Source organism: Carettochelys insculpta, chromosome 1 (assembly GCF_033958435.1).
Source record: "Carettochelys insculpta isolate YL-2023 chromosome 1, ASM3395843v1, whole genome shotgun sequence".
Taxonomy (NCBI): Eukaryota; Metazoa; Chordata; order Testudines; family Carettochelyidae; genus Carettochelys; species Carettochelys insculpta.
In genome coordinates this window covers 305409044-305481132 of record NC_134137.1, presented here as the reverse complement: position 1 = coordinate 305481132, position 72089 = coordinate 305409044, and the positions used below count along the sequence as shown (strand labels likewise).

The 72089-nt window shown below is 43.1% G+C and overlaps 1 long non-coding RNA gene across 1 annotated transcript; it reads left to right on the top strand.

Moving 5' to 3' along the window:
- Positions 1–20083: 20083 nt before the first annotated feature.
- LOC142007394 (uncharacterized) lies at positions 20084–61760 on the top strand. Its single transcript, XR_012643926.1, has 5 exons — positions 20084–20210; positions 20437–20606; positions 24309–24451; positions 43468–43564; positions 61074–61760. It is a non-coding gene; the product is annotated as an uncharacterized LOC142007394 (long non-coding RNA).
- The last annotated feature ends 10329 nt before the right edge of the window (positions 61761–72089 follow it).

Below are 72089 nucleotides of genomic sequence, written 5' to 3'. Positions count from 1 at the left end.
TTATAGACAAACCTTATGCGTTCCCTAATGTATGCTACCCATAATTAGGCAATTTCTTTTAGTTTAACGTTTCATTAGGGCTACGTCCACACTACCCCAAACTTCGAAATGGCCATGCCACCGCGCAGCTCGTCCCACAGCAGGGCTCCTTTTCGAAAGGACCTTGCCTACTTCAAAGTCCCCTTATTCCCATGAGCAGATGGGAATAAGGGGACTTCGAATTAGGTGGGGTCCTTTAGAAAAGGAGCCCCGTCGGGATGAACCGCGTCAATTTCGAAGCGCCGCGGCCGCCTGCATGCTCATGAAGCACTGAATATGCATTTCAGCGCTTCATTAGTAAACTTCGAAATGGCCATTTGCGTGGCCATTTTGAAGTTTGGGGCTAGTGTAGACACAGCCAAGGAGAGCTTCGGATTGCTTCCTTGAAATACTGGAACTCATTTAATCTGACCTCAAACTACTCATGTTACCAGGCTTCATGTCTGATCTTTCAGGATTCAGCCCTTCCATAATTCAGTAAAACTACAGGCCAAAACCTGGATTCTCATAAGGTTGGTTTTCACAGTCTCACCAGCTAAAACCAGAGATACAATTGCTCTGATGTAACTGCCCTAGCGTGAGAGCTGAACCTCTCTAATCCGGCACTCTGTTGTCTGGCAAAATCTGTATCCATCATGGTTTTAGTTAGCTGGACGACCACTTATCGTGGATGTTGCCAAGTTTCCTGTGGTCCCAAAAAGTTTGTTTACAGCCACCAGTGCTGGTTCTCAGTGTTCTGTGTTGTCACTTAGCTCTAATTTACCCTTTAAATCTCTCCTAAGAGCCCAATAAGTGGTGGAAAGGTTGATAATGCTGCCAGGCCATACTGACTTCCTGTTGTCTGGCAAATTCTCTTGTTTGGTACTGGTCATGTCTGGAGGGTTCAGGACTAGAAAAGTTCAACCTATACTAGCTTACACTTTTCCCTGGAACAAGAGTAGTGGGAAAAGGCCTGGCTGGAGTATATTGCATTTTATTAATCCCTAGTTACTATAATAGTCCTGTAAACAGTTGTTACAGCAGCCCTATCTTCAGAGACCAACCAATCTCTAGAAACAATGGGAACAGAAAGAGTGCAAATCTAGCTTTGATAGACATTTTTTCCTCTTCTCGGATGCACTTAAATGTGGCTCTGGCACAGCTGAAAATCTAGACCTATGTTTGCAAAGGCTTTGTTGTACTCCATGTAACTGAGGTTATATGCCACTAGCTCCTCCAAGGCCTATTATGCAAAAGTATTCTAATGTCATATGTCCTTGCGCTAAACATATTGTTGAGTGGGTTAACTCTAGATCATGCACCACGAAGATATTTAGGGTATAAACACCGCAATTACCCATCCATCTTACACCACAGACCAGTGTAAATACCTCATAAATGTGTGCAACTCAATGTCCTTTCTTTTGTTGAGTCAGGCCTGAAATGAGTCAGGTACAGAAGCACATGCCTCCACTTAAGCACCTATCTAGTTCCATTACTGTCAGTGGTGCCTCCTTTGTGTTAAAAGTTGGGTATATGGCCTGCTGCTTTGCTGAATCAATGTGTCCCACAGGTGATGTCTGGAAGACCAGACATGGCTTAGGTATGACATGAGACAGCCTGGTGAACCTACATTGGGAATGCTACACACATAAATAGCAAAATAGCTAGTGGCATTCCATGAAACAAAATCCTGTGGTACAACTGTTATTATTTATCATGTATTCTTCACCCTAAAACACAGATGGCAATAGTACAAAATCACTATATTACCAGAGTAAGAATACCAGGGTGCCTCTGAAAGGATAAATAAGACTAAGAACTAGAAGTGCTATAATTCTATTCAGACGTGTTAGAGCTTGTGATGTATGCATGGCTCTGAGCACTGCCCTTTGAAGAGATTTTCTTTGTCAGCAAGTCCTAGCATGTTCTTGGAAACAGTATTACGAGCTCTGGGAAACCCAAGAAATGGATATCCTTAGCACAGGACTCACAGAGGCTTATTAAAATAATAAGTGTTTCCTGTGTCATGGTAATCCAAGATTGGGCCGCAAGACTATAATTGGGTTAAAATCAGGAAATAAATTATCATATTGAGGGGAAAATAATTCAGTACCTCTTGTTAAAATAAAAAAAAATAGTGTGCTAAATGTACACAGGGAAATGGTCATGATTTCCATATAAGTCTGCCAAATGATAGGCTGTTTTTTTCCACAGATTTGGGCTCTGCCCTACATGTGCCTTGTCACCAAGTCCCATTTTGATAGGCTTGAATTTGGATCAGGTGAGCAGGTAGAACAAACGAGAAGCTTCCCATAAGAAAGAGCAAGCTTACTCAGAGAAAGCAAGTTCAAGGGCTAGAGAGGGGCTTTTCAGGACTCTGGAGAGCTGATAGAACTAGGGCACAAAGCTTTGATGAAAGAGTATCTTGTGATCCCGACTTAGAGAAGCCCAAAGAAGAAGTTCTCCACACCAGGCAGAGGCGAAAAAGGGGAGATTTGCTGTGCAGCCTGGAGCAGATGCCTTAAGAGGTGCAAAGACCTTGAAAGGCAAGAAGTTTAAAGAAACCCTAGGCAGCAAGACCTGGATTTTAGAAAGTAATGTTGAGCTCCATATGGGTGCCACAGAAGCTCTAGAAGAGGTAGGATGTTTTGGTTTAAGAGGACATTTGAACTATGATATCTTACTAAGCCAGATTCCAAGAAGGTGTGTTCGTTGACTTGCAAGCAATGTTTGCATGTCTGTGTGTGGTGGCGGGAGGGAGGTAAATTTATTATTAGGCCCCAAAAAGGTGAAGCTGAAGCACCAAAATGGTTCATCTGCAAATTGTATAAAATCTTGTTAGTTTTACTTAAAATTATAATCAGAATAACATCATAAATTTGTCCTCTTTGCACAAATGGATGATTCCTGTGTGATTGTGCATACTCCTGTAGTTTCTTTCTCATATACAGGAATTAGAATGCAGGGCCAAAGATTGCATAGCAGATACATGAAATTATATTTGAAGCCACCAATGGAGTTTTCTGGGAAAATATTCATTGTTAAAGCAGACTAATTATCTAGCTTCTTGGGAATTCAGTTGTAAGTGTTTGGCAAGTGTTGCATCTTTCTGGAACCAAATTCTGAAATATTTTCAGAACAATGTTGTTGTAATCTTCTTTGCTTGTGCAGTTTCTTAGGTACTGTTTCAGACCTCATAGCCTTCATTTTGGTTTTACATACAGTATTTTCTATTTCTTGAAAATCCATTTAAATGACTTTTAATTTGGGAGCCCAATATGCATTTGTTCAGTTTTACTTTGCTGCCTATTCTGGCATTTCAAGTAAGTATGCAGTCATTTCTGAGTTTGACAAACTCAGTTTAATATGTATATAGTATTTGCAGTACAATACTGCATTTAACAGGAGAGAAAAGTGAAGATCTGACTTGTGCTAATAGAGGGTTACCTCCCTTCAGGATTCTTTTTCAATATAGACAAAATTCTTATTTTAGCTGGCACAGATAAACTTGCCCAATACCAATTCAAACCCAAATCAGAAATGGAGTCTGAGCCTTAAAATACCTGGTTCTATTCACTTTGCTATCTGTGACAATGATAATTTATTTTCAATTCGCTGTTATAACTACATAAACAATGGGAGGTTCAGGCATACAAGAAAGGCCAAAATCCACCAATTATTGCTCTATAATGTGGTCTGTGGGTGTTCCCACCTGATGCTAATGCATGATTTGTCTCCATAATTTAATATTCTAGAAAAAGCTGAAATAAATAAAATCCTTGGGAATATATGGGGAGTGGGGGTGGGGAGAAATTTAATCTGCCAACTCATATCTGCAAACCATTTAACTCAGCACATGTGAGCAAGAATCCAATCTGTTTATAACCTAAAACTCTGAGTAGTTCAAATTATAGCTATTCATTTGACACCTTGATTATTTTCCATATTTACGTGTGATGTATATAAAGTAGGCTCTGATTAACCAGCAAGATCTCCAGTGCAATAATAGGGGCTGAGTCTCTCCTGACTTCACAGGAATGTAATGCAGAAATGAAATAAAGATGTCGCTTTCACAGCATGTGGGTATCTTCCTACAATATAACCTCATCTCCTACCACACATAATTGCTACCTTAACTCTTTAACAAATGAAACGCACTTTGTGCGTAGCACTAGAGACTTCGGAGAAGGCCGCAACAAATATAGTCTGAAAATGTGCTGTATTGGCTGCTGCTACTACAATTACTGTTCTAGATTAGCAGACGCTAAACCTCATGTAGTGTAGTCAGCTTTTAAAAAACTATGATACATATTCATTAACCATACAGTCCTGGATAGGCACCAACACAAGGCTGAATCTAGTTTGGCAGGCAAGTTGTTGCCTATTCCAATTTAATCGTGATGCTTTTCCCTTAGTAGTAGCCTTTTCCAATGGGACTAATAAAACCTGTCTCCTTAAAAATGACCAAAATACATTTGAAAACAGTAGGGTGTTCTCAGGGTAAGCAAAGTACTACGATGATATAATCCAATTCCCAAAGCACATGATCCATAATGACAGGGAACAACTGTTCATGTTGTCATGGCAACAGGAAATCTTAGGTTTAAATGTGTGTAGGGTTGCATATTCATAGTTTAAACAGATGATTCTGAGTATGCAGTTAATGCTTACATTGCAGCTACAGCACTGACAGCCAGTACCAAATTTCTGGCATATATTTTTCAGAATGCATGTCTTTTTCATTATTATTATTATTTTAAATGCCACTCTGGATCTCAAAGGGATGTATTTTTCTTATGTTCTTTTTAATCTGTCTTTACACTATTTTCTAATCGACACACACTTTTCCAGTACATAACAGGGAAGTCTGATGTTCCATTCATCTATTTTGGAATAGTAGATTATGGGCAGTTACTTTTAAATGAAGTGTTCTTTTGTCATTCTTAAGACTTCATCGATTTATCTTTGAACTTCCACGGACTATTGTGCTAGAGGTGTATGAGTTAATAAACTCAGTGTTGTAATCCAAGAAACCAAAGCTATAGCATATTGTTGCTATCTGGGTGTTTCAGCAGTATCTGTATGTGGTGAAAAAAACCTCTGTAAACAATAACAGAAAACAGAAATCAATCGTCATGGCTGTCGCCTAGTGAAACGTCCTGGATGTCCTGAGCACTGTAGCACTGTGATGATTGCTGTATTATTTTTTGAAGCTGGGCAAATGGATTCAGACAAAAAAGGGAAAAATGAAAGATTTTGATATTTTTTCTGCCAAAAGTTAACCCTTTAGTGGTGAAAATTGTGATTTCCTAAAGTACCTTAGTAATAGTAAAAGCAATCTCCAGGCCAAACAGCAACAAAAGGTTAAAAATACAAAGACCATAGCATATACCAGTTGTACCACCTGGTCTGACACCCTTGTGACATCACTGATCCTGAACAAGGCAGTTTGTCTGACCACGAGAGATCATGTTTGGCCCCCATGCTGGGCTCTTCTCCCGTGCCTGCTCCCAACCCCAGACCCCACCTGATTGCTGGCCCCACCTGATTGCTGACTCCTGGCTCCAGCTGCTGACCCCAGCTTTCCCAGCTGACTCCTCTTTCTGCTCCAGCTGTGCTGCTCACCATTCTGCTGGGAGATCTGGCCAGGATCCCAGCCACCCAGCTCATCTTGGGCAGTCTGCCCTGTTCCCGCCAGTCCCTCATGGACTGTACTCACTGGCCAGGATTCCTGTCACTGGCCCCTCTTGGGATGCATGCTCCAGACAGTATCCCAGCTGTCTGGTCCTGCTCAGGCTGCTTGCTCTGCTGCTGGGATCCTCAGCCGGGCTGACAGCCCTGCTCCCACTGGCCCTGCTCAGGCCTCATGTTCTCACTGGATCACAGTCACCAGCCCCTCTGGGGCTGCTGGCCTGCTCCTGCTGGACCCACTTGGACTCCTGTCCATCCAGTCATGCTGTCATCAGGCCTGCTGTCCCCCAATTCCTGATTGCCAGGGCTCTCTGGCCTAGGAAAATCCATGGTTCTGACAGACCACCAATATTGCCAGACCATAGAGTCCCGGTTTATAGAGATTCAACCTGCATAACAAATCCTACCTCCACTAAAGTTAAAAGCAAAGTTCTCATCTTCTTCAGTGGGGCCAGGATTTTAGACTAAGAGAATGGACTGATCTTAGCTGAAGACTAAGTGAAGGAAGGCAGATAATATATCACACTTTATCCTTTCCCAGTCTAAGAAACAAGTTGTCCTATCTCAATCTAAGACTTCTCTACTGATCTCTGAGCATAAGGGAGCAATCTCACCCAGCTGCCATTTCTTGCCAGTTAATAATTAGAAGGGAGGGTGTGGCAGTCACGGAGCGCTACAGGTGAGTTTTGCTATATAGTGCTTCATGACTATACAGTGTAGCTTACCCGGGTGCAAATCGCTGTATAGTCAGCCATGCCTCAGTAGCTTTCAGTATATAGTTCATCATGCCTGTTCCATGAGAATCACTAAAGTTATGAAGAAAAATATAAAACACAGAAAATGCAGGAAAAAGAGAGGAGATTAAGTACTGGTAAGACCCAGCACCAAGTCAAAATGAGTCCCAGAACTGGCTAAGTAAATGCAAGGCTCCTTTTCCACATCCACAGTTGTCTCAGCTCTGTCAATGTTCTCCTTTGCTGATCTGTAAAAATACCAGTTCTTCCTCAACATTTCCAATGGCTGGTAATAGACAGCTATGGAAGACTGAAGAACTGTGGCAAAAGTGAAGTGCTCGACATGACAGTCCCTTGAAGTGGATGTGGTGTGACCGCAGCATCCAAGTAACGTGTACCACAAAGGAAGTGAGGATGTGCAGGTGGGGAGAATTCATGTGTTTAAAATGTCAAAGCTAAAAATGCTGCACCCCAGGATTTTCAAGGCTGTTTGAACCCAGCTGTGAGCTGTCTGCTTGTTCTACTTCAGGCATTTCATCTTCAAAGAGCTATGGCCTGTTTGGAATAAAGATATATTTTTTCAAATCTGGATTCACATGCTCCCAAAAACTATTTGTCTAAAAATTATGTTTTTTATTAATTTAAGTAACTATTTATTAATGCACTCTAGGTTGCACATTTGTAATGCCCCACATTCACTCTGGAATTATGCTGAAGGCTAGAGGTATGATGTCCTGCTGGGTGTAGACAAAATCTGATGCAAAACCCAGTGATATCTCCTTTTGTGGACTTTGAATCATGCCCTTGCTGAGTGACGAATGCACTGTGTTAGTGCTTATATTTTATAGCCCTCCAATTATCATAATTTGATTAGAACAATTAATATTCATGTCCTAAAAATGGTAATGGCAATTTCATGAACAGAATGGTTTTCAAAATACCCTATGTGCATATAAATGGTTTAATTTAAATAAATGTAACAATTATCATCTAGTTTGTAACATAAATCAGGCCATGGAAATGATAGCAGAGTACCATACCATACAGCACTTAGATAGAGAAAACTCCATGCCATTGCAAACATGGATATGGTGGAAGGGGAACTCAGTAGGTGCCTAGGATTATTCAACATGTGAAATCTTCAGAGGTGAATGGAATCATATAATAAAAGACAAGAAATAAGACTAAAGCGAAACATAAGCAAACATGGCAAAATTGCAGACAGATAGTACACCATTGTGGTAAAAAAGACTAAGCTGGAATTGCTATGAAAAGACGCTGAGTTTGGGTCCCCTCAGCTGTCAACATTTCAACATTTTATTGCATTATTTTTAGTAAAACTCACCATACAAAGCCTTTGCTGGGTGACAAAAGCAGTCTTCCTGCAGAACTATAATTCTAGACTAGCGGGGTGGAAAATAATAGCCTAGCAGCACCAGGCTGTACCATCAGCATGTCAGCTTTCAAAAAGTAGCAAAGCACGCAAATGTTAGCTCTGCTCCCCTGCTTCTGAACAAAGATTTCTGGCAATGTTAAAGTGATTCCCAGCTTATCTAGAGCTCTATCTGCAATATTTCACTGTTTCAAAACATTGTTTTACACTAAGGAGGTAAGCAAGCACACTGTTGATGCATTTCTCTCAAATGTAGGGGAGACATATGTTTTCTGGGCCAATCTCTTCTTATCATTTTTCCTGAGTCGACTGAGATGTTTCACCTCTTTCAGGGCCACCTTCACCATTTATTTCTCACTGCTTCTGTCATCACCCTTGAACTAGCACAATGGGAATTTCCAACAGGCCTGAATGGGACTCCTTTCTGTATCTGCCCACTCAGTTCCTTAAGGGGTTGACCCTGAGAAGAAATGAGCATCTTCATCTTACAAAGGACTGGATTTTCATTTTCACTATAGTCACACTACCCTTCTCCAGCAGTGTAAAGGAGCCTTGAAGTGGAAGTAAATGTAATTATATTTTGCTCCTGTTGGAGTGTTCTGTTCTCCCTTTCTTCCAAATGCATTTCTCGAATATATTTGCATCAGCTTCCAATACCTGATCGGCAACTAGTGTACAGTTAATGCTTAACATGGCTACTCTACATCTCTCTGTTCACTGGATCAATAGTTGATTCCTCTCACCTGAGACTCTGTATCTTCGTGATGCTCTGTTTCTGCTCCTGCATCCTCATTTCTTTTTGCTCTATAAGATGTAATGCAGATACGGATGTTTGTTCACGTTGCTTTTCCTCACTTTGCAGAAGCTGCTGAGGCAAATATTGAGGGCTCAGGCTCTTCACATTTCTTCCTCAATGCTCTGCAGCATACAGGGGTTAGCCCTACCCCAGCAGGAAAGAACAGTATATCCAGGATCTTGTGTAAATGGACTACAACAAATCTGTAATCACTGCTAGTACATGAGTTGAAAGTGAAATAAAGAGATAATTTAAAATTCCAAGGTAACGTAGTTAGAGCCTAGCACATTTCACCTGATTCCTTGCACACTGAAGCCAAGGGAGCCTTTCCATTGACTTCAGTGGGAGTCAGATCAGACCTTTACTTTATAGATCATTGTATTACCAATATTGTATTATTTAATCATCTGATATGTGACTCTGCATGAGAGGGAAGCAGTAGCCCTATTAAGTGGCTTAGTAAAGGATGTCAGGATTCTATGTTAGTGAACCCAAGAAAGGGTTCGAAAGACAGGCATTTCATTCTAGCTGGCCATCTTGTTTCACATCGCACACAGCTGTATGGATACTCATTTATAATTAATTATTTATAGTGTGATGCTGCCCCGGAAAGTGCAAGATGCTCTGTGAACATATACAAAGAGACAATCCTACTTTGAAGTCCTGGCATTATAAAAAGACACATCAAGAGTTTCAGAAGGGATTTTATATCAAGGATACCTAGCTTATTCCTTTTTTCATAAATTTTACTAGACTCCTAAATTTCTGGGTGAAGTGTAAGCCTTGAGTTCATTGGGTTTTGTTTGTGTTGGGGTTGGGTTTATTTTGCTTTATTTAAAATTTCCACCATGTTAAGAACCAGCTTTTGTTTGTAAAGTGCTTTGTGTTTCAGAGCTGGGTGCTATCATAAGACAATGGCTACATGATAAAATCTGTGAGATTCAACGATAATGATAGAATAAAGGTGAAGAACATACAAGAAAATGATTATAGATAGATAATGTCTATTTATTTGTTTAATAAGAACAAAAGAACCCTTTGGAATTTGCACAAGAAAAATGTTGGGTAGTATTTAGACTTTCTCAGAATGCTCTCGTTATTACCTATATTCTTAGTACTTGAACTTTTGTGACACATTTTACAGTCTCTGGCAGTCGTGGTGATTTCCCAAAGGCAAGGTTTATATTTGAAGCTCCCTTGTTATATGAATACATTTTATTCAGAGTGAGGGCTCACCAAAACATATCATTCTTTCTTCGGCAAAGTTCTGATCCAGATCTTAATGTTGTGTCTCACTCCTATTGCTACACTCCTCCCTCACTATACAGGCACAAATGATTCCCACCTTTCTGCTTGTAGGTGAAAACTCATAAGAGGGACATTAAATTCTCATTAAAATACAGGGAAAAGTCTCTGATTGGTGAAGGAGTGGCAGCAGGTGGCACTGCTTTTGAAAGGTAAGAGAAACTTGGGTGTGGGTGGGGGTTTAAAGGCTGGGAGTAGTTTGGGGCCAAGAGTGGGAGGGAGGGTTAAAAGCTGGTGGTGGGTAGGGTCCGTGGGGCAGGTGGGGGGTTAAGGTTGCTGCAAGTCGGGTGCGCAGCTGACAAGGGTGTGGGGGGGCAGGCTGCGGTGGGTTAGGTCTGCGGGACCAGTGGTGAGGGGGGGGCATCAAGCAGCTGCTGGCCCTTCGGCAGGGGCAGGGGGGTCAGGCTACTATGGGGCCAGTCTGCAGGACAGGCAGGGGGTTAAGACTGCTGTGGGCTGGGGCCATGGAGCCAGCAGTGGTCAAGCTGGCAGCTCCTGTCTGCAGGGCTGGTGGGGGGGTTAAAGCTGCCATGGGCTGGGGCTGCAGGGCTGGCAGTGGGGGTGTCAGGCTGTTGGGGCTGGTCTGCAGAGCCAGAGGGTGTTAAGGCTGCTGCAGGTTGGATCAGACTGCTGCGGGCCAGTCTGTGGGGCTGGTGGGAGAGTTAAGGCTGCCAGGGACAGTCTGCAGGGCCGGTGGGGGGTTAAGGTTGCCAAGGACTGGGGCCACAGGACTGGCGGTGGTCAGGCTGCAGGGGCTGGTCTGCGGGGCAGGGGGTGTGTATCAAGGCTGCCGCGCCAGTCTGCAGCTTGGCAGGGTCAGGCTGCCATAGGTTGGGGCCATGGGGCGAGTGGGGGGGAGTGCCAGAGTATGGCATGTCGGAGCCGCGGAGTGTGGGGTAAAGCTCGTAATAGTGGGGGGAGTTCACTCATCGAGTGAACTAAAGTAAGTATATGTGTCCCTCATTTAAGTGAGTACTCCTAAATAAAGCACTCGTTTAATGAGGGATGAGTATAATTTTATTAACCAAGCAGGAATTGCAAATATCATTTTTTTTATCTTTTCTGAGAGGTGTGTGGATTTTTGTGTGTGTGAAAATTTCCATTGCAAAAGAAATCATTGGTAATGGTTGATGATTTTTATCCTTTGTCTATTTTCATATCTTGGCAAAACACCAAAGAAGATTCCATGCAGACAAAGGTTACTTCTGAATATTAAAAGATTTTTAACAAAATTGTTGTTCTGCCTTTAACTTGAGTCCATGCCTCTGTTCCCTTAGTCTTATTAATGATATCTTTATTGAACAAAAGGAATTCTGAAATGTAAGTGCATCATGGTATTCCTTTTTTAAGGCAAAGGGGCCTGGATCAGCTAATCTATAGGTTGAACCTCTTTAATCTGGAACGCTCTCATCTGGCAGCATCCAAAATCTGGCATGATTTTAGTTCGTCAGATGACCACTTATCATGGGTGTAGCCAAGTTTCCCATAGTCCCATAAAATTTGTTTACAGGCACCAGTCCTGGGTCTCAGTGTTCTGTGCTGCTATTTAGCTGTAATTTACCCCCTAAATATCTTCTAAGAGCCCAGTAAGCAATGGAAATATCAGTAATGTACTAGACATTATTGACCTCCAGTAACAGGCAAATTCTCTTGTTTGGCACTGGTCACATCTCGAGGATGCCAGACAAGAGAGGTTCAACCTATAGTTGTTAAGAAAGCAAAACTGAAAAAGGACAGTTGATGCCCTGCAAAGAATAGTAGGCAATTGTAACTTTGTGGCTGAGAGTTGGAGTAACCTCAGGAAAAGGGATAAACTGTCCAAGACATTAACCTTGGAGGAAAGATCCTGAGGCCATGGACTAAGGCTAGGAGAGTGATTGCCTGTTTTCATTTTGGGTTTATTGTTTCTTGGAAAATAACTATTGCTTTGCAGAAAGGGCCAGCAAGACTGACCTATTGTAAGATTAGTTAGTTAACCCTGAGGTGGGATGAGATAGAACATCCCCTCAGCCCACTGATAGAAAGGCCAAGCAGTGTTCCTACACTGAGACAATGCCAGTTGCCCACTCCACTTGTTTGTGGGCAGGCCGATTGTGTAAGTTTAATACGTGAGAGGTCACAGGAGGCTGCACTTAGACAATATCTAGTGGTGATCTCTGTGAAATGCCACCAGGGACTTGAGGTAATTGAACTCAGAAGTGACCCTGACACTGAACTGAACTAAACTTCTGCTGGGATTATTGAGATAGCCTGGGCTCCCGTAGGGGATACAGAAGCAAGAGACAGAAAGAGACTCTGGCTGAGCCCAAGCTGGAGGTTGTTTGAATACAAGAGGAAGAGACTCATAGTGGGGTGCTGCAGACCCACTCAGGTCTTATGGGGAATGCCTGGAAAAGGTGGGTTAGTTACAGGGAAGATTAGCATTTTGGGTAAAGCAGTTTCTTTGATTAGCCCTGGAAAATGATGCTATGTCTAGTCTATGTAATGGGCATCTGCCCAGCACTTGCCTATAAGGTGTTAAAAGAATCCTATGGAAGCTGCAGAGAAGGTGGCCAAGGGGAGCCAATCAGGTGTTTCCAACAAGCTATATTAAGCAAATTCATTTTCATCACCAACACTGTCACTACCACATCACTGGAGAGAAGAGTAACATTAACATAAAGGGTGCGATTTTGTGGTGTGCCTCAAAGAGACTCAGCGCAGAATTTGCTTGTGAGTCTGACCTCAAGGTACAGACTTACGGCTGTCTCCCCCAGTTTCTGCATGGGGGAATCCTCTCTTGTCTGAACAGAGGGCTTTGAAAGACACTCTGTCCCTTTTATGCAGCACAAATGGCCTGTTTTAAAACCAAGTTTGTTTTAAAACCCAGCAGTCGAAGCTACCATTCTCCTTTGGGTCTCCCAGAGTTTTCTTCCTTCTTCAGTTCTGTTCATTAGATCTGGTCTACATGAGACATTAAAGTCAATTGTATATATGCAATTCTAGCTTCTGCAATTACATCGCTAGAATTAACTTCTCTATATTGATTTACCTGGCAACCCCCACAGGGGGAGGTCAACAGGAGAAGCCCTTCTGTCAACCTCGCTTACTCCTTGTGATCTTGAGGCATACAGGGGTCAATTGCGAATTCTAGATAGCTTGATTTCATGCATCCTTACGGGGTACATGAAATTGAACCCTGGAAGATAGGCCCTGACTGGGTTCGTCTTTCACATAGTGAAAACATACCCTTGGACTCTCCACACTTTCTAACATTTAAGCACAAGCAAAAGTCCCCACATCCAACAAATCCTATGGTTTTCAATTTGGCAATTCACTGGAGTGGTGTTATGCATGTACTTACACGGCTTCAGTATAAGGCATTAAATTATAAACTCCTTGGGGGAAAGGGCAGTGTTCATTTTGAGTCTTGTACAGTGCTGAACAAAATCTGTGGACTGTAAAGTACATAGCTGGATCATTATTTGCTTCAATCCCATTAAAAAGCTTGCCTTTATTTGCCTGGGTAAGACTGGTCCGTCCATCAGCTGATTTGCCGTGTGTCATGGTCCTTAATGTGAAAAAAATAAAAGGATCACTATTCTTTAGCATCTACTTAAGAGAGGAAGGGTAGCTTTGTGAGTTTCCACATTTGAATACCTATTACCATTTCTCCTAATTAAAAGCCTTCTGTTTTCCTATGAATTTTGATCATTAATATGTAGATGTTAGTGTTGTACAGAAAAATTCCAACACATGTTTACTAGGCCATTAACAGGCCAAGAAATCATTGTGTTGTTTTCAAACCAACCTTCTAATGATATTAGTTTGAAGGTAAGTGCCTGAAAGACCAAAATTATTACTATGAGACATAAAATGAAGTGCTATAAAACTAACATAAATACTGCAGACTGATCGCTTTTGTTTCTCTGGTATGTGGTTAGACTCTGCTCCTAACTTCCTCATATGAATCGTTTGATCAAAAGCAGCTTGCACAAAATCTGATTTTTCACATTTCCCAGGTGTTTGAACCAGGAAGCATGAAATATTAATTTTAAGCACTAATGTTATCCATTGAATATGATGATTTAATTTACTACATACTAGGAACAATCACCGTGAACAAACAGCAGCAAAACTGGTAGATTAATGAAGTTTAATGAAATGCTGTGTTATATTAACTCATCACAGTTTTCTTTTAGGAAATCGTTCCCCTCCCTATTAGAGCATCACCCACTGTGAATTTATGATGGATAGGGGATGTGCTAAACTATGAAAAAAATTGTAAAGTGAAAAAAAAATTAGATTAAATATAGCAAATGTGGAAATTTGACTATTTCTACAATTAAAACCCCTAAAAACTGGTATGTATTTCCTAACTCTGTAACTAAAAAACTAAAAAGCTGGCATTTGAATGCTGAGAACATGAACTCTAGTAAATGAGTGGTCAATTAACCTTCCAAACTGCAATGTAGAGGGATTCTTCTTTCGTGCCTTGATCTTCACTTTCACACCTGAAGTAGGTGGAAGGGTGATATTCTGGTGATTTGTCCTTCAGTGCACTTTGGGTCTAATATCAAAGGTGTATCTTCAGGTCCATACCTCTCTTATGCCAGCTCAACAGTGCAGACTTATAACAATAGCAAATATAACAATGTTGCTGAGGGGGTGTGAAAAATCCACAGTCCTGAATGAGGTGGTTATACTGACCCAACCTCCGTGTAGACAGCACTACGTCAAGGTGAGAGTTTCTCCCACTAGCATAGTTACTGCCTGTTGGGGAAGTGGAATAACTACACCTACGGGAGCACCTCTCCAACTGGCATAGTTGCACCTTCACTAAAACACAACAGCCCTTAAACAAGCCCTTCAAATGACATAAAGTCAAATGCTCTTAATCTCACAGGCCTGGATCAGGTTCTAGTTGTGAAATTATAGGTGGCAGCAGAGTGGAAGATTTCTGGATCACTGTGGACTGTAAGACTGGGACTTAGGCAGTGCTTTTTTGTGCCGTTACTTGCTGGCACTGGATAGCAGCACCTGGGCAGCCCCAGCAATGGGATTGACTTGGAAGAGGGGAATCTGGCTGAGTACCGGCTCCTCCTTTAAAAAAACAAAACAAAACAAAAAACAAGAACTGAACTTGGAGCTGTAAGTCAGAGGTATAGTTGCTCTGTATCTGAGAATCTGGGCCTATGCCACTGCCCTCCCTTAAAAAAATCTGTGGTCAAATCCTTGCCCCCCACTTCCCTAAAACAGGAAAGGGGATATGAAAAGTAAATACTCAGTTATGTGCCTTATATTGAGGATGATGTTTAATAACAGCAATCAATGTTGCTCAACTGTGTAATAAAGAAGAAATTTATCTTTTCCTTTAGATTGAAAGAACAGATTGATGGTGCAATTCGTTTAGCTGTGATGGGATATTGGCAATAATCCCATAGTTGCCATTGACAGAAGTCAGCGGAATGGCTCTTCTGTCCCATTGATTGATTACAATGTCTTCTGTAGTAACACTTCAAAGGAACCCCATGCTGCAACTGTAGTTCTGCGAGTGAGGAGGATGAGCTATGCAACCCTAAGGGAACCTTAAGAAGGCTGACCAGAAACTTGTGTGGGTTCCAGATTGAGGGGATGAGGGACAGGACCCACCTCATAATGTGACTGGACGTGGTTACTCTGTACATACATAAGGAAACAAAATAAACTGTGTCTAATGGTCCAAGTAAATGGTTCAGTTCAAAGGCTTTTGCCTGTTTCATTCTCTTGCTCTGGGGCTTCTCCAGGATTCTCACGTGTTCAGCACAATGATGCCACATGGAGGATTCTTCTTGCTCCCGTGGGCCGTTTCTACACAGGCCACTTTCTTTGAAAGTGGCATGGTAATACACAGCCTGAAATATGTTAATGAGGTGTGGATGCAAATTCCCTGTGCCTCATTAGCATACATTCACGTGATTTGGAGTCTAGAAGTCCATTCTTCCAAACTTCAAAACGCCGTGTAGAAGCGCGGCCCTGGAGGAGGTTCCGGCAGGAAGTCCTTCTTTTGGAGGCCCCTTCTTCCCAAAAATTTTTGGAAAGAAAGGGCCTCCAGAAGAAGGACTTCCTTCTGGAAGACCCCCGGGGACTGTGCTTCTAAACAGCGTTTTGGAGTCCGGAAGAATGGTCTTCTGCACTCCAAATCATGTGACTGTATGTTAATGAGGTGTTGGGAATTTGCATCCATGCCTCATTAGCATATTTTAGGCTGTGTATTACCATGACACTTTCGAAGAAAGTGGCCTGTGTAGAAACGGCCATGGTCTTCTCTGAGGTGCCTAATGCTTTTTGGCTGCGGCTACACTAGCCCAAAACTTCGAAATGGCCATGCAAAGGGCCATTTCGAAGTTTACTAATGAAGCGCTGAAATACATATTCAGCACCTGATTAGAATGCTGGCAGCTGCGGCACTTCAAAATTGATGAGGCTCGCCGCCGCGCAGCTAGTCCAGATCGGACTCCATTTCGAAAGGACCCCGGCAACTTCTAAATCCCCTTATTCCTAACAGCAGATAGGAATAAGGGGATTTTGAAGTTGCCGGTGTCCTTTCGAAAAGGAGCCCTGTCTGGATGAGCCATGCGGCGGCGAGCCGCATCAATTTCGAAGTGCCGTGGCTGCCATCATTCTAATGAGGCGGGAATATGTATTTCAGCTCTTCATTAGTAAACTACAAAGTGGCCATTTGCATGGCCATTTCGAAGTTTTGGGCTAGTGTAGACATAGCCCTTGTGTGTAGATTTCTAGTGCTTTAGAAAAAGTGGGCAAGTCTCAGCATTCCTGCTAATGTCATAGCTATGGAAACTGAGGCTCAGGGAGGCTAAATCTCACACAGTCAATGAGTGACCCACACAGGTGTAAATCTCAGGTCTCCTTGGGCCCAGTTCCATGCTTTTTCCAGCGGAACATACAATCCTTCTCTTTCTAAGCGCCTTCAATGTCACAGTTTGGTGAATGCTATTAATACTTAAATAGTAACAGTATTGTTTTTCCTAGAAACCCATTAGATCACCTTTCCTGTGTGAAATGGGCATTCCCAAAGGAAGGAAATGAAGGGCAGACCAAGAAAGGCATTTATTATATGGACGTTTGCATAGTACTTAATTTCCTTTTAGAGGGTAACAAAAGCTGTTGATTTCCTTGACCTTTGGATCAGGCTATTAGGTACTGGTCCTTTTCCGACTAAAGACAATGACAAAAGCAATAGTGATTTCGCTGGGATCAGGATTGGTCCCAGAGTGACATTCCAGTATTAGAATAACAGTAACAGTGTGAATGATTGGTGTTCCAAATGGGTTGCTGTACTAAGAAGGTGCTTACAAATAAACTAATGCATCTAAATGGCAATTTATTTGAGGATTATAATCTAAAATGAATAAATATAACACATAGACAAGACAAAATTGGTTAAAAAAAGCTAGAATGCTTTGTCTACATATGGAACAGAGCATTAATGTCATGTGACAGGTCTGACCAACTTTTTGTCTCCGCAGGAATAAAATTAAATAAAGGTTGTATTTGGCAAATTGAACTGCAAAGCTTCAGGAAAAAGTGAACTCTGCAGCACTTTATTATCAAAGTACAGGTTAGTAATGTCCCACATTCATTGTAAGGGTTATTTTAAGTCACACCTGGTTAATTGGAATCAATTTGAAATCACTGCTTTATTTAGTTTATTTAGTACATTGGACTTTCCTCAATTAAGTTTAATTTAGCAGTAGGTCCTATTCAATCAAGGGCCTGATCCAAAGTCAATGGAAAGACTCCAGCTGATTTAAATAGGCTTTGGATCAGGCCGCAAAATGTTTAAGAATGTGCTTTAGTTCCCTTGACTTCAAGTGAGCTTAATGCTTTGTTGAAGAGGGATGGAGTTCTGCATACGCTTCAAGTATATTTCCGAACCGTGGCATTTATGATTTATAGGCTATAATACTGAATATCTAGAATTTAAAATAAACCTTGGACAACTCATGCTTCAGCTAACACTTTTCTATTCTACTTTTCATATTCTAGTGTTTCTCTTGTTTCCTTCTGTTGGTGTCCTGTTTTGTGCAATCCAAATTGATTTGCCTTTCACAGTAATACTGAGTTATGCTGGTTAGCATCCTGTCCATTTTGATTGAGTATTGGATGCTGTAACACCAGTCATAAACTGTTGTCATTTATGGCTCTGCATCACTCAGAACTAAAATCTGATGATGATAATATTTTAAAAAGCAATTTGGGAAAACATTCCTTACAATCACCATGGCTGGGTCTACACGTGCCCCTTCCTTTCAAAAAGGGCATGTTAATGAGTGGGTTCGAAAGATGCTAACGAGACACTGCAATGAATATGCAGTGCCTCATTAGCACAATGGCGGCTGTGGCGATTCGAAAGTGTGGCTTTTAGAATTGCGCACCACCCGTAGAAACAAGACCTTCCAAAAGGACCCCCCACAGTTTTCGAAAGCCCTTTTTCCTATCTGGGGATCGAAAGAAGGGCTTTCGAAAACTGGGGGGTCCTTTTGGAAGGTCTCGTCTCCACGGCCGTTTCTATGCAGGCCACTTTCTTTGAAAGTGGCATGGTAATACGTGGCCTGAAATATGCTAATGCAGCGTGGATGCAAATTCCCCGCGCCTCATTAGCATATTTGGGCCAAGTATTACCATGCCACTTTTGAAGAAAGTGGCCTTGTAGAAATGGCCCATGCGTGGCACACAATTCGAAAAGCCGCACTTTTGAATCACCGCGGCCGCCATTGTGCTAATGGGGTGCTGCATATTCATTACAGCATCTCATTAGTATCTTTTGAACTGGCTCATTAACATGCCCCTTTTGAAAGGAAGGGGCACGTGTAGACACAGGGTACAGGTTTAAGCCACTTTCAGACAGGATTAAAAAAAATCTGACTTGGAAGAAACATAATTTTTATGTTAACGTAACATGAGACTGGAATTCTACTGATTTGCATCTGATGGGGATCTGCCTGCAAATTTAGCCAAGAGAGAATGAAATTCTTTTGAGTAACAGTGTTCATCCTACGATGTTCCCATCTACTCCCACTGATTTCTAAAGAAGAGTGACTGACCTGCATTCATTATAGATTCTCTGTCATACAAAAGGTAAGTGGGGCTGTCTCTGCAGTCAGTGTGAGGTGACATGAGCAGCATAGTGGAACAATGGACAACATGTTATGAAACTCCAAGGGAACTGGAGGAAATCTGTTCAACTTGCAGCATTGAAAAGAGATTTGGGGTGAAAGAATCAATTTTCCCCACTCACCTTAGGTTTCAGTGGTATAACATTGTCCCTCCAAATCCTCTATTGATTGTAGAGGACGGGAGAAATGAGGTGTTACTAATCCTATTGCTACCTTCAGTGGGTATTTCAGAAGCACAGGATATTTCGAAATGTTTTCTGAAGATGGAATGTTTTCAGGTGGTTCTCTTTGCAGTTATTGTGGGAGGGAGAATGGGGATTTCAGTGAAATCCAGACATCCTCTTCACACTGTGGAAAAAAAAATGCTCTCGTCAGTGGGATGGGGAACTGTCTGCTAAGGCTATGGTTAAAAGGTTGAGGAGTGTAGTTATTTAAAAATAAATGCTGTTAGATCAGCAAAAAAAAAAAGTATGTATGGGGAGGAGGGAGTACACAGCCAGAGGCTGAACGTATTCGCTGCGATAGAGGCTGGCTTCATGTTCCAAGGTGACATTTTCAGCTTTGGTAGAAAATCATCACAAATATTGATAACAGGACCGTACATTTATTTTTCTCCTTGCTTTCGCTGCTTTTCTAAACTTCACAGTTTGATGCTTCATCACAAGCCTGTGGTTTGCAGCTTTGCAGTTGCTGGATTTTTTTTTTTATTTTTTTTTTTTATTTTTTTGGCAAAATGCCATGATGTAACTAAAAATAACTAGGACAGCCTGAGCCAGGATGGTTTTACAAACAGTAAGTGGAGCTTAGCCATCTTTAGCTTTTTTTCTGTTCAGAGTAGATAGTGGGAATTGACCTTACCACATGCCTAAAGAGGATTGGTATCCCTCCATTTGGTATCTTTGCCCTACGTCATCTCACCTTGAACAAAGAGCTTTACAAGGCATCCTGTTTGGATTTATTTCTAGTCACATTACGGATCCATTGGGAAAAGGGAGGCTGGGCAAGTAACCTATGAACAGACCTGAATACCGCAGATAACTTTCAATTCACAGTGCAAGGAGACTTAACAAAGCGGACCTGATTCCTTCCTTCCTTCAGGGCCTGACCATAGAGTGAGTTCTTGATCCTTGTTCCTTCTCATGCAGACATTTTTCAATTAAAGCTCTTTCCTTTACTGCACCCCCCCACCCCCCCCCAAGAAAAAGAGGAGTGGTATATATTAGACAGGGCAAACTGGGACATGTGATCACTGCTTGAGGCTTTTTTTCAGTGGCCTGACTAGAAGAATGGCCTCAGGCTAGACTGCTGTGGAAAAAATGTTCTTTGTCTCCTATCAAGGTGACAGACTTCAGAGGTAGCCGTGGTAATCTGTTGCAGCGAAACAACAAGGAGTCCTGTAGCACGTTGAAGACTAACAATTTCATAATGAAAGTAAGCTTTCAACTCACTCCATCAAATGAATGAAGTTAAAGAAAAAGAGAAAGATAGAGGTGGAGGCAGTTAAAAAGGTGAGAATACCTAAAGTGGAAAATTACTTGTGGTAATGAGATAGCCATTCTCAGTTCCTATTCAGACCCATTCTAATAGTGTCAAATTTACTTATGAAATCCAGGTCAGCAGATTCATGTCCCAGCCTGTTTGTTTGTTTGTTTGTTTCTTGATGATGGCACAAGACCACACTTACAGACTTGAAAGTTGCCAGTCCCTTGAAGAGTGTTCCTTTTATTGCTTGAATACTGTTGTGCCTTTGGAGGGGACTGCACATTGTGGAATGAAAAATAATGCTGCAATAAGGAAAAATTAATGTCTGTGTTAACCAACAATTCTCCTACTGCTGCTTCTGACAGCAGTTGTGTGGCTTCATCTGTCTCTGCCTAGTCACATCACCATTTTTGCCTAATGCTTCAAATACATATTTTGTGGAGGGGAGCATGCCACCTCAGGAGAAAATAAGGGCATACAAACTAATGCTATTTCCCCTCCTTCTTGTGACTTATGATTGACCAGTATTTCTGCTGCTTTGGCTCCCTTGTTCCCACACAGCAGAAAACATTAGGCTGTTGCATTTAATTGATGGCTGGGTAGGTTGATGCAGGCAGTTCAAACTGAAGAAGGTATTTTTCATTTTCTCCATTAAATTGTTGTATGCACAGTTAAGAGCTTGCTGCAGTGCATCGCAGAAGGGACTGTGCGTGGCAGATAAAGTGATCTGTCCACGTAGTTTCATATTATAGTCTGCATTTACAGAATGTTTAAAATCTGAGGCTCTCAAAACACTTTATAAACACTGAGCTAAATGGCTAAATAAGCTAAATAGGGAAGTGACTTTATGCCCTGTTTTGCACCTAAGAAAATGGAGCATATACCGTAGAGCTTCAATGATTTTTCTAATTCTGCACAGAAACCAGGACTAGAACTTGGCTCAAAAGTCTAAGAAGAAAAGAAGATAGAATTCTCTGCGGCCAATTGGCCAATCTACATACAGACATAGTGGAGAGAGGAAGCCATAGGAAGTTGGTGGCTGCCTCCTGATTTAGATTCATCCACCTCCTGTGCTAGCTAAGGGCTTCATGTGAAATTTTCATCAGTGGAAGGTTGGGGGAAACAGCTCCTCTCCCTGTTCAGCCTATACCCCTCTCTTTGAACACCCCTGTGCCATACATTCATGTTCCCCTTGTGCTGCATCTTCCAGCTGAGACTTCCATTGTATGGGGGAGTCTTCCAGTGGCCCTCTCTGACTACTTTAAGGCCATATGGTGCAAGTGGTGCTGGCAGACCAGAGAATCTGGCCAACTGAGAGAGGTGAGACAGGAGTCCTTTGACTCCTGTTACAAGAGATGTCTATGTATATATAAATAGTTAGTAGGCAAAGTAGTGGTAGTGGATGCTCTAAATTGTGGTGTCAAGTTCCTGCATTTCATAGGACCAATAAAAATTCTTGTTATTGACAGTAAATGACTTCCTTTGCCCAGGTCTTTACATCAGCCCTTAATGACCTCCAATTCTGTGCTTTTCTAGCAATGCTATCCAGCTGAAGTTTTCAAAGCCACTCTGGGAAGTTGAATGTTTAGTTTTCCATTACAATTAATGGAAGCTGGGTGACCAACCCCCTAACCCTCCCCCTCCCCTGCCGCCCCACATGCACAGGCAGTTTTGAAAGTCTCAGCTTTCTTCTTCTGAGTTTGTAAGTGGTTTGAATCTTCAAGAGAAAAGCATGATGTAGTGCCTAAAAGAATTCCTATTAATTCTATAGGCATGAGCTTTTCACCTGTAAAGTTAGTGGCCAAAATCTGCTTTATTGTATGCAATAGAAAAGTTGAGTGATTTGGCTATACTTGATAAACATATGCCTAAACTTCAGTGTGTGTGGTGGTCTCTGCACTTGCATGTCATTGCTCAGTAAGAACTTGAGTAGAGAACCCAGAATATTATTGGTTGCTGTTCTGCAGAGATGCTAGAAATCTGTTTCCCATGGGAAAAACAAAGATATTGTATTTTTACAGAGAATTTTTATGTAATTCCCAGAGACAGTGAGACCACGTACTAGAGTGAGTGAAGTCTCTGCTCTACAGCCTTGGCTGAGAGCCAGCTGGCCCTTAGCTCATATGGTAGAGCACAAGGCTTTAGCCTCTGTGGTTGCAGGTTAAATCCCTTCTGCTGACAACCTGGTTCAGTTGGCATTACATTCAGTTTTTAGGAGAAAAAAAATATATATATATTAATATATATTAACCATTTGCTTTACTGAAAGTACCCTGTGTCACTTATACAGTGCTCTCAACTCCACCCACACCTTGAATGTGCTTTAAATTTACATTGGAACCTCATTTATCTGATCTAATTTGGACCAAGACCAGATCAAATAATCAAAAATTGAGATAATTAGGAGAAATGGCAAAGAGCTTTCTATCCCTATCTAAAAATGGGAAGTGGGTGAAGGGACTGGGGCTGTCAGACCCACATGGCCCTGATAGCCAGAGCCCCAGTCACCTGGTTCTCTGCAGTCCAGCCTAAGTGGCAGGTGGTTCAGTTAATAAATTGGGTTCTACTGTATATCAATAAACCATCGTGCCAAACTGATACCTGTATATCTTGTGGCTAGGGAAACTGAAGTTCAGTGTTTTGTTTTAATTGAGGAGAAATGAAGATGTGTAGGGGTTGGGGATATTTTAATTCGAGAATGTTGGCTTTTTAATAACAGAAAACTAAGGTCCAAGCTGTTCAGTAATGTAACAAAGTAACAACTTGTTTTTTTTAAACATGTCCTACAAATATGGATTAATTCAATACTCCTAAAAACATATAAAGTCAATATTAGGGTAGGGAGCCCCCAGGAATGCTGTTGCTTCTACATAGATCTAATACCTCTAAATCCTGACCATCTGCTGCTCCAAACCTGTGCCTCTAAAGTAGCAATTTTTAAACCTTCCACTAATTAATTCTACTCTATCACTAGCCACTTAAAGCTTCACCACCAAATCAACACCTGCCAAATCAGTACCACCTCTTCTTCCCTTTGAGATAGTTTTCGGCATGCTCCACAAATCTCTACACAATGTACTATTGTGATACTAATGGAATCAGCTTCCAAGGTAGGCAGGGAAGATACTTTAAAATAATGGATGGTGTAAAATGTGGGTGGGGCTTAATATAGAAGACAGAGATGCATGTCTAACCCGCAATTAAAAGAGGAGCAGCGGGCCAATCTCAACATGGGCATGCTGGAAAAATTAAGTCAGGCAGCAGTTGTACAAGAATTCCAATGAAAATCTCTTAGATGGTTTACATTGTTATATTTACAAAGTTGATATCTAACAGTTACATTGCATATTGCAGTAGCACTCACAGGCACTAGCCTACTAGGGGCGTTCTGTTGTGCTTGTTATTGTGAAGACGTAATAATGCTTCTTCGTACTTTTTTGAAAATTCATTCAAAAAATGGGCCGCCCCACCAAAGTTTTGGCACAGCCTTTGTAGGAGCTTGAATACATTGCCGAGGTTAGGATAATATTGATGCATTTTTATTGTGTGTAGTGTGTGCGTGTACTTAAATAGCTAGAGCAAGTTGTGGAATGCAGAATTTTTCTGTATATATCTATTGAGAAATTGCACAAATTTCTATTTTAAGGGTAACTGCATCCCCATTCTTCAACCAGTACAGGCCAGTTCAGTAAAATAATTATTATGTGCAATCATTTTCTTTATTACAGAGCCAGATGGGCTGCTTCTCAAACCTATGTTGGTGAAAAAAAGAAAACAGGTTTCCTAGGACCAAGCCAAGCGTTATGAAATAAATGCAGTATGTAAAGGATGTGACAGTGAGCTCAGCAGGATGTCAAGAGATATGGATATGGTAATTTCTGCATTATTATTTGTTATGAATTTCAAAGACTGTAGACTGGACTTCAGAGCAGTTTATTAGCTGGGTTCAGTGAATCACCTCTGCCCTTGTTTACTGGTTTAACTGAGCAAAGAGGGAATAACACGGTAATTCAAGGAATTACAGAGAATTCATTACAGCGAATGTTTGCACCATGTAGCTAGTTGTTAAATGATATAAACATTAAAAGGCAAGACCCCACTTATGCTTTTGGAACGGGTAGAACCTCTGTATCTAAGTGAAGAATAATGTTATCCTATTTGAATGCAATAATCCAAGAGGATATTGTTGATTCCTGTACACTTTGAGAAAAGCATATCATCATTACCAGCTCCTGCAGGCTGATAATGTTCACCCCCACCCCTCCCATTTGTCTTTTTACTTTGTAGCTGTGATCTGATTGAACAATTGGGTTTTGCTTCCCCCAGGTGGCAGTGCTGCACTCCTAAATTACAATGCTCAGTAGCTCTCAAAGCGGAGTGCAGGCTGTCTCGGCCAGTGAACCTGCCCTGTTTCTTCCTTTCAGAGGAAAAAAATGCTACAATTCTTATGTAAAGAGACTTCTGTAACGAGGAGCAAATAACTCATTCCAGGCTAATGCTGAAGCCATCTCCTACCAGAGGCATGTGCAAGATCACAGCCAATTATAATAATAGGTCCTTTGAATGTGATCAGATATTAAAATTTACCGTGAGCTTTATTTTAAACATTTATTTGGTTATGGTTTGAAACAGACTCCCAGATGAAGCAGGCCAAAGAGGAGGAGGAAAAGTAGAGTTTGTCTCTGGTAAGAAGTCCTTCACCGAGGTCCAGTCCTGCTTCCAGTTCAGTCAGTGGCAAAACTCGAATTAATTTCTTTGGGCTATGGTAGGACTTCAATAGAAGCAGGATTGCCAATGGATAGAGTTCCTCATTGGCACTGGGAAGACCTTAGTTTTATTTCAATTTTCCCACTAGCATGGTGTGTGACTTAGAGCAGACATGCCAATGGGAGGACAAAAGGAGCAGTTGCCCTGGGGTCCAATGTTTCAAAGGGGTTGGGAGCTCCAGCCAATGCTACTGCTTCTTTGGCGGTGGCCAGAGATCCAGGCCACTTTGAAGTGCCAGAACAGTGCTCCACTACCACTCTGCATGGCTCTGAAGAAGGGGGTGTTAAGCCCCACGCCTTGTGGGACAGCGAGCCAGGCCCACCCCCCACCTTGCCTCAGAGCTGCAGTGGCTGTTGGTCTTGCTGACCTTGAGAACTTGCTTTGCTCCTTTGTGACTCAATTTGAAAAGTGATTTCAGAATTATGGATGAAACATACTACATACAAAGTATTATCATTAATTATTATTTTATTAGGGTGCAAACCAGCTCTCATGATCTTCACTGGGAGTAATACTGGGCCAAACAGATACACCTAATAAGTGAATGGAACCAGCTGGGAAATCATAGCAACCAAATCCTAAACCTTCCCATCACCTCAAAGCCAAATATTGTGTCCACATCCACAGTATTTCTTTACCAGGCAAAAATAAATTACTTAAATAAGGAGGGTAATTTGCTTGGTAGATGTTTAAGAGAACATGTGGACCACAATGAGTGTGTAGCCCCCTACATCTCCTTTTTAGATGGTAGGAGGAGCTCTGAAAATATCCCCTGCAGAGGATTGCTGAGAAATGTCTAAAGTGAACCTCTGTTATGGCTGGACAAACTTCTATAGGGTCTGATAGGCCCTTTTCAATGTTATAGAAGGTTCTTTGTTTAGGTTGCAGGGGAAAAGCCTGCTCATGGAACAGTGGAGGTGGGTTTTCTAAGCTTCTTCCTCTCAGTGCAGGCTCTTTGTTTTTTCCTGTTTGGGCAGGGGTCAGCTCACTTTCTGGTGTTCGATTTGTTTCAAGAGCTCTGTGCCATGATAACACTTTCTGGTGAGGCAGCAAATCATACTACGATAAATCAGTAAGGGCAAGATTGTGCCTCACTCTGTGCTCCACATAGAGGACTGAGACTTATAAAAATGGCCTTGATTCCCACGTCCAGGGCTGCCTGCTGGGAGAGTTATAGAGCCATGATAGCAGCAGTCTCACAGGGCTGCTACTCTTCTTTCCATGCAGGTGGGCATGGAATAAAAGGTCAGGGCGGTAAGTGAGTGGAGTTTTGACTTTACCCCCTTTCTTTCAGCACCAGCCAGCTGGTCAATGTGACTGAGACATCAGATTACTGCCTGTTGGCTCAAGGGAGGAGGGAAACCAGGAACTGAGTTGTGACTGTTCTGTTTGACCTGCACCTGCTCTGGGTACAGGGTAATTCTGTGCTGCACTTTACTCAAATGTAATGGCAAAACTCACCCGTATGGTGGGGGTAATAGGATAAGAGAAATACAGATTTGGTTTGGCCCAGATACTGTTATTGCTAATGGTTCTTAAATCATATATTCTATCCTCAGTCGCCTCACAACCTGAAGTTGAGCAACCTCTCTACATTTCTGTCTGAGAAATCCTTCCTGAAGAAGGAAAATATTGTTAGTTTCTTCTATCTCTCTTTAATTCACACCACTTCAGAATCCCTGTCATACTCAGAGTTACAAACATTTATTCCCATGATCAACCCTCTGTATTTAATCTAGGCAAAACTAAGCTGTGCTTCCTAAAATAAGGAGATAATCATACATAAATCATACAGTCTCAGCTCTGCAGCAGCATGGAATTTCTCTTTGCAGCTCTCCTAGCTGTAGAGAAACATGGGCGTGTGTGTATGTGTGGGGGAGAATACAAGCAATAATTTCTTTTAGCTTCTTGATCAGGAACACTCAGCCCCCAAGTCGACTGACAAGTCCAAGACCTCCTTGTCACTCTTGTGCAATAGCTCAACAAATAAACATATCTGTTAATAAAAAGGAAAACTAACTCTGATATTTCAGACACAGGAGAAGCAACCTGTCCTTCAAAACGATGCCTGGGTATAACTTGTTTTCTCTCAATATAAAGCCCTCTCTCCTTTAAACATATTTCCAGAGCTGGAAAAGAAATTATTTAGTATGCTTAGTGCTCAAGAGATGAATTGATTAGATCTTTAAATTTAAATTTTTATTTTTCACTTAAATCTACCTGCAGTAGGAAGCTGGAGGGAAGATTCTGCCATTTAAAGACACATCTGTTCATTACAGGAATCTGATTTCAGCTGTCACCAACTCACCTGAAATGATTATGTGGGAAAGCAAGCTTATCAACTCCAGTTTTCCATTTCTGATAATTATAGCAACTTGCAATTCTGGTGTTTGTTGCCTACAGAATGTGGCAGGCTGAAACATAGTAATGATTTATTTTTAAAATAACTTGATTGCTCAGTTATAAAGAAAAGCAGCACACAATAAAAGCAACATTTAGCTTGTGCATTATAGATTTTTTTATATTTATCATGAAAATGTGCAGTTCTTTGGAATAAGCATTGGTTGCCAATGAGTTTTCAAGTAAGCTGCCTTGAATTTACCCATATTCTAAGACATAATTGGAAAAAATGAAAATATCCAAGGTTTACTGAAAACTAAGTTTTTTTTTCCAGTATGTCATACAAATCCTCTTTTCTAATGCAGAAATAATCAAGTTTGTGTCTCATTTGGAAAATATTGAATTATAAAATTGGAAATGGTTATGAGGCTTTCCTTTAAATGAACTGAAGAGGTGAATTTAAAATAACAATCAGAAAATATACTGACTGCTTTGTTTCAAGGATTTTTAGTGTGAGAATAAAAAAGTACAATACACACTTGATACAACAGCCTATCATATCTTAGCATGAAGAAAATGGATACATTGTATATTGCAAATTAGTACTTTTCTCTTCAAAATAGGGATCATTAAACAGTACACGATGTGACAAAGCCATCTGCCCCAGACTGCCAGTGGCTTTACATTGTTCTCTGGTAGTCCTGTATGCTTCCTTCATATGGAACAATGTTTGAAAATCATTTTCCTAATAGAATGCCCCTCAGAAGGATCAGTAATAGAGCTATTTATTTTTCAGAGAGACTATGTCTACGTTAGAGGGTTTTGTTGGCTCACAGACGTTTTGCAGACAAATTCTCCATAGTCCCAAGGTGTTCTGTCAACAGTAAGTCGACAGAACTCAGCACTTTTGTTGGCTCTTGTACCCCATTCCCAACAAGGAATAACACCTCTGACAACAGAGATCTGTCTACAGAAAGCCAGTCTGTATGTTCCAGGGGACCTCTGTGGACAGAAGAGCTTCCAGAACACCAGGCAGCCCTGTCTGCTGTGCTTCTGGTTGGCCATTTTGCTGATAGAGTGTCTAGGCCAGCAGTTCCCAGACTTTCCCAGATGGGGACCCATTTTGGCAATTCAGGCAGACTTGGTGACCCAAGTCAATTCAAAAATGGGGCCAGGGGAGCAGTGCCATAAGTGGCTAATTTTGCACTTGAGGCAAGAGTATAAAATCGTGCCCCCTCATGTTTATATATTCATAGAAAAAGGGAAAATACATTAATAATAAAAATAACACTATATTTATTATAGTTGATTATTATTTTATTATTATAGTTGATCTGAGCTTTGGAGGGGGAAAGACCCTCATCTCCAAACTGCTCCCCCAACACACCCCCAGTTTAAACCCCGCACTCAAGGGGTGGGAACTCTGGGGGTGGTGTGGGGAGTCATATTCAGGGGCTGGGGGAGATACAAACAAAAAATGAAAACTGACAAATCTGCTACATAGAACAGAAGGGGGGAAGGGTGTGAGAGGGAGATTACTTACCACAAGAGTCTATTATGTGGCTTGCCTATGACGACTACAAATATCAAAGGGGGAGAAGCTGTCTTTGTAATGCGTAATCGCTTCTCTGTTGGTAGAGATAGCTAAATGGCTCCTTTAAGAGCCACATGCAGCTCTGAGCTGCTGCTGACCCTTAACAATCGATCCATAGGTTGGGAATCCCTGGACCTAGGCAGGCAGTCCAGCTGCTCTCTGTCGACAGAGCAGATCACTCTTGCCATCTGCTTGGTAGTTTGTCCATGGTCTGTCAACGGAAGTTTTGCTGGACGATATCTTCTGACAAAAACTTCAGTCAACAAATCCCTGTAATCCAGACATAGCCAGAGAGGGAAGACTGAGGCCTACTTCTGTGTAAAGAAGAAGGAGACCTCCTCCTCTTCTCCCTTTGCATCTCTTCTATCAGGTCTGTGTAAACGGTTATTCACACAGTGTCTTCTGGATTGCTGTTTTGATCTACATTATACATTGCTTATTATGCAGCTGGATGTTAAAATTCACTTTAATTTTGGTTTGTACCTGAGCCTGTCATGGCAGAAAGAACATATTCCTCTTTGTGAACCATTTTGGCTATTGGCACATCCAGAGATATTTCAACAAAGACGAAAGGCTTCATAAAGCTTTCTACCTGGCTCAGATTATGTAATCCTTGCTTGTGTTGACTAGTACCTTATTTTGCAAGTCGTCCCATTGGTTTCAGTGCTTCGGCCTGAATGAGACATATTTAAAGATAGCAAAATGTAGCAGGCTGAAATCATTATCAATCAGTATTATCTCCACATATGCTTGGGTTCAGTCTTGTCCAGATATTTGCAGTTTCAATTAGTTTTTCTTGCTCTGACCCTTGAGCTACAGAGAAGTATCCACTATAAAACCTGTTTGTTTTTTCAAAAGATCATTACTGTCAGTCTAAGGGTGAAGCCCACCATTCCCCTTTCGCTAAAACATTTTAAGCACTGCTGAGGCAATTGTTGCCAATACATCTCAGGGACAGCTGATCACTGACGGACAGATTCTGCCATCCTTACAATGAGCCATACCTTAGCCCTCAGAGTAGCCCAATTTAAAATGAAGAGGATGAACCTAGTGGGAACTGTGCCTGGGGAAGTGGGTTCTGACTGCAAAGGGGAGAAATGGGGTGAGGAGAAAAGGGACAGAAAACTAAAACCAGCTTGCTTCCCCTTAGGAGCAAACAGACCTCTGTGCAGTGTTTCAGTAATCATAACATTCGGCCATTCTGTGTTAGAGACCCATAATGGAAAGTGGTCTATACCGTGTGGGGTGCTGGAGTATCGTTTTCTCTTTCAACTGCAATGGATTTAGGTACCAGCTAACTCAACATACTGGCAGTCTGGGGCAGCCAGTAACTGACCCCAGACCTGGAAAGCCCCAGTCCAGTGCCATCACCACAAGAGAATGCTTTTTCCCTATCTTCTGGTGAAAAATTAATGGCCTGAACCAGTTCCCACTTAAATCAGTGCAAATAAAGTCAGAATGCCTTAGCTGAGGGCTTGAGCAAGCCTCATTTCCTAAGCACAAAGATTTTATTACCAGTTGCTCTGGTGTTTTACATCATGCCATCCTTTCTATGTAAAGGAAAGGCGCTTGCCCTCTCCCCCTAGCCCCACCCCCTCAGAAGATGTTCGAAGATGTTGTTATTTTGGCCTTATAAACCAACCAATTTTAGACATACATGGGTATCTATGCCTCAGAATAGCCTAATAAACTTTTACCAGACAGCTTGACATAAAAGTTGTAGATTAAATTCCCATGCAATCAGCCAGCTCATCATCACCATGATTTTTGCAATCATCCAGACTGACTGTTTCTGGATAACTGAGCCCACTATCATGTCTCTATGAACCTTGGTAATCATGTGCTTTAAAGCACACTCAGGTGTTCAGAGAGCTTATTCCAGTGGAGAACTTGCTCCATGGGCACAAACCAATGTCCTTTATCCCAGAGTGATTCACAAATGTACATAATAAATTTGGTGCTGTGTAGGACAGCAAATCCCTCCCATTGAAAGAGGGTGACTCCCTCAGGGAAACAAACAGATTTTGTATAGTGATAGTGTCAGCTATTAAATACAGATTGTATTTTCTTTACCAAACTCAGGAGAAAAGCAAAGTCGATGGTCCCAGTTCACCAAAGATTCTACAGGGAGATATAATTTTTCCAGCCTGGCTTTCTGTGCCTAGGACGATTTACCAGAAGTGATGTCAAGCAGTTCAATTGCTGTGCTATGTCTTGAGGTCTTCGACCACAGGGAGTACCTGAAGCAATAGCTGGATCTCCATGGAAGCGAAGCAACTATGGTATTGTTATCAGCCCAAGGCTTTTCCTGGCAAAACTGGGCTTTTGTCAGGAAAACCCACAGATCGTCTATAAGCAGAATGCCTTTGTTGACAGTTTGTCGACAAAACCCAGCACATCCATCTAGCATTATACCTCTCCCCGTTAAGGTATAACAACTCTCTTGATGGTGTTCAATTGACTAATTGAGTGATGTATACACTCTGGGGCCCTTTTCTTGATAGACAGGGCTTCCGGTTCACCAAGCAGCCCTGTTTGCAGAGCTTCTAGTCAGCTGTTTGGCCGAGAGAGAGGGCCGAGCAGTCTGGCCGCTCTCTTGTCAACAGAGCAGACTGCTCTTTCAATCTACTTTTATATGTAAACGCAATCTGTTGACAGTTTTGCCAGGAAATCCCTTCTGACAGGCACTTGTGTCGACAGAGGCTTCTTGTGTGAGGATAGCCCTAGGGAGCAAAATCTGGTATTTGTCTTCCTTTTTCTCTCTGCTGGAGGCCCTTGTTGTGGTTTTGCCTCAATACACAGGGTCCTAATTATAAGATCAAGAAGTTGTATGGTCCAGTTCTGCTTCCTTTGTTGTTATGAATTGATTCTCCCAAGGGTGGTTTAACTTTCTTGGCTCTTTCTCTGATGCACAACAGAACACACTGGAGCCAGATGCCATTGTTAATTTACATATGCTGGTATTCCTAACCTGAAACAAAATATGTATGTTCCAAGTACCTCTGCAAATATAACCTGACATATTTGCAAAATTCAAGATTTGGGGTGATATTTTTGAGCTCAGCTTTAGGGAAATTCCTAAATGTTGTTGTGTAATATTCTTCCAAGTAAATCTTTCCATAGCACACAGTTGTCTCTCCCCAGCCATGTCCTCAGTTAACTGTCAGTCAACTTTAGTGTGATGAAGGAGAAAACCTAGGACACCTTTTCATCTCTAACTGCTGGATTCTTTTTTGTTTGTTCTCACTGTAGATCTGAGGCAAGGCCTATCGCACTCAAAGGAAGGATTTCCAATGACTTCAATGGGCTTTGGCTTAGCCCCAAAAGGAATATGACAACTTTCAAATTTTAAGGAAAAAAGCATCCTTACAATGCATTGAATTGGACCAAGGTGGAAAGATAAAGTTTCTGTCTTTCCTTTGCTCATTTAAAAGCAGAATCAAACAGCAATGGTAGAAAGCAATATATATGATAGGAGCTGTGTCTACACGTGCACGCTACTTCGAAGTAGCGGCACTAACATCGAAATAGCGCCCGTCGCGGCTACACGCGTCGGGCGCTATTTCGAAGTTAACTTCAACGTTAGGCGGCGAGACGTCGAAGTCGCTAACCTCATGAGGGGATAGGAATAGCGCCCTACTTCGACGTTCATCGTCGAAGTAGGGACCGTGTAGACGATCTGCGTCCCGCAACGTCGAAATTGCTGGGTCCTCCATGGCAGCCATCAGCTGGGGGGTTGAGAGACGCTGTCTCTCCAGCCTGTGCGGGGCTCTATGGTCACCGTGTGCAGCAGCCCTTAGCCCAGGGCTTCTGGCTGCTGCTGCTGCAGCGGGGGATTCATGCTGCATGCACAGGGTCTGCAACTCGTTGTCGGCTCTGTGTATCTTGTGCTGTTTAGTGCAAGTGTGTCTGGGAGGGGCCCTTTAAGGGAGCGGCTGGCTGTTGAGTCCGCCCTGTGACCCTGTCTGCAGCTGTGCCTGGCACCCTTATTTTGATGTGTGCTACTGTGGCGTGTAGACGTTCCCTCGCTGCGCCTATTTCGATGTGGTGCTGCACAACGTCGATGTTGAACATCGACGTTGCCAGCCCTGGAGAACGTGTAGACGTTATTCATCGAAATAGGCTACTTCAATGTAGGCTTCACGTGTAGACGTAGCCAGGGTGGACTACTCTCCTGGCAACCATGGGGAAAAATTGAATTGTGTTTTTCTTCAGTGCATTTCTCCACCAGTTGCAAAGGCAATAACGTATGAATTAATGGCCCCATTTGTACATACACGGATATTAACAAGATTTTGAAGGGCAGGTAGGTTGGCAAGAATAGAAATAAGTTAGTGGGCCTTCAGAAATGCAATATTTTGGCACAGAATCAATGCCTACAAACTGAAGATGTAATTTGGTAGTTAAAGCAATGTGCTGTGAGATAACAATGGCTCCCTGTATTCAGCAAAAATCTCTATGTATAGATTGCCTGCAGTACATCCTTATTGTCTAAGAACCTACATGTGCTGCCAAGAGATTATTAGTATTTACTAAGGGAAAGCACTGTGTGGAGGAGTGAGCTGGCAAAAAACCAAACCTCTTCCTGATTTCCTTCTGCTCCTGCCTGACTCATACTGTGACTATAGAACGTTCTGGAGGGAATTTCATGTTGAAAAAAGCCCCTGTGAAGAACTCTTCAAAGGTGCTGTCAGATAAAGAGCTGTTAATGGCGTCACCAGGAAATTTGGCTATTTGGTTTGGGTCCCAGTAATTATCAGAAAGAAGGTTCAGGGAGGGGTGCCATGCAAATCTCTGTTACACAAGGGTGCAATATTATGCACTGAAGTTGGGGCTGTGTATAAATCACACCTAAAATTAAAGTACAGTGCAGTAGCTTAGGAGAAGGAGTCACAAACCTCAGATATGAAAACAATATAGATGAGCGGTAACTCTATTTGCTTATTTATTTATATAGCTGAAGAGCCCATCCTGAACTGCTGAATTTGTGACTTTTCATTATACTGAAACAGGCCATATTTATGTGTACCAAACTCAAACTTCTCTTGGATTATTTAATTCCAGAAGGTCAGCCTTTGGCAAAAAATGTGCTCCCTCATTATCTCTGACTTTCAAACATGCAGTGAGGGAACAGATGAAAGCTTGTTAGTGCTGCTGACTAATTTTAGAGCAGAGATTAGCCTACTCTAAGCAAGGAGTCCAGTCAATCTCAGAACTTCAAGAAACTTCTGGGATCGATCACAAGTGGCATTTTATTGGAGAATGAGCTCAGGAAAGATTAGTTACCACAAAGTGATGATGGAAACTGCCTTTCTTTCCTCCTGTGAATTGTTTTTCTTTCCTTTATCTAGTCATCAACTATTTCACAAGTGACAGTAGGAATAAGGTGGTGGAAAATAAATCACCCAAACATGCAATTTTTGCACCTGTAGGATAAGAATTCCAGCAAATCTTAATATTTCAACAACATGAACTGTGAGAAAAAATGGTCACAACTCTGATAAACCTTCAGTGTGCCAGCTTAATCAAGTAATTTATGGCCTGATAAAGACTGTGTGGTGCTGAATTATTTTTAGGAGTGTTTATCACAGGTGTTGCAAATGTGCACAGCTCACCTTAATTCTAATTGTTTTATAATACACTGAATAATAATAAGGCAGTTTCCTGATAAAGGGTATACCATATGTATTTTATTTTTCTAATTACTGTGATCACCACTTTTGAATAAGAACAGCAAGAAGTCTTGTGGCACCTTATAGACTAACAGATATTTTGGAGCATAAGCTTTCGTGGGCAAAGACCCTTCCTGACTGAACTAACCTTGTTATCCCCACCCTTGCTCTGGCTTATTTATACCTGGCCCTGCAGATTTCCAAGACTAGCATCTGATGCAGTGAGTCTGTGCTCACGAAAGCTCATGCTCAAAACTTTTCTGTTAGTCTATAAGGTGCCACAGAACCCTTTGTTGCTGTTACAGATCCAGACTAACATGGCTACCCCTCCGATACAAGATTTCTTGTTGTTCTTGAAGCTACAGCCTAACATGGCTACCTCTCTGATAGTTTTAAATAAGGACTATCCATAAGAGATTTGCATTATTATATCAGTCAGCCCATTATAGCTATGATTTAATCTGGATGGAATGAGATTTTGTGTTGCTTATTAATATGCCAGATAATTCCTACTATATAAAGGTAACTGATATGTATAAAAGAAAAAAAATCTGAATGTTGTCCCTCTGTGTGCACAAAGTTCAACTAATGGAAAACTGACCAGCTGTTTGCACTTTTTCTTCTGCTCAGCCCCTTTCTCATGCTTCATTCAGTTTGGTGATGAAAGTGCAGTCCACACCAGAGGGCTAACACTGTAATCATGTTAACAGGAGCAGAAATAACTTGCCCTCCCACAATACACTGATTATCCTCATTAATTCATTACTTGAGACAGAGTTCCCTGCTGCTCTAGTCAGATGATGGATTGCTGTAAGGATGCATATAATGGACGGTAATGTCCATGAGACAAACTTTTGAACTGGCAGGGAATGTTGATATAGGAAAAATTTGTAAATATTATTTCTGAGTGGCTTATTCCATTTTTGTCAAAATTATTATACAAAAAACACTTTCATATCTGGCATTCTATAATCTAGAATGCTCAGATAACTGGCATTTTAACCATAAGTAAATTTTAGTTACATAGTCCATAAGTACAGTATAGTGAAAGTAAATACAAACAAATATAGCAAATACAGAATGGCTGGGTCTACACAAGCCCCTTCCTTTTGGAAGGGGCATGTTAATGAGCAGGTGTGAAAGCTGCTATGAGGCACTCCTATGAATATGCAGCACCTCATTAGCATAATGACAGCCATGGTGATTCGAAAGTGTGGCTTTCGAATCGCATGCCACCCATGGAGACGGGGACCTTCTGAAAGGACCTCCCCGTTTTCGAAAGCCCCTTCTTCCTATCTGGTGTTAGGAAGAAGGGGCTTTCGAAAACGGGGAGGTCCTTTCAGAAGGTCCCCATCTCCATGGGCAGTGCGCGATTCTAAAGCAACACTTTCAAATTGTGTACTGTGCACACATTTTTGTTTGTTTCTTAATATCTAATATTGTTTTTCTTTAGTGTTATGCATTGCCAGGTATATCTCCCTGTTATTCAGAGTATTTGAATATCTTGCAACATCCCTGATATGAAAGAGTTTACTATCCTTTTATTAGCAGTGTATGCCTTTGTTTAATATACTAGGAAAAATAAGAATGGCCAGACTGGGTCAGGCCAAAGGTCCACTTAACTCAGTTGCTTGTCTTCCAAGAGTGGCTGATGCCAGGTACCCCAAAATGAATTAACAGAGCAGGCAATCATCAATGTTATGTTTACACTGCAGAACTATTTTGGGATACTTTGGTGTCCTGAAATACCTACTGCTTGCCTTTGACACAGGCCCATTCTTTGAAAATATTTTTCCAAAATAACCAGCTCACTCTTCCAGCATTCCTGTAGTCCTCATTGCAGGAGGTGTAAGGAATGGTTCAAAATAACACATTACTTTGAAATTTGGTGATGTTTAGACAGAGCCAGATGCCAAAATAGCCCATTTTGCACTATACTTGAAATAAGCTGCACAATTTGCCTGCAACAATTACACAGCTTATTTTGAGTTTAGTTTGTCGTGTAGACGTAGCCCAAGTAATCCATCCTGTGTCACCCATTCCTAGCTTCTGGCAAACAGAGGCCATGGACACCATCCCTGCCCATCCTGGTTCATACTTGTTGATGGACCTATCCTCCATGAATTTATCTAGTTCTTTTTTAAATCTTGTTACAATCTTGGCCTTCATAATATCCTCTGGTAAAGAGTTCTACAGGTGACTGTGCATTGTGTGAAGAAATGTTTCTTTTGTTTGTTTTAAATCTGCTGTTTATTAATTTCATTTACTGATCTCGAGTTATTGTGCTGTGAGAAGAAGTATATAACACTTACCTACTTTTTCCACACCGGTTGTGATTTCATAAACTGCTATCATATCCTGACTTAGTGATCTATTTTCCAAGCTGAAATGTCCCAGTTTTATTAATCTCTCCTCACACAAAATCTGCTCCTTACACTTGCTCACATCTGTTGCCCTGTTCTGAACCTTTTCCAATTCCAACATGTCGTTTTTGAGATGGGGTCATCCACATATGCATGCAGTATTCAAGTTGTGGGTGTAGCATGGATTTATGATATTTTCTGTCTTATTATCTACCCCCTTCTTAACTATTCGCAATGTTCTCTTTACTCTTTTGATTGCTGCTGCACACTGAGTGCATGTTTTCTTAGCACTATCCACAAAGACTCCAAAAGATCTCTTAAATGATAACATCAAATATAGACTCCATAATTTTATATGTATAGTGGGAATTATATTTTCCAATGTGCATTACTTTGCATTTACCAACATTGACTTTCATGTGCCATTTTGTTGCCCAGCTACCCAGTTTTGTGAGATTTCTTTGTACCACCTCACAGTCTGCTTTTGATCTATCTTGAGTAGTTTTGTAGCACCTGCAAATTTTACCACCTCGCTGCTTAACCCTTTCTCCAGACCATTTATGTTTTTTGTCCCAGTACAGACCCCTGAGGGACACCATTTACCTGTCTCCATTCTGAAAACTGACCATTTATACCTATCACTTGCTTCCTAACTTTTAACGAGTTGTTTCCTAGCTTTTAACCAACCCATGAGAGGACCTTGCCTCTTGTCCCACGACATCTTACTTTGCTTAAGGCCCTTGGATTTCTAAGATTTAAGTGCATTATATCCATCAGATCCCTTATGGATGTTGACCCTCTCAAAGAATTCTATTAGATTATTGAGGCATGGTTTCCCATAAAAACATGTTGACGCTTCCCTCAACCAATTTTATTCATCTGTCTGTCTGACAATTTTGTTTTTTACCATAGTTAGTAGTTCTGCATTTCACATTTGAGCTCCTTCTTTCAGAACCTTGGGTGAATTCCATCAGGTGTTGGTGACTTATTACTGTTTAATTCATCAATCTGTTCCAAAATCTCCCTTAATAACACCTCATTCTGGGACAGTTTTTCAGATTTGTCACTTGAAAAGAATGTCTAAGGTTTGAGGCTCCTCAGCTGTGAAAAACAATGCAAAGAATTCATCATCCTTGAGTGGTCCTTTAGGATCTTCATCATGCAGTGACCTCACTGGTTATTTAGAAAGCTGCCTGCTTCTGATGTATATTTAAAAATATTTCTATTATTTTTGCGACTTTGGCTAGCTATTCAATTTTTTTTACCTTCATAAATATATTTTTACACTTCACTTTCCAGACATTATGATCCCTTCTATTTTTCTCACTAGGATTTCATTTCCACTTTTTGAAAGGTGCCTTTCTGCCTCTTAGGCTGTGTCTACGCTACAAAAATAATTTCAAAGTTGCTTACTTCAAAGTACAACTTTGAAGTAACAGACTTAAAAGTAGAGTGTCTACACACACTTTAACTTTGAAGTAGGGCACTACTCCATTCCCGGGAATGGAGTAAGGACTTTGAAGTTGGGCTCCCTTACTTTGAAGTTAGCTTCAAAGTAAGGGAAAATGTGTATAGACTCTCTGCTGGCTACTTTGAAGTTAGTTCCTAGTGTAGACACCTCCTTACTGTTTCCTTTACTTTATTGTTGAGCCATGATGGAACATTTTTAGTTCCTTAGCTATTTTTTTCTTTTTAATTTGGGGTATACATTCAAGCTTAGCCTCTCTTATGGTGTCCTGTAAAAAAAAATTCCCTGTGAGCTTACAGGGATTTTACTTTTGACACTGTACACGTTAACTTTTGTTTAATTAGATTCCTCATTTTTGTGTAGTTCCCTTTTATGAAATTCAATGCTACTGCGTTGAGCTGCTGTAATGTTGTCTATATTACAGGGATGCTACATTTAATTATATTATGGTCAATATTATCAAACAGTCCTCTTGCATTCACTTCTTGGACCTCTTGTTCCGTGTGAGGAGACCAAATGTCCCAGAGGGCATGTAGCACCTGAATAACATTTTTTGAAATGTGTTCGTAATGATGATCCATGCTGTTTCTTCTTCACCATATGGATCATTGCTGAAGTTGTAGCATTAAAATGACCTTCAAAGAGTGAAGATCAAATATGCAAAAACCCTAAACCCTTTTCTTTGTAAGCAATAGCAGAGATATAACTCTTACAGGAAGTGCATCTGTTCCTTAGCAACATGTCAGAAACTGGATGCTAGAAATCTGCGAGCCTATTAAAACATGAGAGTAGTATTTTATAATCTGTACCAATTTTCGTATCAGAAGCTTAAAATAAAACCCACCAACATATGGCATTATACTGTATGGCATTTTTAGTGTGCTTTTCATACTGGGATTCAGTTGTATGTGGGATTTCTTTTGTAGTGCATAGAAAGAAGTGCTACTTTTACCTGGTCCAAGCCCTGTGTTGATACATATATATATATTACTTAGTGTGAATCACTGGTTTGTGACTTCTTGGCCCTTTTTAAAAAGAAACTCTCTAGGTATAAAAAATGTTGGCCAAAGAGGACAAAACTCTTTTTTTTTATCACTGCATGTGATCAAATGTAGAGCAGTAGAAAGGCATACAGAGTGCAGTACACGTTGGCCTGTGAAACTGGCACATCACTATGAAGCATCTCATTTCTGCTGTCCAAAGGCCCATATTGATGTTTTTTAGTATTCTCTTCATGTACTTTTATTGATACACTAAATAAAGGCTCATTTTATGTAACCTACCTTGCTTAGAAAGAAATTAATGGTGCTTTCCGCTTGCAAAACTAGCAGCTTAAGTTGGCCCGTTACAAGCCTGTTGTGCACCATCATGTACAGAGACGCTCCCAATCAAGAACGTAAGCAGGAAATGGCTGCTCAAGCAGCATTTAGAATGATGATGTAAGGACTAGCAAGACTGCTGCTATGTATTCTGGCATGAATGTGTTCATGTGTATGTGTTATGGGCATGATTGCAGTAAAATATGCCTATGTGTGGGGACAAGAAGATAAGCTAATCCTAGATTGTGAGGCAGTGATCCAGTTTTCTCCTCAGGTTTGTGTCAATACTGGAGAGGCTGTCATACACCCCCTTTCTTCGGTAATGGGACTAATGGTACAATCTTAAATTCCAGCCATTTCTCAGGTCCAAATAGTTAAGAGGTCAGGCTACAGTATAGCAAACAACCCAGGACTGCTTATAGTATGAGCAGTTAAACACATGCTTAATTCTTTACAGAGCACTGACTGTAAGCCGCAGGGTAGATTCACTACCCAGGAATGTCCAAATACAACATAAATGCTCAAGATTAGTTTTATATCTTTTTTTTTTTTAATATTGGACTCTACTAATAAACGAGATACAAAAGACTTGAAGTAATACACAATGGCTGCGTATACACTAGCAAGTTCTTTCAAAATATTTTTCAAAAGAAGGGGCTCTTTCAAAATACCCCTTTTGTGTGTCTACGCACAAAAATCTTTCCTTTGAAAGTAAATTGAAAGAATGTGGTGCTCCTTTCAAAAGCACTTTTCCACTCCCATTTCAGGAAGACCTCATTCTTTTGAAAGAAAATGTGTGTAGATGCTCTGCAGTCCCTTTTTTTGAAAGAGAAGTCCTCATGGGGCTTGATTTTTTCAATCCCTGGCCCATTCTTTCAAAAGAGCGGGAGCTGTGTGAATATTTTCTTTTGAAAGAGAATATCACTCTTTTGATCCACTTTTTTGGAGATCTTCTGGAAGGACTTCTTTCAAAAGATTGCTGCAGTGTAGACGTAGCCAATGCTTATTAACAAAGACCTTTACTTCCACAGAGCAGGGCTCATCCTGACTTTGGATATTCCCTTACCCACCATTCCCCTAAAAGGCAGGTATCCTTGTAACTGACATTCTTTGTGTCAAATGCTTGCTTGCAATAATGTGCCCTGTAAATACAGTGCTCAGTTTTAAACTGTTCTGGGTCCATAACAGGTGCACTATTTTTGTGTGTCCCCAAGGTCTGGTGCTCTTTTAGGCTATGACCACACAGCAAATTTATTTCAAGAAAACATCCATTATTCTGAAATAACTTTGCAAACATCTACAAGATGCATATGGGTGTTTCTAATATCATCAATTTTATTTCAAAATAGTGCCTATTTTGTAAAAGCTAATAGGCTTGCAGTATGCACCATGGGGTGCATGCTGGATGTTGGTGGGATGTATTGCATTCACATGGGCACGCATGCTGGGCCTGTGGTGTGGGTTCCTGGCTGAGCTGTCCTGGCTAGGCCCATAGCACACCCTTCCTGCCACACATGCACACACCCAGCCTGGGGATTGGTGGCCCCTGGGGTATTCACTGGATGGTCCTGTGAAGATGTCTGGTGACACCTGGGCCAAAGTGGTAACACTGGAGCCAGAGTCCAGGGCTATAACGTGAGTCCCCTGGCTGGAATCGGGGTTGGACAGCAGGTCCTGGGCTGGCTCTGGTGGGATTCCTAGATCCTCAAACACTGGCTGAGTCTGGGGGAGCCTCCTCCTTGAAGTCGAGTGTAGCACAACTGGGTGCGCTCTTGTTGCTCTTAGCAGGTGGTTGAGCTCCATGGAGAAGGGAAAGATGCCTGTCCCTGCCCCCGACCTCCACCGATTTTGCTGGGCACATGCATAACCCTGGCAGAACTCTTTGATCCTTCATCCACACCTGCTCAAGGATGTGGGTGGGGTGGTCATGGTTTGTCAGGGCTCTGGTGAGGCATGCATAGCCCAGGGCATTGTGCAGCTTGGCATCAGGGTCCAAGAGTAGTGGCTTATTGGACCAAGGGACAAGGGCCCACATGGCAAGCAGGACCCAGACCAGGACAGGCCCTGCTTTCTGCTGCCCCCAGGTACATCCTGGGAGCCCTCTCTAGAGTACTGGGAGGGGCCAGGTGGGTCTTGAGCAACCTGGGACATTTTTAAATGCTGAAGAGAGTGGCTGCCAGGGCACGGTGATGGGCACATGCTGGAAGCCTGCAGCCTGCTCTGGCTTTCTGCACAGGGCTTCCGGAGTTGCCTGTCCCTTTAAATGTGACTGAAGACATGGATGATAGAACTGTGCTTGCAATGGGGAGGGCACCTCCCAAGTCCAGCTGGCTGGTGCCATGGAGGACCCTTCAGTCAACAAAAGGGGCCCAGGAACATCTACACAGCTGTTTTCTTGACAGAATACCCTGATACAGATGTTGTACCGCAGCAGGAAGAGGCATAATACTGCCGGTGGATGTGCCAGGTTTCATTGACAAACTGTTGACAAAGCACATTGTGCATGTTGATGCTCTGTTTGTTTTCTTGACAAAAGCCCAGTTTTGTGACAAAAACCCTCTCATGTAGACGTAGCCCTTGTGTGTACCTGTTTTATTTCAAAATAAGCTACTTCAGAAAAGCTATTCCAGAACGAATTATTTCAAAATAACACGGCTGTGTAAACAGAGCCTTACAGGCACCTCATTTGGGACAAGAAAGGGGAACAATTTCTTAATGAGCTCCAGAGTAGGATTCTAACTGTTTCAGAGAAGAAGATGATGTAAAAAAGAATCTTTTGACTCAAACATTTTCTTATTATCTGGCAGAATTAAAAAGCAAATGGGAAATTAAACATATACCCCTGACAAAGACCAGCTTAGGCGGTGTGAAGTGTGATTATGCCTGACTCATTTCCATTCTGGGCCACCAATTTTCTTTCAGCATTTGGGTAGTTCCTGGTTTTAAAAATCGGCATTTTACTGCTCCATTGTCAGAATGATTTAGAGTTGTTGTTCATAACTCTCAGATAGGAAACTAATGACTTCCTTTTGAATACTTATTTCTAGAAAATCAAAAGTTATTGTAAATTTACATGCCTGACTCTAAACAAAAATATTTCAGCAGTTTGTTTCTTTGTGTTGAAATAACTTGTCTGGGGAGGAGTTTACTATAAACCATGTCACTGCATTAGAGTTCATGTTGTTTCGGTTGCTGCATGTTGTACTGCAAAAGAAGTTGTGCGTTTTGACCTTAGCACTCTTTAGATGAAGAAAAGCTTTTAAAATTATTGTTTTTTTCATAACACCCCCAAAATGTAGTGTGGAGATATATGGGGTGCACTCAATTCTCCACTGACTTTTATCATTTCTTGTATGTTTCGCAGCTGTTATTTACAAGCCAGGAAGCTGACAGACTTTCTGGACCTCAGCACAAGATGAGGAGTGCAGCTCCACACTCCCAGAAGGGGTGGGGTCTTGGAGGTAAGGAGTGGGAGTGGGTGCAGCCACCCCTGAGTGCTTCTAAGAGGATGTCACGCTGGTCCCCCCACCACCCAGCCAGCCCTGAGAGTCACCTGGAGCACAGCGTGTGGAGCACTGATGGTAATTTAATGGCCCTAAGGCACCAGCCGCCACCAATCCTGTACTACTACAGGCCTGTCTGCCCTCTGTTTGTCCCAGCCTCTTCCTGTCCCCTGGGATCCCATTCCCCAAAATGTTTCCCAGGCACTAGCACAGGAAAGACAGTCTGGACTCTGAGTTTCTTTGCCTGGCGCCACAGCAGCACACACTTGACTAGAGAAACAATTGCATGAGAAAAGCTGCTCAGCCCCTATGGTTTTCCTGCAGTAGTGGTGATGGCAGCCATGTGCCCCAGGGCCTTCTGAATCACTGACACCTAGGATACCTCCCCACTCGACCGCCATCGCTCAGTGGGCCTGCTTAAAAGATTTCATCAACAATACACAATAGCTTAGGGTATGAACGTTGTTTGATACCATTGAAACTGTAGAGGGATTTGGATTTTCAGAACACAGTAACTGAGGTGACGTTTATTCTGAACACCCTAATGTACAAAAAGAATCCCAGTAATTCTTTCAGGATCTCAATTTTAGATCCCATCAGAACATCAGACCTCCAGCTGATAAAATCCTCTTGTGGCTGTGACTCAGTCCTGACTCAAAAGCCAGTGTGTCACTTAATGAGTCACCAGCACTATTCAATGCTGACTCAGCCTAATATTGCTTAATGTGAAAGACTTGTCAGGATGAACGCACAAGGTGGCTCAGTGGTGTGAAGTACAGCCTGCAACAACTGAGGACTCATGAAAAGCATTTTTGAGCTAGTTTGTTTTGTTTGCTCATTCCTGATTACTTCTATCACCTAGTTCTTATTATAGATGGTGGCGGTGGTACCTCTAGTTAAGGTCACCTGATAGATTACCTGACTGATTTTTACAGAAAGACTGTCTGCTCTTGCTTATAGCATTTGCAAACCATTCAGTCTGAAATTTGCTTTGTGTGTGCCTCAGGCTGAACTGTTTGTGGAAAGTTTCAGCTGTTTGTGTTATTTTGGCATGTTAAACAAACTCTTACAAGTGTAATTGAGAAGATCTAATGCAGGGGTCAGCAACCCCCAGCATGCGTGCCGAGAGTGGCATGAGAACCGAAATTCAAACGCACACAAGGCAGGAGCGCCCCCATGCAGCCAGGAGCTTGCTCAAACCATGCTGCCTGTGAATTAACAAAAGACCAGCTAAGGCTACCAACCACCACCTGAATGGTAAAGCTCTGCATCTTCGTTTATTTATTAATGAAGATCTTGTAAGTACGACTGTGAGTGACTTTAAAAAGTATCACCAGCACCCAGACTATACATAGAGGTCAAAAGGTGAAATTTCAGCACTCTGCCTCGGAAAGGTTGCTATCTCTGAGCTAATGCCTCATGCTTCAGCTCAGAGATCTGAAATTTAGCTGGGCTTGTGGCACTAGTAGGGATATGCTTTTTGCTATTTCCATGAAAAAAAAGGAGCATTGATCCCACAGAGTGAGTAACCATGCTCCAGCCAAGAACCATAGGCACTGAGCAGGTCTTCTCAAGCAATTGCTCCTCTGGTGAGGTACATGCTGCTGTGGCAAAGGAATTCAGAGCAGAGACTGTCTTTCCTGTGCTAGTGCCCAGGCAATATGGGGAAACAGAAAGGTGAGGAACTCAGAGGTGTGGGAAAGGTGTACAGGGAAGAGAGGATGAGGGAGGAAAGTTAGGAACAAAAGCTAGGAGGAGGTATAGAGACAGAATAGGGGGGAACATAACAAAAGAGGGGGGGACCCAGGAGCAAAGGGAGGTTAAGAGGTAAGGGAGTACAGAGGCAGGAGGATGTGCAGTGAGTGCCTGGGGGCAGGGATTCAGGCAGGCCCTGGTAAGAGCAGTAGGAGGAGCAGGGATTGGGAAAGAGACATGCACTAGAGATGGGGGAATGGGCACATAGGGAAAGGCTGGGACCGCAGAAGGGCCTGTAATCACTAGAGCATACTCTCCTACAGAATTGGATATTAAACCCAGGAGTCCTCAGTCTTAACACCTACTGCTGTTAGTTACTGTGTTAGGTCAAGTGGTAGAGGGCAGTGTTGTGGACCTAAGAACAAAGACTTGATAACCCAGATTCGAAGGGTGTTAATGTAGTTCCATAAGATTAAATTTTTGCTGTTTCAGTTAGTTTTTTTAATGTTTTGTCCCTAGGAAAGGAAAAGAAAATAAAAGACAATGTGAGATTCTTTCAGTGCTTTAGGAACACGAGAAAGGAGGGAAAATGCAAGTCCTCTACTTAGTGGGAAACGAGAGCTAATAACTAAAGACATCATGAAAGCAGTGGTGTCTCATGTCTATTTTGCTTCAGTTCACTAAAAAGGTTAATGGGAAAAAACAATTTTAACAACACAGAAAAGGAAAATAAGCCAAAATAGGGAAAGAATGGTTTAAAGAATATTTAGATAAACCAGACCTATTCCAGTCTGCAGGATCTAATGAAATTTGTGAGAGGGTACTTGGGGAACTAGCTGAGGCAATCTTAGAGCCATTAGCAATTATCTGCAGGGACTCACAGATGCTGGATGAAGTCCCAAAGGAATGGAGAAGGGTAAAGATCATGACTCCCTTTAAAAAAGGAAAACAAAATCGGCCCAGGTAATTATAGATCAGTCAGCCTACCTTCAATACCTGAAAATGAAGTGGAACAAATTCTTAAACAATCAATTTGTAAACATCTAGAGGTTTATAAGGACTAGCCAGCATGGATTTATCAAGAAAAAATCATGCCAAATGAACCTAATTTCCTTCTTTGGTGAGATTACTAGATTAGTTGATGTGTTAGATTTTAATTTTAGTCTCGTGATATTCTTATAAACAAACTAGGGAAAGATTAGATTATAGATTATATTATTACAAGCTGGCACACAAGTGTCTGAATATAAAGTTTCAAAGAATAATTATCAATGGTTCATTGTCATTGTGTGTATCTAGTGGGGTTCCTTCAGGTCAATTCTGAGTTTAGTGCTACTCCAAATGTTCATTAATGACTTTTGGTTATGAAGTAGAGCATAGGCTTATAAAATGCGCTGATGAGATCAGCTTGGGAGGGTTGCAAGGACTTGGGTAGACAGGTTTGAATTCAAAATGACCTTGACAAACTGAAGAACTGAGCTGAATTTAACAAAATGAAATTCAGTAAAGTTAAGTGTAAAGGACTACACTTAGGAAGGAAAACGCAATGCACAACTACAAAACAGAAACCGTCTAGGTGGTCATACAGCTGAAAAGGACCTATGGGTTATAGTGAATCACAGCTTCAATCTGAGTCAACAATGTCAACAGTGTAATACAGTCATGAAAAATGCTAATATCCTGGAGTATGGTATCATTTGTAAAACACAGGGGGGCGTTATTTTCTTGCACTACATAATAGAGATAAGTTCTCAGAGTACAATGCTCAGTTATGGGCACCACACTGGGGAAAGTGATAGCAAATTGAAAAGAGTGTAGCGGGGAAGCAAAGTAATAAAAGGTTTAGAAAACATGACCTTTGAGGAAAGATTAAAAGAACAGTGTGTGTTTAGTCTTGAGAAGAGACGACTGAGTGGGGACCTGACAACAGTCCTCAAAAATATGAAAGGCCATTATAAAGACAACTGTGATCAGTTGTTCTTCATACCCACTGAAGGTAGGACAAGAAGTAATTGACAATCTGCAGCACATGTGACTTACATTAGATATTAGGGAAAACTTGCTTAACTTAAAGGTAGTTAAGTACTGAAATGGGCTTTTAGGGAAGAATGTGGAATTCTCCTCATTAGATATTTTCAAGAACTGGGTGTCAGGGATGGTGCCAGTATATGCCAGGGTCAGCAGCTTGTGGCTCCGGAGTCACATGAGGCTCTTTAAGCTTCTACTTGCAGCTCCGAGAACTGCTCCTGCTGACTCTTCTTGTGAGTCTGGAGGTGGCTGCCACTTAAACAGAATTTAATTATTTAAAAATAAATTCCATTTAAGCTCAGTGAATCTCAGTGAGATTCCCTGCTGAGCTAGTAGTGGATGAGGCCCAGGATTAGGGCCTGTTGAGGTCAAGTGGGCCCAAGCTTCCCTGCCAGGCCTGTTGCTCCAGTCCCACCATCTAGCACTACTCCATAGACTCATAAATAGCTATTTCAAAATATCTTATAAAATTATTACAAAATATCTTCCCCCCAAAAATTGGGAAGAAGGGTGCTTTTGAAATCGGGGCAAGGAACCCCGGCTACATGGCTACTTTTAGATAGAAATCAGCACTTTGGATGGGCCGGGTGGCTCCATTATGCAACTGAGGTGCTAAATATTCATATCAGCACCTCATTTACATTTTAGAACAGCTGTATTTACATGCCCCTTCTGTGAGGGAGGCGTAGCGTAGCCACAGCCCATGTATTAGTAGCACCTATTTCAAAATATCTATTTCAAAATAGGCATTACTCCTCCTGCAATGAGGGTTACTAAATTTGAAATAACACACCTGCTATTTTGAATTTATTTCAAAATAGCATGTGCTTAGTGTAGATGCTAGCAAAACTGTTTTGAAATAACAGCTGTAAAATAATGTAGCCTCAGGGTCCTACTCATCATACTCTGTTTTTGGATTCTGGCAAGAAAAAAGGCAGAACACCATGGGTGCACCTACAATTGCATTCATCTTTCGAAAGAGGTATGCAAATGAAGGAAATTGAAAATGCAAATGAGGTGTGTATTTGCATATTTGATACCTCATTTGCATGTTCTTATTTTGAAAGGGCTTCTTTTGAAAGAAGAAAACCAGTGTAGTTGCTGCTCTTTTGAAAGTAAACCCCATCTTCGAAAGTGTCCTTCTTCCCTTTATTTAATGGGAGCTCTTTCAAAATAAGATTATGCAAATGATGCATCAAATACGCAAATATGCACCTCATTTGCATTTTCGATGTCCATCATTTGCATAGCGCTTTTGAAAGAGGAATACAAGTATAGACGCAGCCATGGTGTTCTGCCTGTTTTCTTGCTTGAGGAATGCTCCCTTTTAAAAGGCAGGGTCTCACACCTCATGTTGCTTTTCTTCTCTGGGTTGGAGTTTCCATTTTCCCTGCTCTGGGTGGGGCTGCAAACAAAAGATCATCAAGTCTATCTCTCAGGCTGCTACCCCCCATAGTATCACTGACTTAAGATTGTTCACTTGTTAGCCCTGCTTCAGCAGCACACACATGGTCCATCTTCTGACATGAAATGGAACTTGTAATACACTCTGAAGGTTACAGTCATAAACTGAATTCATAAAATCAAATGGGATTCATATGATTACATAGATATATTCCCAAAACTGTCACCATGTCTAATGCATTTGGAAAATTGTTGACACTTGAACTTAATTTGGGGATTTTTCTGTGCAATGTTTTTTGGCTACTTCTGTATATTTACATAATTTTGATAAAGAGTAAAATTATGGAAATTGCTGTGAATCATTTCAGATGTTATTCACAACTTTATTGCCATCATTAAGTTCATTATTTAAGCTCCGACTGAAGTGACTTTCCATTATCGAAAGACATAATTACAACTGTTGTGTTTGTACACCCATGAGCTTGGAAGAGTGGAAATATATTGAGAACGTTCTTACAAATTTTCCCCCTCGGGAAGCTGACCAAGGCTGTGCCTACACTATGAGATAAATTTAATATTTAATAAATTTGAATCTTTAACCTAGATATTATGAATTTAAATAGAGTGTCCACAAAGCTTCTTGAAATTCGACCCTCCTTTTTTCCATGTTGAATTTCCATGTCCCCATTGCCTTGGTCAAGTTTGACAGTTGAAGCACTTCATTGTGGGTACCTATCCCACAGTGCCTTAGCCTTGCTTATTTGTGGGTGTTTCATGTTGGAATCCCAGAATTTCAAGCACTGTCCCAGAATTCACTGCATCACTAACTGCGTGAAAAAGACCTGGAAATGGAACCATTTCCTGCTGCAGCATTCCAGTGCAAACATGCATCCACGAATGCTCCAACTCATAGCACAGATCATTTTGGCAACTACAGTGGCTGTCATGCAATTTGTCCATCAATTCTAAAGCTCTGTGATGCTTGGCTATCCTACTGGTACTGCTGCTGCTGATGATGATAATGATGATGGCAAGAATGGTTTGGAAGAGCAAATCTCGCAACTGCAGTCCAAGAACTCAGAGCTGCTGGCTGCCATGACTGCATGGCTGACAGCAGAGTGGCAGTTTTGAAATTGAGAGACCAGCACCAGCACCCAGTGGGACCACGTCATTTTGGAGTCCTGGGAAGACCAGCAGTGGGTTGCAGAACTTTCGCATGCACAAGTCCACCTTTATTGGACTTTGTGATGTGCTGGCGCCTAGCCCTGAAACACAGCAACACCAAAATGAGGCAGGCTTTAATGGTTAAGAAGCAAGTGGCAATTGCACTGTATAAGTTTGCAACCCCCAACAGTTACTGGTCAGTGGCAAATCAGTTCAGGATGGGCAGCTCTACAGTGGGGTCCATCGTGATGGAGGTGGCCCTTGCAAGCTGTCGGTGTCTCCTTAGGAAGACTGTGACCCTGGGTGATATACTAGCCATAGTGAATGGCTTTGCTGCTCAGGGCTTTCCTAACTGTGTTGGGGCAATAGCTGGCACACACATCCCCATCATGACCCCGGCCCACCTGGCCTCGGAGTATATTAATTGAAAGGGGTACTTCTCCATGGGTTGGTAGATCACAACGGTCATTTTACCACCATCAGCATTGGCTGGTTAGGGAGGGTTCAAGGCGTGCGCATACTCTGAAATTTGGGACTGTATCGAAAGCTCCTAGATGAGACTTTTTCCCCTGATCAGAAAATCGAGATTGGCAATGTGGAGGTGCCCATTGTCATATTGGGCAACCCTGCTTACTATCTGCTTCCCTGCCTGATGAAACCCTACACAGAAGTTGTGGACCCCAGCAAGGAAAACTTTAATCACAGACTAAGTGCAGAATGGTGGTGGAATGCACCTTTGGACATTTAAAAGTAAGGTTCAGGTGTTTATTCACCCAATTAGACATTTCTGAAAGTAATGCCCCCACCATTATTACAGCCTGCACTATTTTGCACAACATATGTGAATCAAGGTGGGAGGCTTTCCCATCTATCTGGAATTGTGAAGCCGAGGCAATAGTCAGGGCTTACGTACAGCCGTCTACACTGCCATCCACCGGAAGCCATGCTCAGGCTGCAGCAATAAGGAAGGCTTTAAAAACTAGCTTCAGCAATGATCTGTAACACACATGCTACCCATGTATTTCTCTGCCACAATGCCAATCAATCATACCATGCTGTGATGAATGAATGCTTTCACTTGGTGGGAGGTAGTTAAGTTGCAGTAAATAGAATGCATGTGGCACTTCCCGCCCACCCTGCTTGGTTCCCTCAGCTGCGCATCTGCTGCGGACAAGAGGGTGTCAATGGGCAGCTGTGCCTTCAGCGGAACCCCTTCTCCCCTCACCTGCCTGGTTCTCTCAGCTGCACACCTGCTGCAGCCCAGGGAGTATCATTGGGCAGCTGTGCTTTCAGCTGCAACCCCTCCACCACCTGCCCCGTTCCCTCAGCTGTGTGTCTGCTGCAGACCAGGGAGTATCACCGGCCAGCTATGCCTTCAGCAGCATTCCCCTTCCCCCCACCTGCCCAGTTCCCTCAGCCAGGCATCTGCTGCACACTGGGGAGTATCATGAGGCAGCTGTGCCTTCAGTGGCACCTCCCTTCGCACCAACAGCCCATTTTGATTTGTGTTTCCGCCCACACTCCTGCAGGACAAGAAACCACATCAAGCGCAAGCTTCTCCCCTATCCACAGGGTTCATTATCCTATCAAAGAAAACTATCAGATTGGTTTGACATAACTTGTTCTTTACAAATCCATGCTGGCTGTTCCCTGTCACCTAACCACCTTCCGAGTGCTTGCAGATGATTTCTTTAATTACCTGCTCCAGTATCTTTCATGGCACTGAAGTTAAGCTGACTGGCCTGTAGTTTCCTGGGTTGTTCTTATTCCCCTTTTTATAGATGGGCACTATATTTGCCTTTTTCCCGTCTTCTGGAATCTCTCCTGTCTCCCATGATTTTCCAAAGATGATAGCTAAAGGCTCAGATACCTCCTCCATCAGCTCCTTGAGTATTCTAGGATGCATTTCATCAGGCCCTGGTGACTTGCAGACATCTAATTTTTCTAAGTGATTTTTAACTTGTTCTTTTTTTTATTTCAACTTCTAACCCAACCCCTTTCCCACTAGCATTCACTGTGTTCGGCATTCCTTCATCAGACTTCTCATTGAAGACCCAAACGAAGAAGTCATTAAACATCTCTGCCATTTCCAAGTTCCCTGTTACTGTTTCTCCCTCCTCACTGAGCCATGGCCCTACCCTGCCCCTGGTCTTCCTCTTGTTTCTAATGTATTTATAAAAAACCTTTGTTTCCCTTTATGCCTGTAGCTAGTATGAGCTCATTTTGTGCCTTAGCCTTTCTAATCTTGCTCCTGCATTCTTGTGTTGTTTGCCTACATGCTGGGGGAAGGGGGATTGGGAGGGGAAATACCCAGCAGAGCCCAGCAGCTGCCTGGCATGGGAAGAGTCCTGAGAAAATGAAGATAAATGCTGGGAAAGGGACATGTGGGGCAGGTGGGTGTGGAACTCCCACAGAGCCTGCAAACCACATTGTGGGATGGGAAATGGAGCACCTGCCAGATCCTTCCACAGGTTGCCAAAGAGGACATGACCCTCCTAAAGCTAACAGATACAGAAAAAGAACAGCTACTCCTGCTGTATGACCAAAAGCCTGGAAAACTGGCTAAAATACTGTGTGGTGCCGTGACACCAGATAGTTATCTGGTTGCCTGGAGTGGCAAGGTGTGCTACCGTGGAAGCCGCAACAAGTCAGGCCTATCTAAGAACCCAGTAAAAAAATACAGGGTGCCTGAATAAGGCCTTTGAGGAGATCTCCAAAAAGGGGAACAGCTCCACTCCAAGAAACATTAACACGCTGTTCTGAGGGGAACAGACTACAGCTGGCAAACCTATACCCATGCACAACCCTATAGCTATACCCACCTGAAGCCTCTTCTAGCATGCAGAAGAAATACTCACTCAAACCGCTTGCTCCAGGGTGCTTGGGGATTGGCATGGAGGTGACTGCTGTGGAGGGTCCCAGCATAGAGGAGAATGCCATGGAGTGGCCCATGGTGAAGATGGTCGATGGTGAAGAGCTCTAGGCTATCTGGAACAACTTTCTCTGTCCCCTGCTCATTGCTCCTCTCCCCTTGTCCATTGCCATCTTCCTCTGGGCCACCCTGCTCCTCCATGCTCACCCCAAGCTCCATACCAGGGCCTCCACAAGCATTGTAATTCAGCCCAGGCTCCGTGGTGGGGTCGCTACCCATAAGCATGTGCAGCAGCTGATAATAGCGACAGGTCTGTGGAGCAGTCCCTGACCACTGGTTGGTTTCCTGGACTCTTTGATAGGCCTGACAGAGTTCTTGAACCTTCCCTGGCACTGCATAGAGTCCCGGGAGTAACCTAGGGTGGCCATCCCATGCGCCATCTGATCATAGGTTGCCATGTTTCTCTTGGCCACCCAAAGTCTCTTTGCCACCGAATGGAGTCCCCAAATGGCAATGAGATCAAGAATCTCCTGGTGGGTCCAAGCTGGGTCTGTCTTGTGAGCCTGAGAAGTGCTAGTCAGATCACTACCCTGACCTGAGTGCTCATGATTGAAGTACAGGGCTACTGAAAATTGCTACCTATGCTGTGTGGTGGCTACCGATGTGGTGTGATGGCTATTGATGTGGTGCGAAGCGATGGCAAAGGGATTTTTTCATAATGGACTCCCTTTATATTTTCAGGGCTGGGCTGCTAAATTACAATGCAAACTTGAATTCAAATTCAATCAAAACTTCATGGTTTTACTTGATCTTCTTCCTGCACACCTGACAGCAGTGCACAATGAAACAGCCATACTTGGAGGGTCAATGAGTAGCTTTGTGGGATACATACAGGATACTTCTGGAGGCTAATAAAGTTGAATTGAGGACATGGCACTTCCACACTAGCAGTGATTTGAGATTTTAAATTCAGATTTGACCTGTCCCATAATATTGATATTTTGAAATCAGTATTACCGCTCAATAAATCAAGTTAACAGTATTAGGTGTGAAGACAGTCACGATTTAATATCAAGCTAATGTCTTGAAATTCGAATTTATCTCATAGTATAAATGCAGCCCTTATTATTTGGGATCCTGAGTATTTCCTCACACTACGTACTTTCTATCTGTTTCCCCATAGACATCACAGTGGTGGAACCTCCTCCCCAGTAGAGAAAGTTGGACAAAGATATCATTGTACTCTGCCATTTCTCCTCCGGTATTAACCAGGAGGGATCAAGAGAGAGCAATAAGTCCTCCCTCCACTTCCATAAGCACTGAGTTCACTACCATCACACCCCACCTTGCTTCCACTAGCTGGACTGCTCCGGATTTGGAATTAGATTCCATGCAGTGCAACTTGTTACCTGACTGCAGAACTGACCCTCCTTGCCCCGCCACTTCTATTACTTATTAAAATCAAACTTTGCCCTTGTGATTTGTCAAGTAGTGAAAGATGCTTTGTAAAATAATAGACTGCCTGACTTACTGAATTTTGAATGATCATAAAGTGCATTACCCAGAAGGGATTATTTTTATTGTAATGAAGAATTAAGAACTTTAGCTGAATGACAGAGTATTTGCCAGATTTTCCAAGGCTCTTGCAGATATGAGATAGCAATCAATACATAGCAGCAAAGAATCCAATTATTAATGAACACAACATGGAAGCATCTTCTATGATAGCTAGGCCAGAGATTAATACAAACATTCTGTTATACCTGCCAGCCAGCATGCTGCAAACAGGATGAATGCAGCTTAGAGAAACAAATATATTCATTATGTTATTTAATATGCTCTCTGCAGAGCTGAAAATTAGGTTTCAGTCATTCTGACCAAGTTTACTTTTTAGGATAAAAAGGTAGGGTGAGAAGTTGGCATTATGGCTGTGGAGATATAATGATGCATAGGAAACACATTCAGCATCTCTGGACAGTGCTTGACACACTTAAATTAAGTAAGCATCATACTTGCAATTTCTGTAGCAAATTAAAACCTTGGTACCTCCAAAAACATCAAAAAGCTGAAATTTTATCCCACAGGAATCTCATACAATCACATAAAGTGTTTGGAACTGTTACCTATTAGCCATAGATCTATTCAGAGCCTTCCCCTATAAATAATATAGCAACAGTTTTGTTCAAGAGAAGAGAGAGCAAAGACTCATAATTTCTCCAGTAGGATCTGCTAGAGGAAGTTGGTTTTGGGAATCAAGCCCCAGCTTGTCTTTTACTTTGGGAAATGCAGAAATGTAGTGTTCATCTAAGCTGAATACTTTAAAGGATGCTAATGTTTCAGATTAGTTCACTCAGACCTGGTCTACACTAGAAAGTACTTTTGAAAAATTGTTTGAAGGTAGGGACTTTTTTGAAATACACCACAGAGCATCTACACACAAAACAAGCTCTTTTGAAAGGACTTTTGAAAGAACGTGGCCCATCTTTTGGAAGCACTCGTCCATTCCCGTGTCAGGAAGAGCGCCTTCTTTCGAAAGACTCTTTTGAAAGAAAATGTGTATAGGTGCTCCACGGCCTCTCTTTTGAAAGAGCACTCCTCCATGGCACCGGCCAGCTGGAGCACGGAGATGCCCCTGCCAGAACCATCAGGGCTCTATGGTCTTTGTGCCTGGTTTTGTTTAATGATGCAGGGATCCATGGCAGAAACCCCATGGCAGGAAACTGAGAAAGTACTAGCAGCAGGGATGACATGAGCCTCCTGCAGCATACCCTCCTGCTGATGCTCCATCACCACAAGCCACCCCAGTGTCCCCATGACCAGCAGCTAGAAGCCCCGTGCCCACGAGGAACCCCACTACAAGCTGGTGGAAGGCTCCCAGGAGCCCAGCCAGGGTGCAAAAAAGAGGGCCCCATTGTGAATTTAGGTGTAGATGAAGGACCTCCTCGGACTGTGGAGGTTATCTTTCAGACCACTGGCTGGTGCAGCAATGCTGCAGCTTTCGGCCATTTCTCCACTGGCCTGACCCACCCGGGAGCATCCCACTTGCATGCCAGATCAAGTAAGATCCAAGGTTAAGGAGCCATGGCAGGCCTACTATTGGGCCTGAGATGCAGCCAGCCACTGGGGGCAGCACCCATCAGCTGCTCCCACTACAAGGAGCTGGACTGCCTTCTCAGGCAGAAGGAAGCAGCCCCTGCTGCAGTGGTGCTGGGCACCGTGGGGCCCAACCCAAAGCCTGAGCAGGAGCCGGAGGACCAGCTGGGCCCCTTGGTCCACATCAATGCAAAGGGGCTAGATCCAGAGGTCACAGCCAAGGATGAGGGTTCTACAGATGGCACCCTCATAATCGCCATCCAATTCGGGTCATTGAGTCAGGCACCCTCCACCTGGCCTGCTCCAAATTCCTCAAGGAACCCCACAGTAGGTAAACAGCACTTTGGCTACCCCAGAGAACGGGGACAGATCACCTATCACCACTACAGCCATCAGTATGCCGGGCACACAGCTGCCGGCCCTGTCCAGATGCGCCCCAGATGGCCGCATCCCCTGGGCTGTGGAAAGGGCCACATGTGGCACAGCACCACATTGTGGAGGGTGCTTGGGAGCTGGTCATTGGAGCCTCCTAGCAAAAGCCTCCTGGAGGGCCTCCCTGACCAACACCCCATCCCAGTGTGCCTGGCGGCATGGGCCGGCTGCTCATAGTTGGGGCCAGCATCAGCAGCCCACCACTGCACGAATAGCTCACATTTGCTTTCCACAATATTATGGAGAGTGCGGCATGCCCCCACTATGGCAGGCACATTGTGGAGGCCAACCTCCAGCTGCATGAGGAGGCAATGAAAGTGCCCTTTCAGGTTCTCAAACACCCACTCCCAGGTGTTGCAGGCTAGTTCATGAGGGCATTAAAAAGATTCCGGCTAAGGTCTATATGGTTTGTGTGGGGCCACATGAGCCGGGGTACAGCAGGTAGGTGGCATCAGCCACGATGGAGGAGGGCATGTTCATGTTCATGTTCATGTCCCCAGCCAGGAGCTCCCACAGGTGGATATAGGTCCCCTCCTCCAGCCTGCACCTGAGCCATCAGTTCCTGAATACCCAGGCACCATGGGCTCAGCAGGATCAGTCCACATGGAGGTTCATAAAGCATCCTTTGGAGTCCATGAGGGCATGGAGCACCACAGAGTGTTACCCCTTTCCACTGGTGTAGCACCTGCGCTGTGGTCCAGGGCCTGGATTGCAATGTGAGTCCCATCCAGCATGCCAAAACAGTTGGGGAAGCTTAGGGCTGCAAATCCTGTGAGGGCAGTGTCAAGGTCCCTGACACAGACAACCTTCTGCAGGAGGGTGCCGTTAATCGCCCTGATGACCTGCATGGGATGGAGGGTGTATGTACTTGTGAGTGCATTGTGGGGTGCCCTGGAGCCCACCATCCCCACCTCCTACCCCTGTCTCTCCCTCCAAGCCCCCCTCCCTTGTCCCTTCTGACCCCCACCCCCACCACTCCAGGGATCCTCTCTCCTCTCCCTTCCAGCTCTCTGCCCCTTTCCCTTCCCAGCCCCCTGTATCCGGTCCTCTCCAGGGGCCCTGTCCCTAGTCCTGCAGGGTCCTTCATGCCCAGGATGCTCCTGCACCCTGTGTCATGTGTCTGACCCAAGCATGCCTCCATAAGGATGACCCCGACGGTTGCCTTGCCCATCCTGAACTAGTGCTCCATGGAGCAGTGGCTGTTCAGGGTGGCCAGCTTCCATATTGTGACAGCAACCCTCTTCTCCTGGGGAAGTGCAGGCCTCATCCAGGTGTCCTGGTACTGGAGGGCTGGAGCAAGCCAGTGACATAGTGCCAGAAACATCCACTTGGTCATATGGAAGTTCTGGAGCCAGCAGTTGTCATCCAACTCACCCATCACAAGCTGGTCCCACCACTCAGAGCTTGTGAGATAACCCCACAGGCATGGGACTGCAGGGAGGATGGGGCACAGACTGTGCCCTGTGGAGGGACCTGCATGACTGTGGTGAGAGGGGTCAGCTGCCAAAGGAGGTAAAGGGTGGCAACAACCACCATGGCCAGTGCTGCTGTGGATCCATGGGTCTCTCCAGTGGCTCCGCTCCAGGCACAGGGTCTGCTGTACTGTCAGCATGTGCAGGCTGAGGGTGTTTTGGGGGGGCTCTTTAAAGGAGCAGCTGAGTGTTGTCCACGGAAAGGCTTGTCAGTCGTGCGATCCCAGTCATGGCATTTCCTGGCCCATTCTTTCAAAAGAGCTCCTGGAGCTGTGTGGACGCTCTCTTTTGAAAGAGTGGGCTGGTCTTTTGAAAGAGCAGATTGAAGGCTCGATCTGCTGTTTGTGTGTGGACACTTCCTTTTCGACAGCCAATCTTCCACAAGATACCTTCTGGACAATAGCCTTTTGAAAGTTTGTTTTAGTGTAGCCATAGCCTAACAGGAGAGGAGGGCGAGATACAACCTGCCCACAAAGCCTTTGAATCCAGCCCACAGCCTGCCCCACTGGGACCCTTAGGCAGGGTCCCTGCCTGCTGAAGCCCTATGTTCCTCAAATGCCATGTCTCTCTCCCCTGCAGAGAGGCACATGGAGCAGCCAGCCATTTTGAGCAGCCTAGTAATGTGGCAGGCAGGCTGAGGGTGGTTCTGGGCTTTTGGCTGGGAGCTGCCTAGGAAAGCCTCTCCCAGTCAGAGCCTTCATCTGGCACCCCCACCCATATCTGAACTCCCTACCCCAGGTCACCACCCCCTGGGCAACCCCTCCTCAGGTAACAGCTCCCTCCCACACCTTGTTCCATCTTCCACACCCCTCCCCCAGGTCAGAATCCTCTACTTTACCCATATCCCTTCCTGGACCCTGCACCTCAGTCCCCTGCCCCAGGTCATCATCTCCTCCTTCAAACAAATTCTACCTCAGACTCCACACTCTCTTTTGCACCCAATCCCCTACCCGGAGCTCCCTTCTTCACTCAACCTCTGACCCTACACCTTCTCTATAGAAAAGTGCAGCCCTTCATCACTTATTGAAATCTTGGAGTGCCCCTTCCCTCCCAAAACAAAACTTATTGCCCACCCTGACTGAGAGTTGTGTCAGGATGCAGAAGTACCAGGGAATGGTTTAGCAGTATGTTAATCCTCATCAGATTAACGGAGAGCCTTTAGCATCCCAGATGTATTTCTGCTTATCATGTTTCAGTCTGTGAGGGGATTACAGAATTTTTAACTCCAATTATTGGCATCTCACAAAAGTTGCTGCAGTTTTCCTTTCATTGCCCTAGAAGTGGAAGACATGGAAATAGCATTACTGCACTGACCAATGGGTTATCTAAGAAACCTCTTTGTTTATTATGAGTGGAACTACCATCACCTCTTATCATTAAATTAGTCAGACATTGCCTATAAAAAACACTGTTTTAACAGTTGTTTTTAATGCGGGCAAACTTTAACTATTGAAAATGAAAACTTTCCACCTGGGTTGTCTGCCATAAACTGATTTTCTTTCCTGGATATGTTGGCCAAATGGTTCAGCTGTTTATGAGAATAGAGATATGAAAAATACATTATTTTGCCCATGTTAAAATACCCCAAAAGCTTTTATTTGAAAATACTTTTGAACAGGGACCTGGAGTCTGGAAGGGGGTTACTTTTGCCATCCCTGTGAAAATCTGTCAACATTTAACCAAGTTATATAGAGTCTGACATCTTTGATTTTAAGAGACAAAATCTCTGCAGGTCCTGTCCCCACTTATCTTGCTCAGGTGTTTCACAGCTGCTCGTCCTGAACAGACAGCTGATGTGCCCACCTCTTACAGTGCAAGTGAGCTGTTACATGTCAGAGAAACTCACATGGGCCATCACCACAGAGCAAACAAGCATTTCCATCTCCTCACAGCTGCGACCATCAACAGTCTGTTTATGTGCTATCCCCACAGAGTGAAGGTGCATGCTGTAGGTCAAGGCCACTAGGGCTCGCAAGCAGTTTGTCAGTAAAGGCTGTTCCAGGTCGGAGTGGACCAGGCAATGAGAACAGGGTACCTGTCACACCTGTGCTATGACTTATGCATGGAAACAGAAGCCATCTGATTTAAATGCAGAAAAGCTGAAAGCTGGACCAGGGTGAAGTGAAAGAAGTCTGCACAGACATACGCATCTGATAAGTTTGGGAAGAGAACAGGAAGAGAAGTTGGGACTGATTGGACAGGAAGACTAAGTGGCATCCAGGAGGAAGAGAGAAGGTCAGGAACGGTTGTGTGGAGAGGCTGGGACTTGGATAGGGAAGGACTTGGAACTAGTAAGTTGAGACTTGGAGCCAATTGTCTGGGGTGATAAAAAACAGCTATTAGGACTGGCTGCACAAGGGCACTGAGATTAGAAGCCACTGGGGGAATAGGAGTGGGGTGAGAAGATAAGATGGAGCCAGATATAATGTGAAGAAAGGGTGTGGGGGATAACTAGGACTGGCTGGGTAATGAGACTCGTACAAGGAACCAAGGAGCAGGGAGCCTGGGTCAAGGAATCAGGGAGAGTTGTGGGTGGGAAACTGAGACTGGGTTAGGAGTAGGAAGGGAGATCAAGACTAGGAACCAATATGACTGGGAGAAGAGGGACAGCTGGGACTAGGAGCTGAGAGGGGAAAACTGGGACTAGATGGAAAAAGAGATTAGGACTGGAGTGCTGAAGGGAAGACTGTGAGTTGTGGGAGGGGATTGGGACTCTGACAGTCAGCTTGGAAAAGGAGACAAGGACTGGATTAGGCCCTATTACCTTTGTAAGGTTTTTAAAGATAGCCCAGGAATAAGGGAAGAAGACTATATTTGCTGACATATAGAAAACCCTATAATATCTAAATAGATAGCATCGATCAAAGTTCATGATCTATGCAATCACCTGGCAATGACACTATGTTTGCTAGTCTTGAATACATTTGGCTGATAAAATAACACAGATATCAGTATCAAGGGCAGTTGCAGACCACAAGTGTATGAAACCATACAAAACCTTTTTAGAAGTTTTTTGATAAAAAGAATTTTTCTGGCTGAGGTTAGTTTTATTTGGCAGAGTCTCAACAGTGTGTTCTATAGTTGTTATAACATTTTTGAAAAGCTTCTGGTCCACTAGAAGCTTGAAGTAATAGAGACATTGAATTGCTCATTCTTGGTCTTTTGGCTTTACTAATAGTATGGGAAACCCATGGAAAGCATGCCACAAGCAAGACATCTCTGAGCTATAAAAGGATTGGGTTATGGCCAATTAACACTCATCAGGCAGCTTTGGTATCCACTGCAGACTTTTTTTTTTTCCAAACAGTGGCCTAAACGACTGAAGAATGTCCATCTCACCACAAGATATGAATGGGGAATGCCATTGGAGGACTTGAAGAGTGTCACTGAAAGGTCAAGCAGTATCCGTAAAGGTGTGCTGTGTAACTCTGCATTTCCTGCATTCATGATTCTGGATAAGCTAAGAAAGAGATGCCAAAAGAAATGCATTTCAGTATGGAATATACTAGGATGGTGTTAATTGAAGACATATATATTGTGAAAATGCATTGGTTTTGTCACCCATTAAAAGTTGTTGATTTAGTGGGCAAAGGAAAACTGGAAAGGTGTGTTTGTGGATAAGCTTTCAAGCTTGTCTTTCAGTATAAAAGACTCAGAACAGAGGTGAAGAAGCCAACGAATGAGAAGAATACAGAAGACATTTGTGCATCTAGTGAGTAGCATGTTATACAATAAGTGACATGCTAATTTCCTCTCTGAGTATTGTATTCTGTGTCCTTGCTAAAGTTTATTATCAGGTAAATTAAACTGGAACCTGCTGCCTCCAGTACATCACCAAGTCCAGAGAATAAATACATTCAATTACTTTTTTTAATGCAGAAAAGAAAATTGATTTTATTTCCACATTAACAGTCAAGTGGAGTAATGTGTGCTGTCTATGGTGTGTATTAGGTGCTGTATCATCTGGTTACACAACACTGCATGGGGCTGCTTGGAAGCTAAGGCAAATTAGAAAAATGATAATAAAAATCCAACTTCTGTAAAGCTTGTTAATTTCATAGTTCCTCTAAGAATGCTTGTTTAATAATATGAAGTGATTAAGGCAGAATGAATTATTCTAATGTTGACCTAATGTTCTAATATTGACCTATTGACACTGAAAAACTGTCTGAGAACAAGGTCTGTGGTGCTTCTAGGATCATTTTGGAAGTAGGGTATTCATGGAACTGTGATCTTACCTTTACTTTCCCTGCCAGCAAGGGGAGCAGGTAGAATGTTTGGCTGTCCATGCTGCTCAAGCATCTACCATTATGTATGATCTATTCTCCTTTATTGGCTACAAACATGGTGTCAGCTAGTTATCATAGATTTCAGGGAATCATATCATGTTGCCTCATATGACTTACTTATTTCTCAATATGGGATGCTGTTCAGCACTCTCAGAATGTCTCCTATGTGGTCCTTAGACTGTGCTATAGAATTTCTTTTTGAATCCTAACATAACCCTGAACAGCTACTCCTTTATGAGGTACCATTTTTCCCAAAAGATGTAAAGTATCATTAGAAATAAAGAAATTCCTAGCTAATGCCATTATGGAGCTTGCTGATGGCTGTGTGGGGGTGTTACCTATTGTAATTATGCAGAATAGATCAGGGACTGTATAGCTGTGTCTACACGTGCACGCTACTTCGAAGTAGCGGCACTAACTTCGAAATAGCGCCCGTCGCGGCTACACGCGTCGGGCGCTATTTCGAAGTTAACTTCGACGTTAGGCGGCGAGACGTCGAAGTCGCTAACCTCATGAGGGGATCGGAATAGCGCCCTACTTCGACGTTCAACGTCGAAGTAGGGACCGTGTAGACGATCCTCGTCCCGCAACGTCGAAATTGCTGGGTCCTCCATGGAGGCCATCAGCTGGGGGGTTGAGAGATGCTCTCTCTCCAGCCCCTGCGGGGCTCTATGGTCACCGTGGGCAGCAGCCCTTAGCCCAGGGCTTCTGGCTGCTGCTGCGGCAGCTGGGGATCCATGCTGCAGGCACAGGGTCTGCAACCAGTTGTCGGCTCTGTGGATCTTGTGTTGTTTAGTGCAACTGTGTCTGGGAGGGGCCCTTTAAGGGAGCGGCTGGCTGTTGAGTCTGCCCTGTGACCCTGTCTGCAGCTGTGCCTGGCACCCTTATTTCGATGTGTGCTACTTTGGCATGTAGACGTACCCTCGCAGCGCCTATTTCGATGTGGTGCCGCGCAACGTCGAAGTTGAACATCGACGTTGCCAGCCCTGGAGGACGTGTAGACATTATTCATCGAAACAGCCTATTTCGATGTTGGCTTCACGTGTAGACGTAGCCTATGTGTGATTGAGGGAAAATTGAGAAAGCCGTTACAGCAGGTAGTGCATAGAACCAGGTTGAGATGGAGGGGTGCAGAACAGCATTTCAGTAACATCCTGGATCTTCACCTTTAAGCTTACCTGTCAGGGCCATGTAGAGTTTAAGTGGGGGACAGAGTGGTTGGGAGTAAGGAAGAGAGATTGGATGGGCCTGGACAAAAAGGCAACAGAGTTGTGAGACTAGGCCAAAAATAGAGAGGAGGAATCTGTGGAGGAAAAATAGGGGCAGATATAAGGGGAGAGAAGAGCATGAAGGGAGAGAGGAGGGACATGAAAAGAGGCTGAAAAAATGCAGACCACACTCCTGGGGACAGAGACAGCCTGAGGGGAAATGGCACCCTGGGTAAACTTGTGTTTGGTGCCCCTTGCCCCTGTGGGCAAGGCACCCCCATTTTTCTCTTGACACCAATGTGCTCCCCAACCCTTGTGCCCCAGTCCTGTACCCCCTTTGCCACTAACCCCTGCATTATGCCTCCTTTGCCTCATCTTCTTCACAGAACCACATTTACCCCTTATCCCTGCACATTGCTCATGCCTGAGCTCCCAACCCCAGCCCTGTGCTGCCTGCATGCTCCACCACATGCCCCCTCACAGCCCCATATCACCCTCCTCCTAATGCTTACCAATACCCATGCCCACTGATCCCTCACCCAGAGGTTTCCACCACATGTCCCTGTACCCAGGGTTTTCCCATCCACAGACACACTCACTGCCCCAGGTAGGGAGTTGGCCATGAGAAACCTCCGTGTGCATGTCAAAAGACCCCAGGGAAGCATTTTACATGATGACTGGGATGTCAGTCATGGTCCCAAAGCCACACAGCTGACAACAATGGCTGAGTCTAGCCCTCTGCCCTCTGCCTGCCACTTCTCTGTTCCATCACCTTCCAAATGGCCTTTCATTCTCTCTAAAACTGAGCATTTCCCTTTAAGCCTGCAAAGAAAAAGGGTGCTTGGGCTGTGCAGTTGAATAAGAAAAGGAATCAAATTCATCAGTGCTAAAGGAAAATAAAGCAGGGAAGTGTCACGGATTCCATCCTTCCTTTCCATGTCTCGCACTCTCTTAATTCAGATTTCAATGCTGAGTCCAGCTCCCTTGAGCCATCACAAGTCCTCCTCTGCCCCCACAAGCTCAGTCCCTGCTTGGCTCTCCGCTTCTCTTCCTAACCCCCTGTCTGTGCCTACCCTTGCTGGGCTTCCCTGCTTGCCCCTGCCCAGCCCCACAGGCTCCCATAGGTATTATATAACATGGAGTCAAAGTTTCACTGATGGCCCAGCTGCCCCTGCTGAAGACCGAGCAGCATACGCAGGGGTGGCCAGAGGTATTCTGACGCTCTCCACGCAGTGATGGACAGTGACACTCTGGACTTGGGAATGGGAGGTATGTGGAGCTGGCGGCCTCAGCCAGCTGTCTGAGAAGTAAATGATTGGGGGTCAGGGGCCAGGAGAAGCCATGCAGGCCCAGCACTAGGGAGAGGAAGAGAGCATCCAGAAAGGAGTCTGGACCATGCTATGGTCAAATGAAGTCCCACCACAGCCAGTGAGGAGAAGCTCAAGCCCTGCGAGCTGCCTCCTGACTACAGTGACATGGGCATGTGCCCAGTTTGCCCAGACATAAAGCTGGCACTGACTGGGTACTATCACAACAAAAGAGGAAAGGGATACGGGAAGAAGGGACACTGGTCAGAAAGTTCTGGAGTTCTGTTACAAAAAGTTTAAAGGTTCTACAGAGCCTGGCACAGGTAAACAGAGACTCACAGGTGGGGGCAAGCAGGGACATGCACCCCCAATAATTGTCCTGGGCCCAGAAATCCAGCACCAGGGCTGTGGCTGTGGTGGGGAGCATGAGCTTTTCCCAGAGGCAGGGACCTGGGAGACTCAAAAGGAATCAAAGTTGAATTTCTGCACATGCCCTGGAAACTTGTGAGGAAAAGAGAGATTCACCTTACTCAGGGGTAAGTTAAATACCACAATACTTGATTTGGAGGGTCTGAATATATAATCTGGGATTTCAAGTATCAACAGAATCTTTTACACAATTTGCCCATCTCCAGTAGGAATAGCATCTACAGTGAATGCTAAAAATCTTCTGCCCCGTTTTATACAAAACAGACGAAGTAGTGTCAGCAGCCATAGCTCCTGTGACCTGAGCAAGATTCGTGTTCCCATAATCCATCAGTGTTATCTCTTAAGCTGCTGTCTTCTCTTTTCAGCTTGCAGCAAATACAGTCGCATTACAAAAAGTGCACAAATCACCTTTCGAAGTCTGTGTGTGGTAGTGAGAGGAAGGGGCTAAACAAAGGCCTGGCAGTGCAGGGGCTAAACAAAGCCTGTTTGCCCAATTAGCCCTGCCCCGTTTCACCTGCAGCCAGTGCCAGGCATGGAGAGAGGATAAAAGGAGGGAAGGTCAGGGCTGTCCAGCAAGGAGGCAGAAGTTGGTTCTGCTGTCAGCAGGAGGATGCTGTGTCTAAACCTTCACCCAGTGGTAAAGGGGGAGCACCCTAAAAAAACCCACTAAGGAGGGGGAAACTGGTCTCTTGGGGCCATGATCCAAATTAATGGTATACCCTGGGCCCCTAGGTAACACAGGGACCTAACCACTAGGCAATCCTGCTGCTAGGGGGACCCAGCTACAGGCATTTACATCAGTAACATTGGCTAACTAAAGGGCTGCATCACTGAGCAGCTTCACCAGGTCTGATTCAGCTTTAGCCCTGATATTGTTTCCTGATGGGAGAGGTATTGGTGACTCTTCACATTGTGAGATAGACTAGAAGGTCAAAAGCCCCATGATAAATTCTGAAATGAGCAGCACGCTGGGTATGCCAGAGTAAAAAATGAAATAACACAAACCTGCTTGTGCTGGGGGGCGGGGGCAGGGAAAGCATGTGGTCAACAAAACTGACTACTTCCTCTGGCTTTGGATAAAGCAAACGTATTTTAGGCCAGGTTCTCAGCTGCTACAAATTTCACTGCACCAGCATAGTCTATGTATCAGATTTTCCTTTACTGAAAATCAGCAGGGCCTCATTGGCTGTAGTGGTGCTTGTCTGACACTGATAATCTGAGAATATGCGCTTGCATTTGCATCTAAAACTGCATTTACTTCAGAATTGTTCACGTTTCTGCGAAATAAATGATAGCTTTCACTGTTGTGACGATGTGGTCAGAGCCCTAAATTGGAAATCGTGGAGGCCAGAGTTCTGTCAGCCCCATGGATGCTGGTACATCCTGTTGCCTTGACCAAATAATTTATTATCAGTGCCTCAGTTTCCCCATGTGAGAAATAGCTTCACCCACCCTGGTGTCAGGAAGATTGATCTGAATTCATCCCTGCAGTAAGTCAACGGTGTATGTGATGTGCTTGGGGGATGTAAACACTAATAATTTTTACATCTGTATTTTCATTGCAAAAATGGTTCAAAAATTCCTTATGGCAATGCTCTGTCTGTGTTATCTTAAGTTGGTTTTAGCATGGACTTTGGATTTTTAAATTTCAATAAAGGTTATAGTTATTCATTAACAACAGTGAAATTTTATCTTTAACTAAATTGGAACCATGTCTAATTTTTCAGTTAAATAATGAAGTAACAGCTGTATGAAAAAGCTCAATTGTTTAGCTCAATCTTTCTCTGCCCTACTGATGACCCCGGGGCTCTCCTGTGTACTGTACATAATCAGTGGTCCAGATTCACTAGATTCAAACCTGGTGAGCAGCTGCCAAGCTGGAGCCCTAAACCATAATAAAATAGCTTCAGAACTGCCCTCTCTTAAGCCTGCTGAGTATTTCAAAGGGTCACTATGGGGCTGTGGAGGTTGAGCTGGACAGTTATTTGCCACCTATTCCCAGTAGGTTGGTACCAGGGGAAGAGAGGCATGATGTAGGAATGATCACCATACCATCTGTGATTCCCCTGTGCTATGATAATATCTAGGTTACCCACAGCTCTATCATAGGTTTTAATTTGCTTACAGCGGTGTTTGCCTTTTTCATGAAAAAATGTACGTATTGGTTTCCTTTCGAGGTGAATTAAATGACAGCACCACCGCAAAACCTAGCTATGGTTTTCTGAAGGCTTATGGCACTGCACTGTAGTGCCACAACTGCAGCTGCCAGACTACAGGAGTTCTCTGATATATGCCCCTTAAAGTAATCAGCATGACCAATTGTCCATATGGCATATCTGAATCCTGCCCATGCACTCTTTGCTATGGAGAGCACATGACATGCCCCTTTGATCCTAGATTATGTGTAGTATTTTCCTAGATTGAGCTGGGGTTTGAAATTACTCACCCTTCTCCCCTGAAACCCTCCCCAGACAGCACAGCCATAAAGCAGGGCTCCTTAGTGCAAAGAAGTTACAGAGGACTGCCGGCATGCCAGACCCACACAGCTGGCGACACAGTGAATCCTGGGCAGCCTGTCTTTATGCAGTGTACTCTTGTCAGTTCTACTGCTGCTTGTACATTGCAGGCCTGTGCAAAACAAACTGAATATATATGTATGCATCCAAGATCAATGTGCTAGAAAGATTGAGACACTGTTATGCTTGCCTCCTCCAGACTGATTCCTATTGTCTGTCAGTGTTTGATAGATGGTAGCACTTCATAGCTTGTGTAGTTGGTTCCTTGCTTAAACACTCAAAAGAGAAAAATGTAACAATTTTCTTCAAAATTGCCTGTAAACATCATGCACCAGCTAAAACCTATTGCTCAGCACAGCACAACCAAATGACAACTAGAGCTTGGACCCATGCTGAAGAGCTCAAGCTCCAAGAAACCCTAGTTGAGCTTGACAGCTGCAAAAAGAATAAAGGAAAAGCCAAGGTATTATGCCTGCTACCTGCCTAGATAAACCAAAAGAAAAAGTGAAGTAGTACTGAATGAATACCGGTGGGATCCGTGTTTACCATGCACATAGCAAACGTGTACTCCTGTGTGAGGAAATATAAGGATTTAGGAAGACATTTTGAGTGTACAGGAGCCATCTGTAAATAGGTGGGGTCGTTCTTTTGTCATAGGCTGAAAAGGACTTGGAAAAAGGGCATTGCACACTTCCATATGCTGTTGCTGTCTCCTACAGCTGCAGTAGTACAGAGTTCTTACACACAGTTCCCGTGGGTTTTATTCAGCTCCCCAATGGCCCTTACAGCCACACCTAGAAAGCATTTTTAAACAATGGTTGGCATCACATGAATTAGTATATAGAGCAGGGGTGAGCAACCCCCAGCAAGGTGCCAAGAATGGCACGTGAGCCAATTTTCATTGTCATGTGAGGACGGAGCTCAACCTACCACCTTTTCCTCCATGCAGGCAGGAGTTTGTTCAAAGCCATGCCACCCGTGGATTAAGAAAAGACCAGTTAATGCTCTCAACCACCACCTCACTAGTAAAGCTCTGCATCTTAATTTATTTATTAATGAAGCTGTTGTAAATAGGACTATTAATGATTTTTAGAAGTATCTCTGGCACTTGGACCATACATAGAGATCAAAAGGTCACATTTTAGCACTCTTCCTCAGAAAGGTTGCTGACCTTGTTACAGAGCTTAATTCTGTAATACCTGTGCAGGTCTTGACCTTTTCACACCTTTCTGTAACAAGTTCATACCGTATAGCATATAGCTGCTGTAGCTGCCACTGTTTGCAATATATATAAAACCTTTCATGCCATGTGTCATAGTGAACTACAGAAACAAGTAACTTTAGTAACAAATAACCATAGCAAGCATCACTGGGAGAAATTAGAAGTCCAGAAAAATCAAGGAAATTAGCGAATCATGCATAATGCTTGGGAAATTTTCTCCATCAGTGTAGATACTTGGACCACACAACACTTTGGTGGAGTTAACTGTGTGATAAATTGTGGTTCGTTGTGATATACACTGGAACATCTTTAGTTGAGCAACCCTGGGAAATAGGCTATGATGAATTATGGAATTTCTGGTCTGAATTTCTGGTCTATGGAGCTGCGTCTACACGTGCACGCTACTTCGAAGTAGCGGCACCAACTTCGAAATAGCGCCCGTCGCGTCTACACGCGTCGGGCGCTATTTCGAAGTTAACTTCGACGTTAGGCGGCGAGACGTCAAAGTCGCTAACCTCATGAGGAAATAGGAATAGTGCCCTACTTCGACGTTCAACGTCGAAGTAGGGACCGTGTAGACGATCCGCGTCCTGCAACGTCGAAATTGCTGGGTCCTCCATGGCGGCCATCAGCTGGGGGGTTGAGAGATGCTCTCTCTCCAGCCCCTGCGGGGCTCTATGGTCACCGTGGGCAGCAGCCCTTAGCCCAGGGCTTCTGGCTGCTTCTGCGGCAACTGGGGATCTATGCTGCAGGCACAGGGTCTGCAACCAGTTGTCAGCTCTGTGGATCTTGTGTTGTTTAGTGCAACTGTGTCTGGGAGGGGCCCTTTAAGGGAGCGGCTGGCTGTTGAGTCCGCCCTGTGACCCTGTCTGCAGCTGTGCCTGGCATCCCTATTTCGATGTGTGCTACTTTGACGTGTAGACGTTCCCTCGCTGCGCCTATTTCGATGTTGGGCTGAGCAACGTCGAAGTTGAACATCGACGTTGCTGGCCCTGGAGGACGTGTAGACGTTATTCATCAAAATAGACTATTTCAATGTCGCAACATCGAAATAAGCTATTTCGATGTTGGCTGCACGTGTAGACGTAGCCTGGGTGTTCACCATAATGAAGGTTAAACAAAGTCTATTAGTAAAGCTTTTGTGCGTACAACCATTATAGACTATTGTATAGGTATAAATGTTATAAAGAATTCATTCTATTTAAACTGTTCTTTGTTTTTGCTATCATATGTAGGTAACTATGCAGAAAACAACTAATTGTACAGTACAATTCTCTGTTATTTCTCCTGTTTACAAGTTAAATTTGTGCTAGACATTGCAGTGTGTGTGTATGTATGTGTGTGTGTGTGTGTGTGTGTGTATACTTTGTGTTGCGCTGAATGTAACCTTATTTTGTTTTGATTATCATTATGGCTCTCCAGCCATGTGAGGGTCTGAACCACGGGTGTTCTCAGATCAGACATCTGGATTAAGAAGGTTCAAGTATCTTATGGAGCCAGGTGATTAATTTCATTTGCATTCATTTTAACTGCATCACCCATACTGTGCCCATTACTCAGTCTCCACAGGTAGGTACTTTGAACCTATCAAGAATGCAAAAATACCAACATTTCAGAGAAATGGTTCCTATTTATTTGTGCCATTCACTCGGAATTTATATTCAAGCCTTTTCAAAATCAGTGAAAAGGGAAAGGTAAATTGATTTATAGGGAGGTTCAATAGCTTTCCTTTAGATTAAAAAAAATTGCCTTCCCTCTCGTCCCCCCCACCCCATCTCCAACATCATTTAAAAAGTGGTGTGATCACCCATGTGTGAAAAATAGTGTGGTTATGTTCCCTGATTTATAAATAGGAATTTATAATGGAAAAGTTGTCACAACCTAAAGTATGCTTGTTTCAAACACGCTGTCCTAATCAACAATGCATTAATTAGCAGTACAGAGATAAACACACCAAGGAAAATATCTTTTGTTTCTCACAAAATTTCACTCTTTGAATACCAGAATGTTATGTCTGCTAGTTCCTGTGAAGTGGATACTCACTGGGTTTCATGGGCACATGCACTTTATTTGCCATGGGTCGAGGCTGTTACCTTTAAAAACATGCTAATCCCTGTTTGAAAGTTCTGCAGAAAAAGACATTCAGTTTAAGATATTTATTTATGTTTGTGTTACTTTTGTTTCCTACCGCGAAGGAAATATGCCTAAAAAGCATGATCCTTAAAGCTCAAATTTTGCAGCTGACTCCTTACATTATGCTGAGACTGTGCAGAGCAGAGTTCCATCCAAACAGAATCACAAGCAGGAGGTAGACCTAGCAGTTAGTGAACCTGCCCCTGAAAACATACTCTTCAGTTTGAGATATCATAGTTAACATGAAGAGTCTCTGATGTTGACAGTGACTGCAGATGAGGAGTAATCTGTAGGAAAAGTGATGAGCCCCTAAATAGTGAAGTTCATGTTCTCAAGCAAGTGTCCAAAGTGATAAAATTTGAGGGGAAAAGCAATACAGAAAATGAGTGATAGATAACCAGGGCTCTTTGTTAAAACAAATAGTTCTACAGTGAGATGACAGTAGGTCTTTACAAGGACATTTGTAAAGTTCATTTGTTCACAGTTTCTCTGTGATCATTTGAAAAAGAAATGAATCAGACAAATTGCTCACAACGTTTGTCCTTAAGGCTAGTATTATTGATATTTAACAAGTACTTGTCATTCTACTGACATGCCAAACGATCTATTTAAGCCTAATGTTCTGAGCACCCCTGAATTGTTACATGTTTCCAGTGTAAATCAAGCCATTACTAACTTCCACGTGCATTTCAAAGGACAAATTAAATTGTTAATCAACTGATCATTAAATTTCATAATCAGTAATTAGCTTTGTAGGTTTTCAACTATTCAAATATCACTTTGAATCCCTGATTTGCTTTCCTCTCTCAGTACATTATACAGACTATTTTTTTCATTTTATGCAAATATTAAATGACTAAAACTCTTCTGCTGAAAACAAACTAAAGTACAATTTAAAAAACATGATCTGGAATATTCCACCCAGAGAGATACAATACACATCAGCACACTCTTTATATAATCAGGATGACAGTAGGGAGTGCATTTGGTTGCACAAAGTCAGTTAGACTTTTCGTTCAACTGATGGAGGTAAAGCTCCCAAAAGGAGGTCGGTTTCTTGTTTTTGCCTGTTTCCAATTGCCATGCTTTGGAAATGTTTCTTACAGTGCATGTATAATGTTCAGGTCAAGTGTGTGTCATGCCATCCCACAAACAGAAATAACAGCACATTAACCCTTTACTACAAATAGTGGAGATCTGTGGTGTCCTAAGTTGTCTA